General features: G+C 40.9%; 1 protein-coding gene and 2 pseudogenes across 1 annotated transcript; 2 read left to right on the forward strand and 1 right to left on the reverse strand.

Annotated features, from left to right (window-relative positions):
- Window positions 1–561: 561 nt before the first annotated feature.
- LOC132233646 (sodium/hydrogen exchanger 9B1-like) lies at window positions 562–44,110 on the forward strand. Its single transcript, XM_059694702.1, has 9 exons — window positions 562–754; window positions 1,891–2,033; window positions 3,290–3,417; window positions 25,649–25,824; window positions 31,065–31,171; window positions 32,515–32,664; window positions 41,320–41,428; window positions 41,988–42,124; window positions 43,881–44,110. Exons 1-9 carry the CDS (start codon window positions 562–564, stop codon window positions 44,055–44,057), a joined length of 1,320 nt encoding a protein of 439 aa, XP_059550685.1. The 3' UTR covers window positions 44,058–44,110.
- LOC132226638 (TCF3 fusion partner-like) lies at window positions 37,375–38,098 on the forward strand (annotated as a pseudogene).
- Window positions 44,111–58,563: 14,453 nt separating the features above from the next.
- LOC132226649 (jun dimerization protein 2-like) lies at window positions 58,564–59,043 on the reverse strand (annotated as a pseudogene).
- Between the last annotated feature and the right edge of the window lie 13,046 nt (window positions 59,044–72,089).

Genomic DNA, 72,089 nt, shown 5'->3' on the forward strand with positions numbered 1-72,089 from the left:
CAAATTCATGTATTAAGTCTAGTAGCTTTTTGATGGAGTCTTAGGGTTTTGTATGTATAATATCATGTCGTCTGCAAATAAGGACAGTTTTACTTCCTCTTTTCCAATTTGGATGCCTTTTATTTCTTCTTGCCTAATTGCAATGGCTAACACTTCCAGTACTATGTTGAACAGGAGTGGTGAGAGGGGGCATCCCTGTCATTTGTATTTCTGTGGGGTCTGTTGTTATTTCGCCTCTATCGTTTCTAATTTTGCTTATTTGGGTCCTCTCTCTTTGCTTCTTGGTGAGTTTGGCTAGAGGTTTGTCAATCTTGTTTTTCCTTTCAAAGAACCAGCTCTTGGAGAGGGAAAAGAGGTCAGTGCCCCTGACTAAACAGTAAGGTATTACATGTTTTAAAAATTCTTGTGGCACACCAGTTGAAAACCAGTGGTCTACACTATGTATCTTTAGATAGCACTGGCTATTAATAAGATATTTGATAAAATATAATCCATTTTCAGATGTCTGTCTGTCTCTCTCTCTCTCTCTCTCTCTCTATATATATATATATATATATATGTATGTATTTTTTTTATATTTCAGGAACTTTACTTGTTGTGATATGGTTTGCAATCTCATCAATCTCAAGCCCTGACCATTACCCTGATAAAAATTCATTTCAACTATTATTTGTCTTTTGTTGTTCCGTAATTGGGGGGAAACTTTTGGAAGTCATTAGAATACCTTCAGTGCCTCCACTTCCACCTCTTTTTGGTAAGGGTATAATTAACTCTAATTTCTTTTTATTGATTACATGTAAATTATGAGCATATTCTAGTCAGAATAAATATAATTTAGAAATTTTTTAATGTAATATAATTTATATAGCATCTTCATATGTGTATGTATTGTATATGTGTGGATATATAGCTAATTTATAGAAGTATTCTCTTTATATATATACCCACATTTTTCCTGAAATATATTTTTAAAATAACTTAAATATACTCAGTATATGATTCTTGTTGCTTTATCATTTAATAGCACATTTTTTACTTAATTTTAAATGTATCATAGAAAAAAATTAGGGAAACACTGATTTTTTCTGTAGATAACCTAATTCAATTACAAATTCAAATATTATAGTGTCTATAGCATCAAAAAGTCTTACAGTTTTTGAGTAAGCTGTTTGGGCATCTCCACTATGTGTATTCATAGATATATCATCTGCCTGACCTGTTTTATACCTATTTCTTCATCACCTTTTTACATAACCTCCAGGTGGACAGAGGAAAATTAATGAAGAACTATCAGAGATGTCTCATATCTTCTAAGTATTCAGTCCATCCAAATATTCAGTAAAATTGTAATAGTAATAATCTCCATTTTATTTCTAACACCCTATGTCCATTACACTCTTTCAGCACTTCCTAAGTATTCGTTGAATCTTCTCCTCTTCAAAATTTGACTCTTGTTCTAACTTAAGCAATATTTCCAACTGTACTATGGACTATGGTAGAGTCTTTTCAATGGTCTCTCCTCCAATTTTATGTCTGTCTATTCACCAAGACCATCACATAGTAAATGCAAGAGTCATTATGTCACTTCCTGCCTAAAACTTTCCCATGATGCCTTACTCTGCCAAAGCAGGTGGGAGTGTGGAGTGGGAGTATATATTCACAATCTGAGGCCCATTCTCCTGCCCATTCTCTCACTCCCATTTTTGCCTCCATTAAGATATATCATTTTTTACTTCCATTTCTTTATGCTGTCCCCTCTACTTGTGTGTAACTTGCCCTTCACCAAAGTAATGAAAGACATAGTGTGTTTGAAAAAGGGAAATTAAACATTTCTGTTTTCCTCTTGGAAAAATGAACTGAATCAAACACGATTTATTTTCTTTTTTGAAGGGATGTTATTGGCTGGTTTTGCCATTAGGAATGCTCCATATATCAGTGAGCGCATCCATGTTAGTAAGGAGTGGTCTTCAACTTTAAGAAATATTGCCCTTACCCTTATCCTAATAAAAGCTGGACTTGGACTCGATCTACAGGTAGATTTCCCATCGTACCGTGAGTAAAGTTACTTTAAATATTAGAGGCTGATAGAAAAGAAAAAGAGGAAGAATTTTTGTTATAGCTATTTCAAGTGGAATCTGTAAGCAAAACTAAGATACAGAACAAAAATTTGCAGAAATATTGGCACCTTAATTTATACTTCTTGTCATTATTACTGATATGAAATCACTGTGATGTAAGATCTCCATTAGAGATAGTCTTTAATTATTTGCATAGAGATAAATGGCCCTTATCCAGAATTTGTATTTGGGAGTTGTGGCTCTTCTATGGAGAACTGTTTGCTTTTTAGTTAACAAAGGATAAAGTACCCTATAAAAGTTTTTTGCTTTCATTTTACGTTTTTTTTCAGAGAGATTAAAAATTTCAATAATATTTTTGTTTTATGATTTTTCCCTATAAAAGTATGTTCCTGATTATTTTTGCATTATTGTAAAAGCTAATCTTTTATAACATTTTCTAAAATATTATTATCTAGGGATCATAAATCTATTTGGGTTTTAAAAAGATTCACATAACAGCTTCTCAAATAGATGTGACAAATATATAAATTTAGTGGTACTATCTCAGGAGTATAAATAATTATAGACAGTGCTAATTAATTACGTTCTCCAATAGAAAGTTTAAACCAATGAAAACATTTTAATGTTCTCCCTTTTAGTTAATTATGCAGCTTCTAAGTAATTTTCTTTTTATCATGTTGATATTTTTTATTTACAGTTATTAAGTTAATCAAATAGTTCATCTCTGAAAGTTAACTGATGGATATAAACCTATACTTTCATTATACTGTTTACTAGGAAGATTAAGGGAGATAGTTATTTAAGCACAAAGAAATTGATCTTTTTTAACAATTAAAATACAACAGTGTTTGGCCCTGGCCAGGTAGCTCAGTTGGTTAGAGCATCCTCTTGCTACGCCAAGGTTGGTAGTTCGATTCCTAGTCAGGGCACATACAAGAATCAACCAATGAATGCATAAATGAGTGGATTGACAAGTCAATCTCTCTCTCTCTCTCTCTCTCAAATCAATTAAAAATAAATTTGATAAAATGTGTAGTGGTTTGTAATCCAATCTATCATGACATATAAAATGATTTGTATGAACATTTCAATCCCAGGAACAATCAGGAAGACTTAATTTAGTCTAAGACTATATATTTTAAAATTTGCTTAAATAATTTTCTTGCTGGCCATTATAAGTGTGTCTAAATATGACTGTGTTTATATTTCAGGCTTTGAAGCGTTTGACGAGAGTTTGTGTAAGGTTGTCCTTGGGGCCATGCCTCATGGAGGCATTTTCAACTGCTGTTATTTCCCACTTCCTTTTGAATTTTCCCTGGCAATGGGGATTTCTTTTAGGGTAATTTTTTTTCTCATTTTTCCCTATGAAAATATTTAGTTAAGGATATTTGGTTTAAAAGTATTGATATAATCAGAATATTGCACAGATAAGATTCTCATTAGAATCATTTTCATAGTGGTAGAACACCTTGGAAATCAGTAGGTCAGAAGCAGTCATGTTCTAAAATTACCATATCCTTGACAAGCATGTATAATGTCTAAATGTTAATACAATTCACCTCATTGATTTATTCATTCTCTCCTATATTGTAATCTTACTCTGTTTTTAATCTATCTAATGGCCTCTTCTACACTACATGTACATATAACATATACATATATGTGAGGGAATTTGTATAAAGATAGATATTATAAGCAAAAATTACTCTTCTCTAGATCCAATGTCACATCTATTATTTTCCACCATCCATTTTCATTCATATCCAGATCCTTCAGAATAATAGACTACAATTCCTATCTCTGGATCTTGAACTTCTCTTCATTTTTCCATCCATTTAACTTTTGCCTCCACATATCCATTCCAATGAAACTTATAGCAAAGTTTACCCATTATATACATACTGCCAAATTTAATGAATCTTTTAAATTAAACTTTATTATTTTTTAGAAAAGCCTTTTGAGCATGCCTTCAAATCCTACTGCCCATTCCCCTACCCAAAATAACAACTCTTTTTTAAAAAATATATTTTATTGATTTCTTACAGAGAGGAAGGGAGAGGGATAGTTAGAAACATCGATGAGAGAGAAACATCGATCAGCTGCCTCCTGCACACCTCCCACTGGGGATGTGCCCACAACCAACGTACATGACCTTGACTGGAATCGAACCTGGGACCCTTCAGTCCACAGGCCAATGCTCTATCCACTGAGCCAAACCGGTTAGGGCAATGACAACTCTTATGAGTTTATATCATTCTAGGCTTCTAAATCTTCATGAAGAAAGGAGTATAATTTTGTATATTTTTATGTCATATCTTCTATCTGTGACTAACCTGTTCATACATATCCTTTGTCCATTTTTCTATTCAGTTATTTTTCTTTTTCATTCATTATATCAAATCTTTGTGTGTTATAGGAATTGAAAATATCTAGTCCCAGTGTACCACTAGATATTTAACTTTGCTTATAATAACTTTTAAATCTAAAAATATTTTATTACTTCCAACAGATAGAATGTTCACTACATAGAACCATTCACTTGACCTTGAAAATAAAAAATAAAGAGTGAGTGGAGGGAGTCAGAGTATAGCTGCTTTTGATATACCAAAGTGTTTTAAACATAACAAATTTTAACAATATTTCTCTTTATGTTTAATATGAGTCATTCAGAATGTCCTTCTTGCCCCTAGTGACAAATATATTCCTCTGTATTTAATTCTTATTACTTCCACTAGCTCTGTTTAAAAAAATTTTAAACAGTTAGAATTTTTATGTGTGGGGATCCAGCTACATTTTTTTCCACATGAATAGGTAATGTCTCAACACCATTTACAGAAAAGCTTTTTCTTCCCACACTGATTTCAAATGTCAATTTTATTCTGTAACCAACCCCTTAGATTTGTTTCTATACTTTGTATTCTGTTTTCCTCCATCTATTTTGTCTGGTTTCTGTGTCACTATTACACAATTTTAACAATTTTACTTCCCACAAAAATACGTTGTTTGTACTTTAACTGGGTTTTTCATTCTAAGCTCTTATTCTCCCAAATAAATTTTAGAATCAGTTATTAAAGTTCAATGGAAAATACTGAAAGGATATTCTTTTTTTCTTTAATTAAACCTTTATTTTTCAGATTATTACAGATGTTCCTCTTTTTCCCCCCCATAGCTCCCCTCCACCCGGATCCCACCCCACCCTCTGCCCTTACCCCCACCCCCCGTCCTCACCCATAGGTGTATGATTTTTGTCCAGTCTCTTCCTGCACCCCCCACAGCCCTTTTCCCCCAAGAATTGTCAGTCCACTCCCTTTCTATGCCCCTGATTCTATTATATTCACCAGTTTATTCTGTTCATCAGATTATTTATTCACTTGATCTTTAGATTCACTTGTTGATAGATATGTATTTGTTGTTCATAATTTGTATCTTTACCTTTTTCTTCTTCTTCCTCTTCTTAAAAGATACCTTTCAGCATTTCATATAATACTGGTTTGGTGGGGATGAACTCCTTTAGCTTTTTCTTATCTGTGAAGCTCTTTATCTGGTCTTCACTTCTGAATGATAGCTTTGCTGGGTAAAGTAATCTTGGTTGTAGGTTCTTGGTATTCATCACTTTGAATATTTCTTGCCACTCCCTTCTGGCCTGCATAGTTTCTGTTGAGAAATCAGCTGATAGTCATATGGGTACTCCCTTGTAGGTAACTGACTTTTTGTTTCTTGCTGCTTTTAAGATTCTCTCTTTGTCTTTTGCTCTTGGCATTTTAATTATGATGTGTCTTGGTGTGGTCCTCTTTGGATTCCTTTTGTTTGGGGTTCTCTGTGCATCCTGGACTTGTAAGTCTCTTTCTTTCACCAGGTAGGGGAAGTTTTCCGTCATTATGTCTTCAAATAGGTTTTCAATATCTTGCTCTCTCTCTTCTTCTGGCACCCCCATAATTTGGATGTTGGTACACTTGAAGTTGTCCCAGAGGCTCCTTACACTATCTTCATATTTTTGGATTCTTTTTTCTTTTTGTTTTTCCGGTCGGGTGTTTTTTGCTTCTTCGTATTTCAAATCTTTGACTTGATTCTTGGGATCCTCTAGTCTGCTGTTCGTTCTCTGTATAATATTCTTTACTTCAGTCAGTGTATGCTTAATTTCTTCTTGGTCCTTTTTCATAACCTCGAGGGTCTTACTAGATTTATTGAGGGTCTCACTAAATTTATCGGCAGTTTCTAGGAAATACTTGAAAAACCTTATAACCGTGATTTTGAACTCTATATCCAGTAGTTTGCTTTCCTCCATTTCCGTCATTTGTGACCTGTTTCTTTGTCTCCGCATTTTTTATGCTTCCCTGTGTTGATAGAGTGGCTTTCTGTACTAGGTGTCCTGTAGGGCCCAGTGGCTCAGCCTCCCCAAATACCTGAGGTGTACACTCCTGGTGCACCCCTTTGTGGGCTTGGTGCACAGTCTTGTTGTAGTTAAGCCTTGATTGTTGTAGGTATCACTGGGAGGAATTGAACTCCAGGCCAATTGGCTGTGAGATTCAGCTGTGTCTACAGTGGGAGAACTTCTGTGCTGGAGACACCCTTCTGGGGCAAGACTTGCTTCAGTGGGGCTTTGGTGCTCACTGAGTCTGCCCCCTGGGTGTGTCCCTTATGGATCTGAGGAGTTGTAATCTGGATGGTCCCAATCTGACCACTGGGTACAATGGTTCTTGGATCTCTAAGGAGGTGCTAATTTAGACTCTGCCTGAGGCTACCCAGCAGGAGCTACAGAGAGATCTGCAGATTCCTCTTATTTTTTGGGGGTTTGGAGGTGCCCAGATGAGGCCCAGCTGTGAAACAATGCAAGCTTCTGTGGGGCCTTGGGCTTTCTTTTGGATGTTCTGGGTCTCTCTGACCCAGCTGCAGTTTGTTAGGTAATTTTAGATTACAAAGGGCCAGGGCATTCATATGAAAAAGCCTCTGTGCACAGCTTGGGTGGGGCAGAGTCTCAGGGAATCAACAGGGTGGAGCAAACAGCTATGGGTGATCCTCAGCCCTGCCCTAAGAGGCTCCTGGTCTCAGTGTCCCATGGTAATTGCTGCCAGCACCTCTGAGAGAAAGCCACCCTCGAGTTCCGACTGATGCCAGATAGTCCAGTTTCTCCCTGTATGAGTCTGGGTCCCCAGAGACTCACCCAGAACTGGAGTTCAGAGCTGTCGGGAGCTTGAGACTCCTCCCAATTGAAAAAGACAACCGTGTCCTCCGTTGCCAGCCCTTTCCATGCGCCTCCATACCTCTGCACTTTACTTACGCACCTGCTCTGAGTCTCAGTGTGCTTTTCTCTTTCCTTCTAGTTGTAGAATTTCCACTCATCCAGCCTTCCTGTGGTTCTGGATGATGTCCATTCTGTCTTTTAGTTGTAATTTTGAAGTGGTTTTGTAGGCGTTAATTTCAGGTGTTTACCTATGCCACCATCTTGATTTCTCCCTGAAAGGATTTTAATTGGCATAGAACTGAATTAATAAATTAATTGGAAGGATATATGACATCTTTATAATATTAACGCTTTTATACAAAATGTGAAAAATTTCTTCCATTATTCAGGTGTTATTTTTTTTTATTAAATCTTTATTGTTCAGATTATTACAGTTGTTCCTCTTCCCCCCCCCATTACTCCCCTCCACCCAGTTCCCACCCCACCCTCTTCCCTCACTCTCCACCGACTGTCCTCATCCATAGGTGCACAATTTTTGTTCAGTCTCTTCCCGCATCCTTCTCACCCCTTTCCCCCCCAAGAATAGTCAGTCCACTCCCTTTCTATTGCCCCGATTCTATTGTAATCACCAGTTCATTCTGTTCATCAGATTATTCACTTGATTTTCAGCTTCACTTGTTGATAGATGTGTATTTGTTGTTCATAATTTGTATCTGTACCTTTTTCTTCTTCTTCCTCTTCTTAAAGGATACATTTCAGCATTTCATATAATACTGGTTTGGTGGTGATGAACTTCTTTAGCTTTTTCTTATCTGTGAAGCTCTTTATCTGACCTTCAATTCTGAATGATGGCTTTGTTGGATAAAGTAATCTTGGTTGTAGGTTCTTGGCATTCATCACTTTGAATATTTCTTGCCACTCCCTTCTGGCCTGCATAGTTTCTGTTGAGAAATCAGCTGACAGTCGTATGGGTACTCCCTTGTAGGTAACTGAGTTTCTTTCTCTTGCTGTCTTTAAGATTCTCTCTTTGTCTTTTGCCCTTGGCATTTTAATTATGATGTGTCTTGGTGTGGTCCTCTTTGGATTCCTTTTGTTTGGGGTTCTCTGGGCTTCCTGGACTTGTAAGTCTCTTTCTTTCACCAGGTAGGGGAAGTTTTCTTTCATTATGTCTTCAAATAGGTTTTCAATATCTTGCTCTCTCTCTTCCTCTGGCACCCCTATAATTGGGATGTTGGTATGCTTGAAGCTGTCCCAGAGGCTCCTTAAGCTATCTTCGTATTTTCGGATTCTTTTTTCATTTTGCTTTTCCGGTTGGGTGTTTTTTGCTTCTTCATATTTCAAATTGTTGACTTGATTCTTGCGATCCTCTAGTCTGCTGTTGGGATTCTGTATAATATTCTTTATTTCAGTCAGTGTATGCTTAATTTCTAGTTGGTCCTTTATCACAACCTCGAGGGTCTCATTAGATTTCTTATAGGTCTCATTAAGTTTATTGGCAGTTTCTAGAAAATTATTGAAAGACCTTAAAAGTGTGGTTTTAAACTCTATATCCAGTAGTTTGCTTTCCTCCATTTCTATCATTTGTGTCCTTTTTCTTTGTCTCCGCATTTTTTATGCTTCGCTGTGTTGATAAAGTGGTTTTCTGTGCTAAGTGTCCTCTAGGGCCCAGTGGTTCAGCCTCCCCAATTACGTGAGGAGGACACTCTTGGTGCACCCCTTTGTGGGCTTTGTGCACAGTCTTGTTGTAAGTAAGCCTTGATTGTTTTAGGTATCACTGGGAGGAATTGACCTCCAGGCCTGTTGGCTGTGAGAATCAGCTGTGTCTGCAGTGGGAGAACTTCTCTGCTGGAGACACCCCTCCAGGGCAAGACTTTCTTCAATGGGGCTTTGGTGCTCACTGAGTTTGCCCCCTGGGTGTGTCCTTTATGGTTCCACGGAGCTGGAAACTGGATGGTCCTACTCTGACCTCTGGGTACACTGGCTCCTGGCTCTCTAGGGAGGTGCTAATCTAGCCTCTGCCTTAGGCTATCCAGCAAAAGCCTCCCTGCAGGGCTTGGGTGGGGCGGGTCCCACGGGATCAACAGGGCGGGGCTAGCAGTTATGGCTGCTCTCAGAGGGTCCGCTTCTCAGTGTCTAGGCATTCCCTGCTATCTTTTCCGAGAGAAAGCTGCCCTCGAGTTCTGACCAATGCCAGATAGTCCCGCTTCTTCCCTATGAGTCTGGGTCCCCAGAGACTCACCCGGAACTGGAGCTCATAGCCTGAGACTCCCTTCTGATTGAAAACGACAATCGCGCCCTCAGCTGCCAGCCTGCTCCGCATGCACCTCCGCACCTTAGTATTTTACTTCTGCACCGCGCCTCCTCTGAGTCTTGGTATGCTTTTCTCTTTCCTTCTAGAATTTCCTTGTAGAATTTCCACTCAGCTAGCCTTCCTGTAGTTCTGGATGATGTCCGTTCCGTCTCTTAGTTGTACTTTTGAAGTGGTTGTTCGAGGCAGCAAACTCCGGTGCTTACCTATGCCGCCATCTTGGTTTCTCATTCAGGTGTTATCTTAAGTACTACAGTGTTTATGCTTTTTATAAAGGCTAGACTATTTCATAATTGAGGTATTTTGTGTTCATTGATATTGTAGATAAACTATTTTTTCATAACATTTTCTAATTATTTTTTAACTGTATATGAAAGTTACTAATTTTTAGAATCACTTTTATTGAGGAATAATTTACATACAATAAAATGAGCACCCATTTTCCACTGAACATTTCAGTGAGTTTTGACAAGTTTATATGCCTGTGTAACCACCTGCCAATTGAAGAACAACACAGTTTCATTACCCCATAAAATTCTCATCATGCTCCAGTCAATTGCATTCTGGCTCCAGTCAAACCATAATCTACTTTCTGTCATAGTACATTGGAATTTTTTAAGCATTTTAAGTGAATGTAATTACATAATAGTTACTGTTTTTTTTCTGACTTCTTTTGGTCAGCAAGTTGTTTTTGAGATGCATCCATATTATGGCTAGTAGTTCATTCTATTTTATTGCAGAGTAGATTTCGTGGTATGAATATACCACCAACTTTATTCATCTGCTTGTTGGTGGATATTGGAATTGTTTCAAGTTTGGAGCTATTACTAATAAAGCTGTAACTTTCACATTCAAGTCTTTGGGTAAGCATTTGTTTTCATTTTTTGGGAAATAGCTAGGAGTAAAATTGCTAGGTCAGCCTTCCTGCTGTTGTTTGACAGTCTGTTCGAGGCTGTTCTGCCTCTGTATCTATTTTTGTTCATCAGTTTATAATGCTCTTTATTATCCATAAATGAATGAGATCATGTATTTTTCTTTCATTGACTGGCTTATTTTACTTAGCATAATGCTCTCGAGTTCCATTCATGCTGTGGCAAATGGTAAGAATTTCTTCTTTTTTACAGCAGCATAGTATTCCATTGTGTATATGTACCACAGTTTTCTAATCCATTCATCTGCTGATGGGCACTTAGGCTGTTTCCAGATCTTCGCTATGGTAAATTGTGCTGCTCTGAACATAGGAATGCATATATTCTTTCTGATTGGTGTTTCTGTTTTCTTGGGATATATTTCTAGAAGTGGGATCACTGGGTCAAATGGCAGTTCCATTTTTAACTTTTTGAGGAAACTCCATACTGTTATCTACAGTGGCTGCACCAGTCTGCATTCCCACCAGCAGTGCACAAGTGTTCCCTTTTCTCCGCATCCTCTCCAGCACTTGTTGTTTGTTGATTTGTTGCTGATAGCCATTCTGATAGGTGTGAGATGATACCTCATTGTTGTTTTGATTTGTATCTCTTGGATGATTAGGGAGCATATGTCTCTTGGCTTTCTAAATGTCCTCTTTTGAAAAGTGTCTATTTAGGTCCTTTGCCCAGTTTTTTATTGGATAGTTTTTCTTCCTTTTGTTAACTTGTATGAGTTCCTTAGAAATGTTGGAGATTAAACCCTATTAGTGATAACATTAGCGAATATGTTCTCCCATGCAGTGAGCTTTCTTGTTGTTTTGTTGATGGTTTCTTTTGCTGTGCAGAAGCTTTTTATTTTGATGTAGCCCCATTTGTTTATTTTCTCTTTAGTTTCCACTGCCCTAGGAGCTGTATCAGTGAAGAAATTCTTTCGGCATATGTTTGCGATTTCGCTGCCTGTGTATTACTCTAGTATTTTCATGGTTTCCCATCTTACATTTAAGTCATTTATCCATTTTGAGTTTATTTTTGTGTATGGTGTAAGTTGGTGGTCTAGTTTCATTTTTTTGCATCTATCTGTCCAATTTTCCCAACACCATTTATTGAAGAGACTGTTTTTGATTCCATTGTATGTTCTTGCCTCCTTTGTCAAATACTAATTGAGCATATTGGTTTGGGTCAATTTCTGGGTTCTCCATTCTATTCCATTGATCTATATGTCTGTTTTTGTGCCAGTACCAGGCAGTTTTGAGAACAGTGGCTTTGTAATACAGCTTGATATCTGGTATTGAGATCCCACCTACTTTGTTCTTCTTTCTCAGGATCACTGGAGCTATTTGGGGTCTTATTTTATTCCAGCTGAATTTTTGGAGAGTTCTTTCTAGGTCTGTGAAATATGCCATTGGTATTTTAATGGGAAGTGCATTGACTTTATAGACTGCTTTGGGTAGTCTGGACATTCTAATGATGTTGATTCTACCAATGCGTGAACATGGTATGTTCTTCCATATGTTTATGACTTCCTCTATCTCTTTTTTCAACGTCCTGTAGTTTTCTGAGTAGAGGTCTTTTACCTCTTTAGTTAGGTTTATTCCCAGGTATCTTAATTTTTTTGGTGCGATGGTAAATGGGATTGCTTTTTTAGTCTCTCTTTCTGTAAGTTCAATATTGGTGTATAGAAATGCCATAGATTTCTTGGCATTGATTTTGTATCCTGCTGCATTGCCGAATTCATTTATTAAGCCTAATAGTTTTTTGATTGAGTCTTCAGCGTTTTTTTATGTACAATATCATGTCATCTGTGAATAAGGACAGTTTTACTTCTTCTTTTCCAGTTTGGATGCCTTTTATTTCTTCTTCTTGTCTAATTGCAATGGCTAATACTTCCAGTGCTATGTCGAACAGGAGTGGTGAGAGTGGGCATCCCTGTCTTGTTCCTGTTCTTAAGGGAAATGAATTTAGTTTTTGCCCATTGAGTATGATGTTGGCTGTGGGATTGTCATTATGGCTTTTATTATGTTGATGTATGATCTTTCTATTCCCACCTTGCTGAGAGATTTTATCAAAAATGGGTGTTGGATTTTGTCAAATGCTTTTTCTGCATCAATTGGTATGATTATGTGGTTTTTCTCTCTCAATTTGTTTATGTAATGTATCACGTTTATTGATGGCTGCTGATCCTCAAATGGTGGCAGGATGCTCACCCAGCTCCTGCTCGTCGGACAGGTGCAGACTGGGTGTGGCTGCTGCTCCTTGGACCAGTGTGGCCTGTGCAGGGCTGCCGCTCCTCAGATGTGGTCAGTCTATCTGTTCGTGTGGCTGCTACTCCTTGGATGGGGGTGAGCTGCTTGGGCGGCTGCAACTCCTTGGGCCGGAGTGAGCTGCACATGTGGTTGCTGTTCCTCATACAGGGGCTGTCTGCTCACGTGGCTGCTGCTCCTCAGACGGGGGATGGGCCGCTCACCCACCTGCTGCTCATCGGACAGGTGCAGGCTGCGTGTGTCTGCTGCTCCTTGGACCAGTGTGGAGTGCGCAAGGGCTACCAGTCCTCAGATGTGGGTTGTCTGCTCGTGTGGCTGCTGCTCCTCAGACTGGGGGAGGCTGCTTGGGTGGCTACTGCTCCTTGAATGGGAGCGGGCTGCTTGCGGTGATGCTGTTCCTTGTATGGGTATGGGCTGCTCACACCACTGCTGCTCCTCGTATGGAGGCATGTTGCTCGTGCAGCTGCTGCTCCTTGGATGGGAGCAGGTTTCTTGCACACCTACTGCTCCTCAGACAGGAGGAGGTTGTGGGCTGCACAGCTGCTGCTCCTCGGATGAAGGCGGGCTGTGTGGGGCTGCCACTCCTCAATCGTGGGCAGGCTGCTTGTGTGGCTGCTGCTCCTTAGCTGGGGCAGGCTGTTCATGTGGTTGCTGCTCCTCGGACAAGGGAGTGGGCCGCTCACACAGCTGACAGCTGCTGCTCCTTGGACTGGGGCAGGCCACGTGAGGCTTCTGCTCTTAGCCCTGGGGCAGGCTGCTCGTGGGGCTGCTGCTCCTTGGACAGGATTGGGCTGCTCATGTGTCTGCTGCTTGCATGGTTTAGTGCCCTGGGCTGAGGCATTTGGCCGGTCATGGGGGAGCACGCTTCAGATCTCACAGAAGCCTGTGCCCAGGGTGGCTGGAGACTCGTTGACCATGGGACCACAGCTAAAGTAGCAGGTCCCTGGCAGGGGTGTCTTTAGAGTCCCAGGTGTTATCTGAGGGCACCCTGGGTAGGGTTGAGGCCTGGCTCCCAGTTACAGCAGCTCTCCCCTTATAAACGCTAGGCTTCTGGGGATGAGCCAGCCTCCTGGAACTGCTTACACAGTAGCAGAGGCTGCCTAGTTAGGCAAGCCCGTTTAGCCTGACCCCGAAGGCCCTGTGGGATCTATCTGTGCCTCACTCACATACACACACACAGCCTACATGACCACACACTCCTCTTTTGTCCCTCACTGACTCATGCTCTCTCCCTTACTGCTGCCTTCTTCCTGCCTCTGTAGTTGGGTCTGGGGTGTTATTGACCCATTTGTGGATGGAGTTTCCTCTCCAGGTGTTTGGTTATGAGGCTCACTCTCTAGCACCTGGCCAGACAGGATATAATTCACCTCGACAAGACACAACACAAAGGGACCAAAGCATGAATGTACTCACGACAATAATAACCTTACTGTAAGTGACCACCTGAGAAAGGAGAATTCGGGGTGAGAAAAGAGAGCACAAATGATATCGAAGAGAGAAAAAAAGATGAGAGAAAAGAAGAAATGAGAAAAGGAAAAAAAAATATATATGGAAAACACCACAGAACCAATACATAAACAAACAAAACAAACAAACAAACAATAATAATAATAATATAATTTTAAAAAAGAAAAAAGAAAAAAAAATACAAACACCAAACCCCCAGCAAAGAGGGTGGGGGCAGAATCTGTAGATGCTGAGCTTATATATAGAAGATAAGGTTAAGAGTTGTATGAATATGTTGAGGATCTCACTTCAGTATAGAGGAAGTAGAAAGGGGATGGGTGGATAAGAGGAAAGAGAACGAGAAAAAATAATAAATTTATGAAAAGTTTGATTTCAAAAATGGTATAAAATAGCAATTAAAATAAAATAGAGTGATGGAAAAATAATGTGAAAAGAAATAGAAAATAAAGCAACAAACAAAAACAGGAAAACAAGGAAAAAAAAGAGATAACAAAGTCATAAAAGAGAAATAAAATAAAAATGAAAAAGTGAAGTGTTCCTTTGGCTGACTTAATATCCCAGTCCTCTGTACTGTAGTGTTTCTCAGGATCCGATTGCTGTGACTGAAAGTCTCTAGTCCAGCCCCTTTGTGCTCTTGGGGACTATTTAAGTTTTTGTTTTTTTAATCCTTTGACCAATCAGGGTGGAATCTGGGTGTGGCTGTATTAGTTGCCTGGATACTGGAGGGGAGGGGCTATCTTTTCAGGGCAAAATGGCTGCCCAGGTCCCAGGCTCAGGGATAACTCAGCTCCAAAGTCGCTGCCACTACTCCTGGATCCCTCTCTCCCCAGATTCCACAATTCCGCACCTTCTCCCACACTCCAGCCACGGGTAAATGTCTGTATCTGAAAGGTCCTATGAACTAGGCTCTATGAAGAAGGGTACAAGCCACAGAGGCCGGAGAGGCTGCACCTCTCTCTGTGCACTCTCCTGCTGGCACTCTTCAGGCTTCACTGACTGTAGACCCAGATCTAGAGTCCCCTGTGAGGAGGAAAGGCTGTTCCTCTGCAAGCTCTTCTGCCAGCACTCCTCAGCCTTTCCTGACTGTAGACCCAGATCTAGAATCCCCTGCCAACCAGCAGTCCTTTGTTCCTTTTTATCCACTGTGCCCATCCCAAGGGACGTGGCCCAAGCCCATGCTGTGTGGATTCCCTCTGATCCTCAGGGCTCCGAGGTCTGGCCAAATATCCTTCCCAGAGTCTTGACTTTACCTTTCTCCAGGAGTCCTCTGCCTTTCCCGGCTGCAAATTGTCTCCCAGCTGAATTTCCTCTGCCAATTCAGGCTGGATGTTACTTGTTTCAGCTGCTCACCCTATCCGCTATGGGACAAGGCACAGGACATGTCTGTCTATACCACCACCATTTTGTCTTTCTAGAGGATATTTTTTCATTGTTGTTTTTTTTTTTCCATTTTTCTAGAGAGAGTGGGAGGGAGAGGGAGAGACAGAGAGAAACATCAATGTGAAAGACACACATCAGATGCAAGTCCATCTGATTTACATGCCCTTGACCAGAATCAAACCCAGGACTCTTCAGTCCATGGGCCAGTGCTCTATCTCCTGAGCCAAACTAGCTAGGGCAGAAATGTAGAGATTTGTAAGACATAGCCCTGTCCTGAAAAAAATTCAGTTTCTCCAGGATTACAGGCAGGTAATAGCTAACTGTCATACAGTATGATAACTGCTATGATAGAATTACCCATAAAATCCTACAAGAGCAATAAATTCCTCTAGTTGTGAGGGATGTAAAAAATTATCTCATAGATATTTAAGCTACGCCTTGAAGGATGTGAAAAATTAGTTGGGGACAGAATAATAAACATGAACAAAGGAGGCGTTATCTCTATGCTCCCAAAAGAGAGTTTTTCATGAACACAGAGAAGAATGAATGAATAAGGTGTATTTGGAGAATGATGAAGTATTATATGGTTTGGTTAAAACATTACATGTCATAGAAGGAGAGGTAAGAGAAAAAGCTACATGTATAGGTTGGAGCCAAATTATCAGAGGTCTTATATACTAGGCATAAGTTGTTGGGTTTTTAAGCAGGCAACATACTTAAGTCTGCATTTTACAAAGGTATTTGATAGGATACAGGATTAAGTGGAGAGAAGTTGAGGCTGGAGGTGGGTATTTTAGTTTGAAAACTCTTCATAAAAGATATCAATAAGTTAATGAGTTCTCTCTTATAATAATACAGTAGTAGTGACTTTAGAATATAGGGATTCAGAATATAATTCAGAAGATTTTTTAAAATCCTCACGTGAGGATATGTTTATAGATTTGAGAGAGAGAGAGAGAGAGAGAGAGAAAGGAAGGAAGGGGGAGAGAGAGAGATGTGAGAGAAATATCAATTGGTTGCCTCCTGTGAGCACCCTGACTGGGATTGAACCTGAAACCTGGCCAGGTCAAATTGATGGAATTTAATGACTGATAAATAATGAGAAAGTACATCTAAAATCAAGGAAGATTTTGAAGTTTTTTCTTTGGAATCTGTATATATATTTTTGTAAGGTGGAAGTATTGCTACTCCAGCTTTTTTATGATCATTTACCTGAAAAATTTTTTTTCATCCCTTCACTCTCAGTCTCTGTGAGTCCCTTTTTCTGAGGTGGATCTCTTGTAGACAGCAAATTAATTGGTCATGTTTTCTTATTCTTCAGCTACCCTATGTCAGTGGTTGGCAAACGGTGGCTTGCAAGCCACATGTGGCTCTTTGGCCCCTTGAGTGTGGCTCTTCTACAGAATACCACGTGTGCGCGTGCACATACAGTGCGATTGAAACTTCATGGCCCATGAGCAGAAGTCAGTATTTTGTGGAAGAGCCACACTCAAGGGGTCAAAGAGCCACATGTGGCTCACGAGCTGCAGTTTGCCGATCACTGCCCTATGTCTTTTGATTGGAGCATATAATCCATTTATGTTTAAGGTTATTATTGATAGGTACTTGTTTGTTGCCATTTTTATTCTTTATGCCTGTGTTCCTTCTTCCCTTTCTTTTTTTGCTTTTTCCAGTAGTCCCTTTAGCATTTCTTGCATTGCTGACTTGGTGGTAATAAACTCCCTTAGCCTTTCTTTGTCTGTGAAGCTCCTGATTTTACCTTCAATTTTGAATGATAGCCTTGATTGGTATAGTATTCTTAGCTTCATCCCTTCTAGCCTGATGTGTTTCTGTTGAGAAATCAGTTGATAGTCTAATGGGAGATCCCTTGTAGGTAACTTTCTGTCTCTCTCTGGCAGCCTTTAAGATTCTTACGTTGTCATTGATGTTTGACAATTTAATTATCATGTGTCTTGGTGTCAGTCTTTTTGGGTTCATCTTGTTTGGCACTCTTTGTGCTTCTTGGACTTGTGTGACTTTTTTCTTCCCAAAACTAGGGAAGTTTTCTGTCATTATTTCTTCAAGTTTTCTATTCCTTGCTCAGCTTCCTCTTCTTCTGGTACCCCTATTATGTGGATGTTGTTTTGTTTCATATTTTCCCAAAGGTCCGTTAGGCTCATCTCCTGCTTTTTAAGATTTTTTTTTCAGGTTGATGCTCTGCTTGGGTGTTTTTTCTACCTTGTCTTCTAACTCACTGATGCAGTCCTTAGCTTCTAGTTTACTGTTGAAACTTCCCATTGTGTTTTTTAGTGCATCTATGTCATTCTTTATTTCCTCTTGATTCTTACACATGTTGAATTTGTCTTCCATCCTTTCCAGCATCCTTATAACCATTGCTCGGTATTATTTCTCTGACAAGTTGCTTGCCTCCATTTCATTTATTTCCTTGTCCGGTGATTCCTCCTTTTCTTTAATGTAGGGGTGGTTTCTTTGGCTCCCCATTTTTGCTGTTCCTTTGTGATTGTTTCTATATATTAGAGCAAACTGCTATGCCACCCAGATTTTTTTTTTGTCTTAAATCGATATTTTGTGAGACCCAGTGGTGCAATCTCTCAGGTCTTCTGGGCTCGGCATTCTAGAGATAACCCTACTTGGGATATTTGAGTTCTCTTGGTATAGTAGGGTCTTGAATGTTATTGTACCATTCATGGATGAAATATCCTCTCAGGGTGTATGTTTATGTGGCTTGCTCTCTACCCTATTGACCAAACATCACAAAATACAACTCAACAAGACACAACACAGAGGGAAGAAAACACAAATGTACTCATGACACCAATAACCCCAATAAAGGTGACCAACTGAGAAGAGAGAACTAGGAGAGAGAAAAGAGAGCAAATATGATATTGAGAAAAGGAAAAAAAGGTAGAGTAAAAACAAGGAGCAAAAAAAAGAAAAAATATATATGGGGAGAAAACACCACAAAACAAGTAAACCAAAAAAATTCAAACACACACCCAGAAAACGGGGGTGGGGGGTGGGAGGGGGGGTTAACAGAATCTGTAGAGGCAGGGTTTATATACAAAAAAGTAAGATTAAGGAATTGAATGAACAGGGGAAGCGCCATTGTTCAGTATAGAGGAGGTAGAAAGAGAATGAGTGATAAGAGGAAAATAAGTAAGTAGGTAAATAAATAATTTTTTAAATCTATTTATTCATTTATTTTTGGAAAAGGATAATAGAGGAGAGAGCAGATAGGCTTGAATTTAATGAGTAAAACTAATTAAACAATTAGGAGAAGAAGAGAGCAAGAGAGGAGAGGAAAAACAAAGCATAAAACAAATTGACTACTGAAGAAAGAGAAAAGACAGGGTGCATGGACTTGGAGCAGGGGAGAGGAAATTAGATATATGAGTAAGCCAACAGAGACAACAACAATAATAACACGTCAAAGCAGATAAAGTTGATCAACAAACAAGGGGTAAAAAGAAAGAAAAGAGAAAAACTAAAACAGGAACCGGAGAAAATGATGAAAAAAGGAGAGATGAAGAAGAAAAGGGTGGAAAAAAAGAAAAATAAGATAAAATAAAATAACAAAATAAATTAAAATAAAATGAAGAAAAAGTAATACAAAAAAACGATAAAAACGATAAAAGAAAAAATAGTTTTTTCTTTTAAAAAAATAAAATATAAAAGGTAAAAAAGTGAAGTGTTTGTTTCATCAGAGTTTTAATGCCCCATGGGGGCTGGTTTAAGACCCCACTTTTCTGTTCTGTCTGCCACTTCTGAGTTTTCTGTTAGGTAGTCAGCACCGTGTTGAAGTTCCAAGCAACTCACCGCTCCTGTTTGTATCTATCTCCACAGCCTTGGCTGCAAGCAGGCGGAACCAATCTGCCTGCTTTTCCTGTCTGCCTACTGTCAATCTTAATCACTCAAATGTCTATTTCTGATAGGGCTTTAAGGGGAGAAAAGCGCTGTATTGCTTTCTGGGACTGAACAGCCCCTCTTCAGCCCAGTCTTTGATTGCTCTTTGGGGTTATTCAGAGTCTTTGTTTTCTTTGTAAAGCTCAAGGTGTAGGCTGGGTTTGGCTGTATTAGATCCCTTAAGGCTGCTAGGAGAGCCTGGCTCTTCAGAAGAAAAATGGCTGCTGAGGTTTGGAGGGTCACGAATGTCTCAGTGCCAGATTCCTGGTCACCTCTCCCTGTCCTACTCTTCTCCACCACCTCTCCCCAGACTTCACAAATCTGCATCTCTACCTGCATGGCAGCCTCATGTGAGTATTTGTAATTGAAAGTCCCATAAACGGGGTTTAGCGAGTAAAAGCAAAGACAAAACAGGCAAAACAACCACATAACGGAGAGTTTCTCTCCCCCTGGCACCATGTGGCTCAGGTACCTCTTCCGGCTGCCTTTCTGGGTGCAGCCTCTCATGGTTGTGGACTTAGATCTAGATTCCCCAGCCACCAGCAGTCCTGTGGGCTTCCTTTCTACAGTTGGATGTTACACCTGTCCCCAAGGGATGCAGATTTGGTGCTGTGCAGCTTCTTTCTGACCCTTTAGGCCCGCTGGTTGCGTATCTCTCTCCAGCCCAGATTCCCCATTCTCCAGGCGTCCTTCCCAGCTGTGAATTGTCTTATCAGCTGTGTCTAAGTTGCCAATTCTGGGTTCATGTTATTTGATTTAGTTGCTCCTCCTATCTGATCCAGGACAAGGCTCAGGACACATCTGCCTATTTGCCGCCATTTTTCCTCCCTCAGTTTCTATCATCTCTCAGAGCTAATTTTTAAAATCAATTAGAGAACCTCTGTCTCAAAAAGATCAATCTAACCAATTTATTATAGAATAAGTTGGATTTAATCCTGCTTTTTATTTCACTATTTTAAATATTATATATTCTTGGTCCTGGCCAGGTAGGTCAATTGGTTAGAGCATCATCTCATGGTTGTGGGTTTGATACCTGGTCAGGGCACATACAATGATCAACTAATGAATGCATAAATAAATGGAACTATATAAGTTGATGTTTCTCTCGCTCTCCCTCTCTCTGTTTCTCAATATCTTTCTAAAATCAATTTTTAAAAACACTTAAAATACTGTATGTTTAAGTGAATTTCATTCTTTTCTTTCACTTTTGCTGGATTAACAGCATTTTTTGTTGTTCTACTTTTGTTTATTCCTTTAATCTTTAGAAATTAGAAACTCACCCTGGCTGGTGTGCTCAGTGGTTGGAGCATCATCCTGTAATTGAAAGTTCAAGGGTTTGATTCTTGTTCAGGGAACATACCCAGGTTATTGATTTGATCCCTGGTTGGGGTGAGTACCCAAGGCAACCGATTGATGTTTCTCTCTCACATTGAAGTTTTTTTCACTCTCTCCCCCCCGCTCCCTTCCTCTCTCTCTTAAACAGTAAAAACATATCAGTAAAAACATATCCTGATTAGAAACTAGAAACTCCTCCTCCTAATGATTACCTATAATTTTGGAAAACACATTCTTTAATTCATAGCAAGTTGTCACTTTCCCCACTTCTTTATATATTCCCTCACTAAGATTATTTTTAAGTTCTTTACAATGAATTTATTGCTTCTATAGATTTAGCAATAAATTTCACTGCCCACTATTGTTTCTTGTAACAATAATTATAGTAGTAGCAAACACTTCTAAAGTGCTTACTATGTGGCACATAGCTGGGTTGCAGTTTTGATAACCGGCCTCAGGTGGGGCACATGTAGAAGGAAACCAATCAATGTCTCTCTCTCACATCAATGTTTCTTTCTCTCTCTCTTTCTCCCTCCCTTTTCCCCTTCCACTCCCTCTAAAAATCAATGGATGAGGATTACAGAGAGAGAGAGAGAGAGAGAGAGAGAGAGAGAGAGAGAGAGAGAGGCAGGCACTGGCAAACTTTAGATGCCTGAGTCCTGTGGATTGCTACAGCTCTAGAGGTATTACAGTACTGCAGGTAGACCCCTGGGGATGCTCCAGAGTAGGAAAAGACAAAACTCTTCACCTGGAGATAACACACCCAAGCCCAGAGAAGACATATCCCAGAAAGGTTTGAGAGGTCCCTAGAATCTCTAGCTGGGCTGATTGGTGAAGATCTCTCCATAGTGAAGATAGTCTATAAAGACTGTTTTCAAATATGCAAATTTCATCAAATGATAACAAGACATATCAAAGGAACAACTAAAACTCCAGAAGCCATTCCTAAACAAATGGAAATGTATAAATTATTCACCAAATACTTCAAACTAATATCTTTAAAATGCTCAGTGAGCTAAAAGAGAACACAGACATCTAAAAATGTCAGGAAGAGAGTAAAAACAATCTTGTCAGTAAATGATGTTAGGGATATTAGACAGATACATGCAAAAATATAAAACGAAACTAGACCACCAACTTACCCCATACAGAAGAATAAACTCCAAATGGATAAAAGACTTAAGTGTAAGTTGTGAAACCATAAAAATTCTAGAAGAAACCATAGGCAGCAAAATCTCAGACATCTCTTGTAGCAATATGTTTGCCGATTCATCTTTTAGGGCAAGGAAAACAAAAGAAAAAATGAACAAATGGGACTATATCAAAATAAAAAAGCTTCTGCACAGCAAAAGAAACCATCAACAAAATGGGAAGGGATCCCATTGTATGGGAGAACATTTTGCCAGTGATACATCTGATAAGGGGTTAATTTCCAAAATATATAATAAACTCATACAACCTAACAAAAAGAAGACAAATAACGCAATTAAAAAAATGGGTCAAGGACCTAAATAGATACTTCTCTAAAGGGGACATACATATGGTCAAGAGATATGAAGAAATGCTCAAAGTCACTAATCGTCAGAGATGCAAATTAAAACAATGAGGTATCCCTCACACCTGCCATAATGGCTATCGTCAGGAAGCTAGAAATGCTGGTGGGAATGCAGACTGGTGCAGTCACAATGGAGAACATTATGGAGTTTCCTCAAAAATAAAAAATGGAACTGCCATTTGACCCAGGGATCCCACATCTAGGAATATATCCTAAGAATCCCAAAACACAGATCAGAAAGGATATATGCACCCCTATGTTTATAGCAGTGTTATTTACAATAGCTAAGATCTTGAAATAGCCCTAGTTCCCATCAGTAGATGAGTGAATAAAAAAGAAGTGGTACATTTCCACAATGAAATAATATGTAGCTATAAAAATGAAGGATCTCTTACCCTTTGAGACAACATGGAGGGACATGAAGAGTATTATGCTAAGCAAAATAAGCCAATCAGAGAAAGACAAGTATCATATGATCTCACTTATGTGCGGAATCTAATTTAAAAAGTGACAAAAAATATATATCCAGAGATATGGAAGTATGGAACAGACTTTGCTGAATTTCAGAGGGAAGGGGTGAGAGAGGGCACAAAGAACTTATGTGCATAACCCTTGCACACAGACAATAGTGTGGTGAAAGTCATGAGGGGAGGGAGCCTGGGTAGTTTGGAGGGGATCAGTGGGGGAGAAGAGGACATGTAATACTTTCAACAATAAAAAAGATAAATTTAAAAATATAAAAAATAAGCATATCAGGAAAATCAGGCATGAATCAAATGAAGTTACCAATAAAGAAATAGAAACTATATAAAAGAACAAAAATTAATTGTAAACTGTAGTATACAATAACAAAATTGGGGGGGGGGTGGAATGACTACAGGGATCAATTATAGACTGGATCAATCTGAAGAAAGAATTAGTGAACTTGATGCCAAGGTTATTTGAAATCAAGTCAATGGAGAGAAAAAAAAAAGAACAAAGGAAAGTGGAGAGATCCTAGGGACTTATAGGATATTCTTTAATAGACCAATCTACACATTATGGGAGTTCTAGGAGTAGGAGAGAGAAACAAATGGTCATAAAGCCTATTTGAAGAAATAATGGGTAAAAACTTCCAAATTGAGAGATGAAATGGACATACAAACTTAAGAAGCTCAAAGACGTTTCACTTGAGTAAAACCAAAAAGACCTACACTGAGACACACTATACTCAAACTGTCATAAATCATAGAGAGAATCTTGAAAGTAGCAGAAAAAAAAGCAAGCGTTCCCGTAAGATATTAATTGCATTTCCCAGCAGAAAACTTGTAGGCTAGAATGTACTGGAAGATTCAAAATGCTTAAAGAGCCCTAGCCTGTTTGGCTCAGTGGATAGAGGGTTGGCCTGTGGACCAAACGGTCCTGGGTTCAATTCTGGTCAAGGGCACATATCTAAGTTGCAGGCTCCTCCCCAACCCCAGCCCTGGTCAGGGCACTTTCAGGAGGCAACTAATGGATGTGTTTCTCTCACATTGATGTTTCTCTCTGTCTTTCCCTCTCTCTAACATTCTTCCTAAAAAATCAGTAGGAAAGTGTTCTTGGGTGAGTATTAACAACAACAAAATGCTAAAAGAAAAAAACAACAACACTGCCAACCAAGAATACTGTATTCCAGTAAATTTCATGTAAAAGCTTCATGACATTGAATTTGGCAATGATTTCTTAGATCTGACACTTAAAAACACAGGCAACAAAAGAAAAAATAGATGGTACTTAATAAAACTTGAAAATTTCTGCACAGGAAATGAAACACTAACATAGACAAAAGGCAACATACAAAATGGGATAAAATAATTGCAAAACATATATCTGAAAAGAAATCAATATTTAGAACATATGAAGAATTCCTACAACTCAAAACCAAAAAAACCTACCTAAATAATGGCAAATGACTTTAATAAACATTTGCCCAAAAAAGATACACAAATGGTCAACAAGCTTATGAAAGTGCTCAACATTTTTAATCATTAGAGAAATACTAATTAACAATGAAATATCAACTCACACCGATTAGGGTGGTGACTATTCAAAAACAAACAGAGCCCACTGAATATTATTAATACTACTAATATATTTAATATTAGTAGTAATATTTAATATTCAGTGGTTGAGGTTGCTGGTTTGATCCCATCAGGGCACGTGCCCAGGTTTCGGACTTGATCCCTAGTAGAGGGAGTGCAGGAGGCAGGCAATCGATGATGTTCCTCTCATTGATGTTTTTATCTCTCTATCCCTCTCCCTTTCTCTCTCTCTCAAAATCAATAAAAACATGTTTAAAAACAACAACAAGCAAACCAAAATAACAGTTGTTGACCAAGATGTGCAGAAATTGGAACCCTTGTGCACTACTATTGGGAATAAAACTTGGAAACCAGTTTAGAGGTTCTTCAAAAACAAAACAAAACAAAAACAAAAAACACAAAAATAGAATCACCATAAAATTAGTAATCCTATTTATGAGTATATAACCAAGAGAATTGAAAGCAAGATTTTAGAGAGATGTTGCAGCAGTATTCACAATGGCAAAAGCTTGGAAAAGCCCAAATAACCATTGACAAATGAATAGGTAAAGAAAATTTGGTATATACATACAATGGGATATAATTCAGCTGTAAAAAAAAAAAAAAGAAAAGAAAAGAAAAGAAAGAAAGAAAAGAAAGGAAGAAAGAAATCTTGTCACTGTCTACAACAGTGGTTCTCAACCTGTGGGTCGCGACCCTTTGGGGTTGAATGACCCTTTCATAGGGGTTGCCTAAGACCATTGGAAAACACATATATAATTACATATTATTTTTGTGATTAATCAGTATGCTTTAATTATGTTTAATTTATAACAATGAAAATACATCCTGCATATCAGATATTTACATTACGATTCATAACAGTAGCAAAATTACAGTTATGAAGTAGCAACAAAAATAATTTTATGGTTGGGGGTCACCACAACATGAGGAGCTGTATTAAAGGGTCGCGGCATTAGGAACGTTGAGAACCAACTGGTCTACAACATGATGAGCCTTAATGACATTATGCTGAGTGAAATAAGCCAGGACAAATATTGCCAGGGTCTGGGTGAGAGAGACATTTTACCATCATTAAATGGCATTCACTCAAAAGCTGAATTTTTACACTTAACAGAAAGTTGTAAAAATATATCTGCTATAAATTTTAATAAAATTAACTATTTGGTAAAGTGGATGTTTTAAAATTGGTGTTCAAAATCTTCTCTCAGTTTTGTAGTAGGTGCTGTCTCTCCTGCTGTTGTTGTCCCTTCCATGCTACAGTTGCAAGAAGAAGGATATGGTGTTGAGAAAGGCATTCCAACCTTACTAATGGCTGCTAGCAGTGTAGATGACATCTTGGCTATCACTGGATTCAGTATATTCATGAGCATGGTCTTCTCTACAGGTAAACAAGAAAATATAACCATTGCCATGTAATTCATAACTTTTTGTTGTTATTATTATTTATTTCATTCAGTTATTAAACAAGATTTTTATAAATTTAATATATTTTTATTCTTTATAGAAAGCTCATTTTAGACAAGGGAGGAAATTTCAGTGGGTTAAGAAACCACTACTTAATACAAATTATTTCATTTTAATAACCATATGTTTCAATTAATTTGATAACCATTTTATTACCATTTATCTGCTCAAGTTGCTTTGGAATTTTATCACAGTTTTTAATAGAAAAATTTAAGCAGTAATATTATTAATACTACTAATATCTTTAATAGATATTTTTGAAATATACCTTTGGACATCATTATAAACAAACTAGAGGCCCAGCACACAAATTTTGTGCACATGTACGGTCTCTAGGCCTGGCCTGTGATCAGGGCCATCCTTCCCGGTGGCCCACAGCTGGCCCCAAATCCCACCGCCACCCAACCTCTGCTGCCACCCACCCCTTTTGCCATAGGGTGATCAGTGCCTGACGGCCAGGAGAAGGGACTGAGAGATCAGCTGTTACTGCCCGCTCACCAGCCCCGCCCCCACTGTGGGTTGCCCTCTGTGTGTGGGGTGACCAGTGGGGTGGGGGCCTTGGCTTGGCACTGCCCACATCCCCAGCCACCCACCCCCGGTTCCTCATTCATTATCAAGCGATCAGAGCATGCTGGCTGTGGAAAGGAACTGAGAGGTGGTCAGTGCGCCTCATAGTAACTGGTCCAGTGGTTGTTTTGATCATTCTGCCTTTAGGGTCAATTTGCATATTACCCTTTTATTATAAAGGATAGAGGCCTGGTTCACAGGTGGGGGCCAGCTGGCCTGCCCTGATGGGGGCCCCAGATCTGGGTGGGGGGGCAGGGCTGGCTGGGGTGAGGGACTGTAGGCGGTTTGCTGGTCAGCCACACCCACTGTTGGGGTGGGGTTTCCCTGGGTGAGGGGCTGCGGGTAGTTTGCAGGCCGGCCACACCCCCAATCAGGGTGGGGGTCCCTGCTGTGGGCAGGGCCTCCTGGGTGAGGGGTCACACCCCTGATTGGGGTGGGGGGGTCCCTTTTGGGGGCAGGGCTGGCCTGGGCGAGGGGATAGGGGTGATTTTCAGACTGGCGATGCCCCCATCACGGTGGGGGGTCCCCATTGGGAGGCAGGGCCAGCCTCGGCAAGGGACCATGGTCAGTTTGCAGGCTGGCCACGTTCCCATTGGGGTTGGGATTCCCGTTGGGGGGTGGGGCTGGCCTGGGCAAGGGGCTCTGAGGAAGTTGGCCACCTCAATCGGGGTGGGAGAAGCTGATCAGTGGCGGGGCCAGCCAGGGGCAGGGGCTGGGCATCATAGCAACCAGTTGCCCAGCTGTTAAATTGTTATGGTTGCTGGATTTTTCTATATATAGATATAGATGGTTGCTCTGTTATTAAGACAAGTTAAATATATAGAGTGTGGACAACTGTGCACCTTTTGGTAGTGGTGGAACAAGATCCTGCACCAATTCTGAATCCCAAGGTGTTAATTTGGTCTTGAATGTCACTCTACAAAAATTGTGAAAGTAAAAATTTACACATTTAGTAATGATTTTAGTTATCAGCAATGTTTGAAATTCAGTCTCCTATATTATTGAAGCACCAAAATATTAAGTTTAAAAATAATGTATAAAGTTTCTCTTGAAATTGAAAGATATATATTTTAAAAAGGGAAAAGATAAAAATAAAATCTGCAATGGTCATATCCCAGGAATAATAATTCCAAATCTTTTGATGTAAGTCTATCTAGAATCTATCTATTTATCTATCTACTTATCATTCTCTCTCTCTCTCTTTCTTTCTTTTCTCTCTGCTCCAAATCCTATATAATAAAACCATAATATGCAAATTGACAGAATGGCAAAATGACTGGTGGAATGATGGGTCATTATGATATGCACTGACCACCAAGGGGCAGATGCTCAACGCAGGAGCTTCCCCTTGGTGGTCAGTGCACTCCCACAGGGGGAGTGTCACTCAGCCAGAAGCCAGGCTCACAGCTGGTGAGTACAGTGGCAGTGGTGGGAGCTTCTCCCACCTTCGCTGCAGGCAGGTGGTAAGGAGCAAGGGACTGCGAGAGCCCCAGACTGAGAGAGGGATGTCTGACTGCAGGTGGACATCCCCTGAGGGGTCCTGGTCTGCAAGAGGCCACAGGCCAGGCTGAGGGACACCTCCCCTTCAGTGCATGAATTTCGTGCACCGAGCCTCTTGTATTCTTATAAAATTATTGAACATTGACCATAATTGATTGTAACTTGAACTAGAGGCCTGGTGCACAAAGTTTGTGCACAGGTGTGGTCCCTAGACCTGGCCAGCGATCGAAGCATGAGTGTGTAGCATGGAAGGGCAGGTCCCAGCTGACCTCTGGGCCCTGGGCTGCACTTGGGCCCCCAGACCCCTGTGCACCCCCCTGCGCCTAAGCCATGGTGCCTGAGTTTCCATGCGGAGATGCGATGAGTGCAGCCGGATGCGGCAGGCCAGGACGCAGTGTGGGTCTCTTGGCTGCCCAGCGGTGCTGCATGGAAGCTGGGCAGGCAGTGCACCCTCTCCCGGCCAGCCTCACAGACTAGCTCCTGCGCAAACCCACAGGGAGCGAAGAGGCAGTGCAGGTGCAGGGCAGGCTCCTCATGGGAGCCCATCACCTGAGTGCAAGCCCTGGCGTCCCAGGGGAGGGGAACAGGAAGAGTGAGAGCAAGCTCGGCAGACGCCTCGCCGCACCTCTGTCCCAGTCACTCCGCCCCCAGGTGGCTGGTGAGAGGTTGCAGCACTTTGCCGACACCCGCCATGTTTTGTGTCTCCCCCTGGTGGTCAGCGCACGTCATAGTGAGTGGTCAAACTCCCATTCTCCGGGTCGAATGACCACCCATGGGGACAATTTGCATATTAGGCTTTTATTATATAGGATTGTTTTGCACTTAATTGTATATTGCATATGTTTCTCTTCAGTAAATAGATTTCTATGACATTGTAATGATTGCGTAGTACTCAATTATCTGTATCACAATTTCTTGTTGAAAACTGAAGTTGACTTCTATAGTTTCTATTAAAATAATATTTGCATGAACATCTTATAACTGAAGTTGTACTTAAAATTAATAATTTCTTAATCTTAAAAGAATAATCATTGAGCTAAAAAGTATATAGAGTTAATAAGCTTTTGAAATGTATTGCTGCAATGTCATGTCCTACCATGGTGCACAAGTTTGCCACTTTCTCTTCACCCTTTTCAAAACTAGATACTATTCGTCTCTTTTTCCCTTGCTAATTTGGTAGGTGAAAAGTGAGACCACTTTAAATGGAGTACTTTTTCTACTAGTGATGTTAAACAAATATTCATGTTTATCGGTCATTGACATTTTGTCATGTTTTATATTCTTTTCTTGGAATCTTTTGCCTTATAGGTGTGTTAATCTTTTGTTCTTTTTGATTTACCAAGGTTCGTCATAAAATTAAAAATGATAACCCTTTTTATCATATTCTTAGGTTTCCCCAATTTTAATTTGACTTAAATATATGAGAGTTCTTTTTTTTTGCTATTCAGAAGTTCTAAAATTTTTGTTAACAAATCTGGTAATCTTTTCCTTCATTAATGATTAATGGTATCAGTTATTCTCTCAGAAAATATTTCTGGCCCTGGCCGGTGTGGCTCAGTTGGTTGGGCATCATTCCATGCACCAAAAGATTGTTGGTTCAATTCCTGGGTCAGGTTTCAGGCTTGATCCTCAGTAGGGGTTCTTGATTCCCAGTAGGGGCATGCAGGAGGGCAAGTTCTCTCATCGATCTCTCTCTCTCTCTCTCCCTCTCCTTTCCACTTTCTCTAAAAATCAACTAAAATATGTATGTGTATATGTATATCTGTGTTCCTTCCTCTTCCATTGTGCCAGCCATTATGGCAAAGACTGAGGGTAAACAGTGAACAACAATATTATTGGATAATTGCTTCATACTTGTTTTAAGTTCCATTGATGTTTCTACCCATTTAATGGTCACAATCGTGCTATGCTCATTTTATAGACAAGGAAACTGAGGAACATAGGTTAAATAATTTGCTCAGCCTTGGATGGTTTTGCTCAGTAGTTAGAGCATCAGACTGTCAAACAAAGGGTCTCAGGTTCCATTCTTAGTCAAGGGAACATACCGCAGTTACAGTTTCGACCTAGCCCAGGTCGGTTGTATGTGGGAGACAACCAGTCAATGTGTCTCTCTCACATTGATGTTTCTCTCTCTCCCCTGGCACTTCCCCTTCTCTCTAGAAAAATCAATGGAAAAAATATCCTCAGGTGAGGATTTAAATTAATAAATAAATAAATAAATAAATAAATAAATAAATAAATAAATAAATTGCTCAAAGTCACAAATCCATTAAGTAGGGTAGCCAAGATATAAATCTGACTGTTTGACCCCAGACCCACACTTTTAAGTACTATTCTATACAGATGTGGTTGTATAAAATATATTGATGACTCAGTTGACCTTTGAATAGTCCCAGGATTGACCCTAGAATAAATCTCTTTTTATGTTGTTACTGTTATATTGTTCTTTTGATATTTATTTTTTATTGATTTCAGAGAGGAAGGGAGAGGGAGAGAGAGATAGAAACATTAATGATGAAAGAGAATCATTGATCAGCTGCCTCCTGCATGCCCACACTGGGGATCAAACCTCCAACCTGAACATGTGCCCTGACTGGGAATTGAACCGTGACCTCCAGATTCATAGGTCAATGTTCAACCACTGAGCCACACCAGCCAGGTTGTTCTTTTTATATTTAAATAATTTCTTTCTTTGTCATAATCATACATCAGAAAATAAATATTGCCAGCCTTGTGCTAGGTGCCAGAGGTGCTTCTTTGTCAATCTCTGTCCATTCTCCTACCTCACTTGATCTTGTAGTCACGGTGTGTAGGGGAGCACATTGTAGCGTATTAGTTCTTTGTTTTCCGGCCTATTTATTCAATAAACATTTCTGAATTGTTTGTACTAAATTATTTAAGAGTACACACCTAATGTATCAAATAGATCTGCATACATTTTTTATATTTGTTAATATTAAATATTCATTTTTCTATATTTGCTCTATAAAATACATACCTTTCTTCATAAATCACCTACGTTTGATTTTCTGATGTGTTGGGTATGTAAAAATATTTCTCTATGATCATTTTTCCTTATGTGTGCCCTTATAGGTGGCATACTTCATGATCTCTTAACTTCTTTTCGGGATGTAATTTTGGGTATGCTACTAGGAACATTTTGGGGAATTTGTCTTCGATATTTTCCAAGTGAAGATCAGGTAAATAAAAAATTAGTCAACTTTTAGAAGTATAGTATTGGTTATTTTTTTTGCAAAATTTGAACTTTTAGAATATCCATGAAATATTACATTTAATATTTATTGTCCTTCCCCATAAGTGTAGCCTCCATTGCCTACTTTGCTTTAAAGTGAGCACAGTTCTGATTGATAGGTGTCAATGGCCTTGGCTAAAGTCTTTGCTTCTGGACTTGGCAAATAAGGAATATTAGGGAAAATTTTTTTGATGGAATGCTGTATAAACCTTGTATTTATAAATGTAATGAAGGTGTCGACAGAAAAAATATATATATACACCTTTTATAAAGGATGATGTACTTACTGACTAAATACCTTTAAAAATATATTTTTTGAAACCTGTTCTGCTATGACAGAGATAACATACCTTTTACTATGCTTTTGGTTTTAAAATTAAGCTTCCTAATGCATAATACAGGGGTCCTCAAACTTTTTAAACAGGGGGCCAGTTCACTGTCCCTCAGACCGTTGGAGGGCCGGACTATAGTTTAAAAAAATACTATGAACAAATTCCTATGCACACTGCACATATCTTATTTTGAAGTAAAAAAACAAAACGGGAACAAATACAATATTTGTATTTGCATGTGGCCCGCGGGCCATAGTTTGAGGACCCCTGGTAATACTTTGCAATGGATACTTTTTAAAAAATATATAATTAAATCAGAATACCATTTCCATTCCACCCCACCCCTTTCTTCACTAAATTGCCTACTGACTTCTGACAACTTTTTCTAATCTTTCTTAACTCATACTTTCCTTTGAACATTTTAGGAGAGATAGATTCCCATTTACCTCCTTATATTTTCTGAGTTAAATTTACTCCCACTCTCTTTGACTGAGGCAACACTATTACATTCAATCCTTACCTGCCCTAAAGAATGTGCCAAAAAAAAAAAGAATGTGCCATTACTCTTATATTCTGTAATGTCCATTTTGATTTGCCTTTAACAATTGTCATAGCTAATGAGATTTTCAGAAATTTATTTTTAAGAATCCGTTGGATATGTTATATAGAACTACAGGTTATATTGCTGTCTCTCTTCTTTCCTTTTCACTTACAGTTAAAATATTTTAACCATTTTACTGGTATTACCAACATGTGGCAGAAGATGAAACTTAATAATTATACATTTTTTCACTTATTGTCAAGTCTACTAAAATATTTGGTGAGGAAGAAAGCCAAAATTTTATACATTATTTAATATAACATATTATAGAATCAAAAGGTCAATAATGAATGAAAGAGAATGTAAATGTATTATATGTTTAATGTAAATAATTTATAAAAATTTATATAATTCTAGACAAATCTTACAATGAAGAGAGCAGGCCTTATTTTGGGTTCATGTGTAACTGCCGTCTTAGTCAGCAATAGCATCGGTACACATGGAGCTGGAGGATTATTCACAATAATGTTGACTTTCATTGGAGGAGCACATTGGACCACAGACAGGGTGAATATATTTTTTTTAAGTTTATAATGGTCTTTATTATCCATAAATGAGTGAGATCATTTGGTATTTTTCCTTCATTGACTGGCTTATTTCACTTAGCATAATGCTCTCCAGTTCCATCCATGCTGTTGCAAATGGTAAGAATTCCTTCTTTTTTACGGTAGCATAGTATTCCATTGTGTAGATGTACCACAGTTTTCTAATCCATTCATCTACTGATGGGCACTTAGGCTGTTTCCAGATCTTAGTTATGGTGAATTGTGCTGCTATGAACATAGGGGTGCATATATCCTTTCTGATTGGTGTTTCTGTTTTTTTTGGATATATTCCTAGAAGTGGGATCATGGGGTCAAATGGGAGTTCCATTTTTAGTTTTTTGAGGAAACTCCATACTGTTCTCTACAGTGGCTGCACCAGTCTGCATTCCCACCAGCAGTGCACGAGTATTCCTTTTTCTCCACATCCTCTCCAGCACTTGTCATTTGTTGATGATAGCCACTCTGACAGGTGTGAGATGGTACCTCATTATTGTTTTGATTTGGAATCTCTTGGATGATTAGTGACTTTGAGCATGTTTTCATATGTCTCTTGGCTTTCTGAATGTCCTCTTTTGAAAGGTGTCTATTTAGGTCCTTTGCCCATTTTTTGATTGGATTGTTTATCTTCCTTTTGTTAAGTTGTATGAGTTCCCTATAAATGTTGGAGATTAAACCCTTATCAGTGATAACATTGGCAAATATGTTCTCCCATGCAGTGTGGGCTTTCTTGTTGTTTTGTTGATGGTTTCTTTTGCTGTGCAGAAGGTTTTTATTTTGATGGAGAGGGGTGAATATTTTTAATAAACAATTTTTATAGGTAAAATAACTGATTTTTTTTTTACATTATAATGGACATTTAGGAAACCTTCTCATTCTGGTTGGAAGATGTTCCAAAAGTGTATGCCTTGGAGGAACTTTATGTCAATAAAGGAAATAAAGTATTTAAGAAAAGGAACTGCACATACACTAAAACACAATCAGGAGTTGAGTTATCTCATCAGGCCTATTTCCCCCCAAGTTTTATGCAATATGACTATATAACTTTTATTGATTTAATTATTAATTAAAATTTTATTTATACAGTTAGGATATGAAAAAATTCTCATAAAAGATTAAACAATACACATACAAAATAAATTGTAAAATACTCCTTTTTCCTCACCACTCCCAAATATCAAACACCCCCTCCCAGAATTATTTCCTCTAATCAGTCCTCTATTTGTAGACATTTAGATCATTTCCATTTTTTGTTATTATAAACAGTGCTGCCATGAACAGTCCTATTCATGTGTGTTTTTGCAAGTGTACAAGTAATTCTGTAGGAATATATTCCTAGAAATAGAATTGTTGAATTTCAAAAATGGTACATTTCTATTTTGATGGGACTGCCAAATTCTCCATTCAAAAGATTTTATATATTTACACTATTTACTACCACCAGGTTAGCAGAGTCCCCAATACCTCAACCCATGAACACACTAATATTACCACTAGTTCTATTATTTTTAATCTGATGGGGGAAAAAAACTATAAAACATTATTTATGAAATATTATTCAGCTATAAAAAAGAACAAAATCTTAACCATTTGCAACAACATGGATGGATGTGGAGAGCACTGTGCTAAGTGAAATAAGTCAGACAGCCCTAACCAGTTTGGCTCAGTGTATAGAGTGTCAGCCTGCAGACTCAAGGGTCCCAGGTTCGAAACCGGTCAAGGGCATGTACCTTGGTTGCGGGTACATCCCCAGTAGGGAGTGTGCAGGAGGCAGCTGATTGATGTTTCTTTCTCATCGATGTTTCTAACTCTCTATCCCTGTCCCTTCCTCTCTGTAAAAAATCAGTAAAATATATTTTAAAAAAAGGAAAGAAATAAGTCAGACAGAGAAGGACAAATACTATATTCTTTCACTTATATGTGTAATCTAAGAAACAAAACAAAAATAGACCCATAGATACAGAGAACAAACTGATGGTTGTCAGAAGGGAGTGGTGTGGGAGAATGAATGAAAATGGTGAAGGACAATAAAAGGTACAAACTTGCAATTATCCAAATACTAGTGGCCCGGTGCATTAAATTTGTGCACGGAGGGGGTTGGTTTCCTCAGCCCAGCCTGCACTCTCTCCAATCAGGGACCCCTTGGGGGATGTCTGACTGCAGGTCCTAACTGCTCACTTGCCTGCCTTCCTGATTGCCTTTAACTGCCTCTGCCTGCCTGCCTGCCTGCCTGATCACCCCTAACTACTTCTGCCTGCCTGCCTGATTGCCCCTAACCCCTCTGCCTGTCTGTCTGATCGCCCCTAATTGCTCTGCCTACCTTCCTGATCGCCCCCAACTGCTCTCCCCTGCAGGCCTGATTGCCCCCAATGGCCTTCCCCTGCTGGCCTGATCTCACCCCCAACTGCTCTCCCCTGCTGGCCAATTTGGTTATGATTGGTCGGTTTCTATGCCAGTCAGCATCTCTGGCCCTATCAACGGGGCCTGATCAGAAAGGCAGGGCTGATCAGCAGCCCTGGTGGAGGCCTGGAGAGAAATGGAGGCGTGGCTGCTGGCCCCGCTGGGAGAGAAAGAAAGAGGCAAGTGCTGATCAACAGCTGCCACACAGGCTATGGATCAGACCTTGCTTCTCTCTCCAGACCTGATCTGCAGCCCCCTCAGCAGTCAGTGCTGGGTCACTGTGCCTGCAGCCGCAGCAGTCAGTTCTGGGTCACCACTGACTGCAGGACTGACTTCTGGTTGGTCCAGCCTTCAGTCATGATGGACCCAGGGCTTTTATATATTAGGATATAAAAACCCAGGGTCCGTAACGTCTAAAATGACCGAAGGCTCGACCGACCAGAAGTCAGTCCTGCAGTCAGTGTTGCGTTGCCGTGATGACCCATCACTGACTGCCGCTGCTGCAGGTGTGGCAACCCAGCACTTACTGCTGAGGGGGCTGCAGATCAGGCCCGGAGAGAGGCCTGGAGAGAGAAGCAGGGCCTGATTCATAGCCTCCGTGTTGGTCAGCCCTTGCCACTCTCTCTCCGGGCCTGGCCAGCAGCTGCACCTCTATTTCTCTCCGGGCCTCTGCGGGGGCTCCTGATCAGCCCCGCCTCTCTGATCAGGCCCAGAGATAAGCCTGGCAACACTGACTGACATAGAAACCCACCAATCAGAACCAAATCTGGGTGAACTGCAAGGAGTTAATGGCTGCCTAGGAAGTGGAGCTTCTGATGCTGACTGGCATGGAAACCAAAAAATCAGAACCTAATCTGGGTGAACTGCGAAGGCAGAACCTAAGGTGGGGGCTGAGAAGGGGTTTTAAGAACAACAGCTGTTTGGTGTAAGGTGTAAGAAAGTGGTTCAATTTTTATTGACTGGTTTGGCAGTATAGTGCATATGGCTGGCTATCAGTCCAGATATAGGGATTATGTATTTTTTCTGCCAAGAGCATCTCCTCCTGCTGAAAAAGGCTCCCTCCCCATTTAAGAAATCCTATCCTCTATAATCCATCCTATCTAATAAAAGAGAAAAATGGTAATTGGCGTACGACGATACCCTTTTCATTGGCTAATCAGGGCTATATGCAAATTAACTGCCAACTAAGATTGGCAGTTAACTGCCAACATAGGCGCAATGCTGGGAGGCGAAAGGGGAAGGAGGGAAGAAGCTGCCTGCCGCTGACTGCAATCGGAAACCCAGGCGGCAGCCAAGAGCCAGAGAACCGAGCTGCCTTTGCTCGGAGAAGCCAGGCCTCCTTTGCCGGCTTCTGTGATAAGAGAACCTGGCCGCCTTTGCCGGCCCTGGGCCAGTAATGGGAGAAGCTGGGTGGGGCAGGGAAGAGGCGGATGTCTGCCTGGCTTCTCAGATCACTGATCACCAGTGATGGGAGAACACCCAGAGGCGGGGCCAGAGGCCACGCTGCATAGCTGCCTGGGGACACCATCTGGACCCCAGGGGCGATGCAGCCAGGCCCCAGAAGGAGACCCAGGCGCTGGGGCTGCGTTGCCGCTGGGGCACGTGATCCGGTCCCCCGGGGGTGACACAGCCAGGCCCCAGAAGGAGACCCAGGGCCCGGGGCTGAGTTGCAGCTGTGGTACGCAATCCAGTGCCTGGGCTGAGGAGACCCAGAAGGAGACCCAGGTGCCGGGGCTGTTTTTGCTGCTGGGGCACGCAATCCGGTGCCCAGGCTGAGGAGACCCAGGGCCCAGGGCTGCGTCGCAGCTGGGGCACGCCATCCGGTCCGGGGGCGATACAGCCAGGCCCCAGAAGGAGACCCAGGCACCAGGGCTGTATTGCTGCTGGGGCACGTGATCCAGTACCTGGGCTGAGGAGACCCAGGAGGAGACCCAGAAGGAGACCCAGGGGCCTCGCAAGAGGAGAGTCTCCATGGTCAGATGGCGTGGTGTCGGGACAGGAATAAAGACCCGAGGTGACTCAGATGCCTGGCCACAGGGTTAGACCAGCCAGCAGGGCCTTTCAGTTGGGACTGGGGTGGGGGTGGGGCGAGGGAGGCAAGCCGGAAATAGAGAACTACAACTCCCAGGAGGCTTAGCGGCCAGGGCCTGGGTGCCTGGCTGTGAAATCGGATGGGCTGTAGTTTCGCAAGCCACTTTAAACTAGAGGCTTGCAAGGTTGGAAGTTCTGCGTCGGGAGCCAGGGAGAAATGGAGCTGGAGCAGAGAGAGGGGTCCATGGCAGCCGTGGGCTTTGAGGAGTTCTCAGCACCTCCCGGCTGGGAGCTGGCGCTGCCTCCGCTGAAGGTGGTCACATCCTGGAGAGCGAGCTTGAGACCGAAGTGGAGTTCCTGTCTGGGGGTCTGGGCAGCTCCAGCCTCCAGGAGCGAGACGAAGAGGAGGAGGCAGCCTGAGGCCAGCAAGGGCGGCACCAACAGGAACTCAATCGCAGGAAGTACCAGGCGCTGGATCGGCGCTGCAGGGAGATTGAGCAGGCGAAGGAGCGGGTCCTGAACAGGCTCCATCAGATATAGAGGATAACACGGAGACTCCAGCAGGAGCGGAGGTTCCTCATGAAGGTGCTGGACTCCTATGGTGACAACTACCGGGCCAGCCAGTTCACCATCTTACTGGAGGATGAGGGCAGCCAGGGCAGAGATGCTCCCAACCCAGGCAACGCTGAGAACGAGCCTCCAGAGAAAGAGGGGCTGTCCCTGCCCAGGAGGACGCCAGCGCCCACAGAAGCCAGCAGCCCGGCCCCAGCAGTTGGAAGAGGCGGCGAGTGCCATAGGAGGGGCACTGGGCAGGAGTCCCGCTGACTCCGGAGCTGGCCCCCGTGCAGATAAAGGTGGAGGAAGACTTTGGCTTCTAAGCCCTCAAGGCTCTGGACTTAAGTTGGGTTTCTCGGGGGCCAGACAAGCTGCTGCCCTACCCCACCCTAGCCAGCTCCCCCTTTGACTGACCCCCCAATAAATGGACCCAATGCAAAAAAAAAAAAAAAGCTTATAGAGGCATGTTTATAGGATCAAATAGTATAAATATAGATGTAACAGGACAATAAAAAGAGAACCTGGCTATGATGATAACCTGAATGCTGCCTCTGTGTCATTCCTTCTTTGGGAACCCCTGGACCTGCTGGGGCTGGACCCCAACATTCCTCTTCTTATAAGGACTTCAGTGAGATGGGCTAAGGGTCCCAATGGAACTGCCACAATTTAATGTAATCCCCTCTTTAAAGATCTTATCTCCATATACAGGTACATTCTGAGGTTCTGGGGATTAGGATTTTAACATACATTTTGTTGATTACCCAAATCAGCCCTTAACAACCAGCATGTTTCAGAAAGTAGATTCCTACAGGGTTATTTACCAAACATTCAGAAGTATTTTTAAAAGAGCTAAGCCCCTCGCCCACCGTGTGGGCCCCTCCCAGCGAAGAGCGAAGGCCTGGGTTCCAGGCACCGGAGGAAAACTGGTGCCAGCAGCCAGGGGAAGGGGCCCCCAAGGGGCCCCAGATTGCGAGAGGGCACAGGGTGGGCTGAGGGACCCACCCGAGTGCACAAATTTTTGTGCACCGGGCCTCTAGTCTTTACTAATAAAAGGATAATATGCTAATTAGACCAGGTCGACCAGCCATCTTTCAGACGTCCGACTTCCTTCTGGACAAAGCAATGGTGGTGGTGGGGGCGGAGCAGAGGCAGTTAGGGGCGATCAAGCCCGCAGGGAGGACAGTTGGGGGCGAGATCAGGCTGGCAGGGGAGGGAAGTTGGGGGCAACCAGGTCGGCAGGGGAGGGCAGCTGGGGGCGAGATCAGGTCAGCAGGGGAGGGCAGTTAGGGGCGATCACACAGGCAGGGGAGGGCAGTTGGGGGTGAGATCAGGCTTGCAAGGGAGGGCAATTGGGGGTGAGATCAGGTCAGCAGGGGAGGGCAGTTAGGGGTGATCAGGCAGGCAGGGGAGGGAAGTTGGGGATGAGATCAGGCCAGCAGGGGAGGGCCATTGGGGGCAAGATCAGGCCAGCAGGAGAGAGCAGTTATGGGTGATCAGGCAGGCAGAGGCAGTTGGGGGTGAGATCAGGCTGGCAGTGGAGGGCAGTTAGGGGCAAGCAGGCAGGCAGGCAGAGAGGTTAGGGACAATCAGGCAGGCAGGCAAGTGAGCAGTTAGGAGCCAGTGGTCCCAGATTGCGAGAGGGATGTCCAACTGCCGGTTTAAGCCTGATCCCACAGGGCCTAAACCGGCAGTCAGACATCCCCTAAGGGCCCCTGATCGGAAAGGGTGCAGGCTGGGCTGAGGGAATCCCAACCTTCCCTCCCGTGCACAAATTTTGTGCACTGGGCCACTAGTAAAGTAAATAAGTCACAGTGATGTAATGCAGCACAAGGAATATAGTCAATAGTATTGCAATATTTCTTATAGTCAATCCTGTCAGTTTTTCCTTCTTTATTTTGTATTCAGTATGTTATTTAAGAAGGATTTCTTTACTCAAGATTATAAGATTATAAACATTATAATATCTTCTATATTATCATCTCATACTTTGGTAGTTTTTATTTTTTTTGTTTTTGCATTGGTTCTTTAATTCATCTGGAATTTATTTTTGTGAATGCTGTGAGATAAGGATGCAGATGTGTGTGTTTATATATGTATTCATAGATATACATATATATACATATAACAGCTGTATATGGATAGAAAAGGGTATAAATTAGATATTCAATTTTTGCCAAATTATTCATTGACTAAGCATTAATTATTCAGTAACCTTTAAATGCCTCTTTAATGTGACTTAAACCCTCAAATTTATCTAAGTTCATTTCTGGAACCTAATCCTACTTATGTTTCCTATAATACTCTAAGTCTATTTTATATCATAGGTCATAGTTTTATGTCTCAAAATCTAATATAGATTTCCTCTCATGGAATTTATTTTTAAGGTATTACTTGGCCATTCCTGAATTTTAGAAACATTTTATAATCAGCTTGAGAAGTTCCATACCCAAAAGTTATATTGGCATTTTGTTTAGTATTCCATAATTATAAAAAATAGTTAATAATAAATTATAATTAGATAAATAAAATGAAAACTACTAGAATTCTATTTTTATGTGATAAAGGAAATCCGACAGTAAGAAAATAGACTGTAAAAGTCAAACGTAACAAATAGAATAATGTATATAAGCAAGGAACAGTAATATTGTGGGTGGGGTTTTTTGTTTTTCCCTCTTTTAAACTTCATTCTTACTATAAATGGCCATCAGAAAATACAGACAAAAAAGGAATAGTTAAAAATATAGTTTCTGCCCCAAACAAAGGAGATTAAAGTTTGATGTATCTTCTGTTCAGATTAGGCTGAAACTCTTCATCCAAGTTCCTGGAGAAGAGCCAGCACTGTTATGTCTACAGGGTCTTTGCTGTAACCACATCACTTGCAGATAGAACTGGGAGAGATTTATTCCCAGAAAGGGAGGTGTTGCAAGCAACCAAGTAAAAATCTAAACGTTTTGCCCTGGCCAAGTAGCTCAGTAAGTTAGAGCATCTTCCTGATATGCCAAGGTTGTGGGTTGATCCCTGTTCAGGACACATATGAGAAACAGTAAGTGCAGTAGAACAACAAGTCGTTATTTCTTTTTCCCTCCCTTCCTTTCTTTCTCTAAAAATCAATAAATTAATTAATTAATTTAATATGTTTTGGGTTTGACATTAAGGAAAAAAAATAACAAGTTTTCAAAATGGGTCCTTCCAAAACAGCCTAACAGATTACCAAAATTTTTTTCCTCATAGTTTAAGACTATCAGGATTCACTTTCATGTTGAGAGCTAAAATGTTTGCCTGATCTTGAGTATGTTCTCATTGGGCATGATGTAGTTTTGTCTCCATTCTGTTACCTTGCAAACAAAAGCTAGAACTCTTGCTGAATCATTAGAAATGTGTCTGGAGCTCCAAATACCTTACTTGTTTCATGACACAATTACCAAATATTTTTATTTTATAGCTTTGGAATTTCTGTTAGTCAAATTCTACACAAGTGTTTGAGTAAAAGAATGACCCAACTCAATTTTTATTGTTTAACATTTCTTCTACAAATAAATATCTTAATTTTATGTAATAAAATAGACTTTAAATTTCTGAAATGCAGTTATTTTTATATGTCACAATAGCTAAAAATATACTCTCTTTTCTACAGAATGAAGTTCAAAAAATTATTACATTTGCATGGGATATTTTTAAACCCCTCCTTTTTGCTTTGGTTGGATTGGAAGTATCTGTTGAAGCTCTTAAATCAGATGCTATTGGTAAGAATGATTATAGCACAAAAAATATGAGTTGAAAATATTTAAGAAAATTATGAATAATTTTTATTTTTATTTACAGTATGTCTTTGAATGCCTTTTTCAGAAACTCATGTTGAAACAGTAACATACATTTGTTCTTCTTTACTCTGTGTGCTCTTTGTTACCAAAGATAGTCCAATATCTTCCCTAATGGAGGAAGATTAGAGATTGGAAATGGAGATTAGAATTTTTTTCCGAGGGGAAATATTAGATACTATCAGCACCTGTTTAATACTTTCACTTGTAATAAAAGTTCAAAGTCTATTAGCTCAGAATTAAATAAATGCAATTTATCTTATTTTTCATGATACCCCCACCATCAGATAACCTCTTCTGCTTTACATAAAGGCCTCGATTATATTTGTATTTTTTATGATTATTATGTTTACTTAAAAATAAAAACCGAAAGAGGCAATACTCTTAAAAGTTTTCAATACTTTTACAGATCATATCTCTAGGTATAAAGAACCACTTCTTCCCAAGTATTTTGTTATTTATATTTGTTTTTTATCTGTTGTAGGTATTTCTATTGCTTGTATGAGTTTGGCCTTATTGGTTCGAATTTCTGCTACATTTTTCTTGGTGACTTTTGCTGGTTTTAATTTTAAGGAGAAAATATTTATTGCTCTGTCATGGATACCCAAAGCTACAGTCCAGGTAAGACATATTTAGTTATTCTAATAATTTTAGTATTGATTTTTAAAAATTCTAAATGACAACTGTTTGTCCAATCATATGTGGGCCATTAGTCTTCTTTTAAAATGCTTGATTGATCATAGCTATTCATTAAAGTTAATGTAATCTTTAAAAATCTCAGTTTTAAAATCAATTCTTCTGAAATTGAAAAGTGTAATTTTAATTAAATACTTCCTTAACTTATGAAAAATATTTTCTATTTTTCCAAAACATAAAATAAGGGTATATCTGAAGAAAAAAATTGCCCTAGCCAGTTTTTCTCAGTGGTTAGAGCATCAGCCTATGGACTGAACGATCATAGAGATACATTGCAGACTGAATATTGCTAAATATTGTGGAGCTAAATGTTATGATATTAAAATAGAGAGACATTGGTTCTCTTTAAAATATATATTTTCTTCTCCTTCCACCCAGTCCACCACAGATGAATGTACATATATTATTATTAATTACACATTTATTTTGTATGACTATTTGATTACTGACTGAATCTTCCCACTAGATAACACAGAAAGGATAAGAACCATGTCTAGGGTTTCCACCATTGTTTTTCCCTTGCACTTAGCAAAGTGCCAGGGAAGCAAGAAGTACACAATAAATAACCATTACATGCCTACAAGAATGAATGAATGAATGAATGATGTAGTTCGTCCTCTAATTCAATGATATTCCCTCCTACTAAAAGGTATTACTACTTATTGTTAGACTTTTCACCTGGCAGCATAATGTCTTGATTCCCTGAGATTCTTTTCTCCATTGTTATTTCAAAACAAAAGCTTGTGAGCCTCCATGCAACAAAATTCTCTATGTCATAGTTAGAGAGCAGACTATCGGGCCAGACTCCCTGTTTTGAATACCATGTTACTTGCCTATAACCTTAGTCAAGTTAGTTCATAATCTCTCTGTGCCCAGTTTGTGGATTCCAAACTCCTTGTCAGTTTTACTATATCACACTGCCTCCCAAGTAGGAAGAACAAGGAGAATATGATCAACAAAATTCTAGTGAACCCTAAGAAACCTTTGTATTTGGATTGTCTTGTTGCAGCCAAGAACCAAGTGGTACTTGGTAAGAGCAAATAAGCAAAACCTGGTTCAGTTAAAACTCAAGGTTCTGAGAGTCATACGAGCACTCAAATATATATAATTTAAATAGGGGAAAGCTGAAATGACAAAAATACAAAATCAGCCCTAAAATGTCTGCATGCTGACTTGTCACTATTTCACTCTTACTCTAGAGATATTTGCTAAGAAGAACATAGCATTAATGAGTAACTCATGAAAATTCCTCAGTGCTTTGTCTTGCTTCTTTTCTAGTAGTCTAGTACAGCTATTTTCATCCTCTTTCATCTCATAGCACACATAAACTAATTACTAAAATTCTGTAGCACACTAAAAAGTGTATTATATTTTTTATTAATTTTCCAAAAATGAATAGGTGTAATTTTGATTCATTCACATTGGACAGCTATTGTTGTGTTGGCTGTTGTCATGTTTTTTTTAATTTGACAATCTAAGAGAAAAGAAGTCAGTGCTCCTGACTAAAATAATCAAATATTGCATGTTTTAAAAATTATTGCAACATAATGGTTGAAAATCACTAGCCTAGTACCAGGTTTTGTTTATTTTAACAGAGTCATTTGATTTTATTATATGTTAACTTGCTTAACATTTTTCATTATGCCTCATCTTCCCCCACCCACCCACCACCCAAATGCAGGCTGTATTAGGTCCTCTGGCTCTAGAAACTGCAAGAATCAGCTCACCCCACTTGGAACCATATGCGAAGGATGTGATGACAATAGCATTTTTAGCCATCTTGATCACAGCTCCAAATGGAGCTCTGCTTATTAACATACTGGGGCCCAGATTACTTGCACGCTGTAGTCCAAACTAAACAAAACAAGAATTATCATAATGAGCACTTCATTAAAAGTTCATTTGTCATCACCTGCCTGCTTCTTCTAATGAATTTTCTTACTTGAGACAAAAATTAAAAGATACAAATATGTGAAGACTACACAGAAGCAAGGACTGAATAAACATGTGATTTGATTACAGAGCTTTTCTATGATTTTTATTACAAAGTTAATTTAATAAAAAATGTAAAATAGAATGTGTTCTTAGTTTTTACATATTTCAAGAACAAAATAAATCTGTAAATACCCTTGGAACGTTTAAAGTAATCCATCAGGTTGAATTACTTCCTAATACAGAAGAGGCATCTATCTCAGTTGCTTTTTCCTTGAATAACCCTCTGAATTTCAGTGACCCCCACTGACCACATGATCATTATTTCCTGTCTGCTCACCAACAGTTCCCCAGTTTTTCTTTCATCTAACTCAATTTTTCTTTGACTCACAACATATTACTTAAAAGTCTGTTGGCAACAATTAATATAAACTCCCATCAAGTAGCCATTGGATGTGTACTGTCCTTGGGAGGAAGTGTAATTTGGGCGACACAGTTCCTTTTATCTGAGGGACTTGGTTATGAGCTCTCAACAGAGAACACTTCAAGATGGCAGGGGAATGAGTGCCTCAATTTTATATACACCACAGAATACACTGCTGTCCATCCCTTGTGTCATTTTTGTCTATTGTTTCATATGATTTCACTGCATCTAAGAAAAGCTCCTCCAGGGTTCTGGTTGGTTTCTTTTGCTGGGGAAATTTATGAGAGAACGTTAGTGGAATGAACTACAGTGCCTTAGCTAGCTCAGCAGCTGGTCGTGCACCCTCAACTGATCATCTCCCTCCTCTGCTATCCATGTGCTGTCTGGTCTACATTCCTCTCACCCTCAGCTATCACTTATCTGGTGGACAGACCCAGATCCTCATCCCTGAGGTGCCTGAGCCCAAGCCATCATTCTTTCTCCATTGCATGTTGGATACCATGCACAAACTGCACTTGTCTACTTAAATCAAGCCATCAAAATTAAACAAGAGGTTACCTAAAGATCCCCCAGTGGATCCCTTCTATGCCATACACATTCCTCTCTCCTTCCATTTTGTATTGAAATTGAATTGCAACCATTGATCTTTTTTTAAAATTATCTCTACAATTTTTCCTTCTAATTAAATTACTGTAATTTAATTAACTTTATTTGGGGGACGTGTTATTAGGTATCTACAATTTTAGGATCAGTATATCTTCTTAGAGAGTTTTTACTTTTAAAAAAAATTTTTATTGTTCAGATTATTACAGCTGTCCCTCTTTTTCCCCCCATAGCTCCCCTCCACCTGGTTCCTACCCCACCCCAGGCCCTCGTCCCACCACTGTCCATGTCCATAGGTACTGTGTACATGCATATAAGATCTTTGTCCCATCTCTTACTGCACCCCCCCACATTCCCTTCCCCCAGAGAATTGTCAGTCCACTCCATTTCCATGCCCCTGATTCTATTACATTCATCAGTTTATTCTGTTCATCAGATTTTTTTATTCATTTTATTTTTATTTTTTAAATCAAATCTTTATTCAGATTATTACATTTGTTCTTCTTTTACCCCCCATAACTCCCCTCCTCCCAGTTCCCATCCCACCCTCCGCCCTCACTCCCCACACACTGTCCTCATCCATAGGTGCACGATTTTTGTCCAGTCTCTTCCCGCATCTCCCACATCCCTTTTCCCCCCAAGAATAGTCAGTCCATTCCCTTTATATGTCCCTGATTCTATTATAATCACCAGTTCATTCTGTTCATCAGATTATTTATTCACTTGATTCTTAGATTCACTTGTTGATAAGATGCATATTTGTTGTTCATAATTTGTATCTTTACCTTTTTCTTCCTCTTCCTCTTCTTAAAGGATACCTTTCAGCATTTTGTATAATACTGGTTTGGTGGTGATGAACTCCTTTAGCTTTTCGTTATCTGTGAAGCTCTTTATCTGACCTTCAATTCTGAATGATAGCTTTGCTGGATAAAGTAATCTTGGTTGTAGGTTCTTGGTATTCATCACTTTGAATATTTCTTGCCACTCCCTTCTGGCCTGCAAAGTTTCTGTTGAGAAATCAGCTGACAGTCGTATGGGTACTCCCTTGTAGGTAACTGAGTTTCTTTCTCTTGCTGCTTTTAAGATTCTCTCTTTGTCTTTTGTTCTTGGCATTTTAATTATGATGTGTCTTGGTGTGGTCCTCTTTGGATTCCTTTTGTTTGGGTTCTCTGTGCTTCCTGGACCTGTAAGTCTCTTTCTTTCACCATGTAGGGGAAGTTTTCTGTCATTATTTCTTCAAATAGGTTTTCAATATCTTGCTCTCTCTCATCTTCTGACACACCTATAATTCTGATGTTGGTATGCTTGAAGCTGTCCCAGAGGCTCCTTAAGCTATCTTCGTATTTTCGGATTCTTTTTTCATTTTGCTTTTCCAGTTGGGTGTTTTTTGCTTCTTCGCATTTCAAATCTTTGACTTGATTCTTGTGCTCCTCTGGTCTGCTGTTGGATCTCTGTATAATATTCTTTATTTCAGTCAGTGTATGCTTAATTTCTAGTTGGTCCTTTATCACAACATTGAGGGTCTCATTAGATTTCTTGTACATCTCATTAAGTTTATCGGCAGTTTCTAAAAAATTATTGAAAGACCGGAGAACCAAGATGGCGGCGATATAGGCAGACGTGTCCCAGGTCGTGTCCCGGAGCAAATGGAGCGAGCAGCTGAAGCTAGTAACACTCACACCGAATTGGCGAAATTGCTCAGCTGGTGAGAGGGTTTGCAGCCGGGAAGAGCAGAACTCCCCTGGAAAGGTAAAAAAAAAAAAACAGGGATTTGGGCAGGAAAGTTTGCCAGACCTCTGAGCCCAGAGAGTCGGAGGGAGACCGTGTGGCAGACAGCCGCGTCCCTTGGGACAGGCACAGCCCCTGACAGGGGAAAGGAGAACCGCGGGATTCCTGGCGCCGCCAGGGAAATTGAGAGCTGGGTTCTGTGATCACGGAGGACTGAGCCTAAAGGGGGCAGCCTGAAGAGCTGACCTGACCATGCAGTCCCGGTAAGAGAAGAAGCTTACAGAAACCAAGCCTTCCCCGTTTCCGCGGCCGGCGTTTGTTTGTTTGTTTTCACTAAATCCTGTTCATGGGACATTTCGGATACAGACACTCACCTGTGCTGAAGAGAGGGAGAGTGTGCTGAGGAGTGGAATCTGGGGAGAGACTGGGGAGAGAGGGGGAGCCGGGAGAGGTGGTAGTGAATTGAGTGCTGAGACACCCCTGACCCCAGGACTGGGGCAGCCACCCTCTCCTGAGAGTGAGTCTCCTCCCCCCAGTCCCCAGGAAAGGAGCACAGCCACACCCAGATTCCACCCTGTACGAGATCAAGGATTAAGATAACCTGATCAGTCCCTGGGAGTTAACAGGGTCTGGCCTATAGGGGGATTTTCAATCCCAGCAACAACATAGCGCCAGTAACTAACTATTAGGCTGTCAGCTCTGGGCAGTGAACTTCCACTGGACAGAGAGGCCCTATAGCCTCAGAGGCCAACCCCAGAACACTGCCACCCAGAGGCTGACCCACAAACTGACTCTTTGCTAAACACAAAATAAGGCAGTCTGGGAAATAAATGCGGCATGCTTTAAAATAAGGACTGTGGTTTACAACACAGAGGAACAGTATATTGCAGGGAAACTCAACACTCTCCTGAATACCTGGAAGGTCTAACGCGAGCCACACTGAAGAATAGAAGAAACGAAGGACCTTCACTACTGCAATTTTTTTTCTTTTTTCACTTTTTAACTAAGAAACCAATTTTTTTTCATTCTTTTTTTTCTGTTCTTTTTTTTCTTTCTTTTCTTCTTTTTCCATCACCTGATTTTACCATTTTAATTACTACCTTCTTATTTTTAACCAGTATTATTACTGCTACCATTTTACCATTTTTTAAAGTGCCATTTTATTTTTTCTTTATTTTATTTTGGGATTAGTGTTCACCATTCTATTTTCATCGTTATATTATTGGTTGTTTCTAGTTTGCATTCATATCCAGGGAGCTGTTGCTGGAATTTGTTGGGATTAATGGCTGTTCTATGGGAGTATTCTCCTCATATAAAAAGTCTCTTCCCTCTTCCACTTCATTCTCTCTTTTCGCTCTTTTTTTTTTTCTTTTCTTTTCTCGCTTTTATTTTCCCCCTTCCTTTTTCCCAATTTCATTTTTGCACTCCCTTTTTTTGGTCCCTACTTTTCTTTTCCTTTTTCTCTTTTATCTTTTTCTCTTCCTTCTTCCTTATCCCCTAATTCTCTTAATTCAGGTGGTCACCTTTAATTGGGGTTATTAATATCGTGAATATATTTGTATATAGTGCCTGGTACGTGGTGCCTTGTTGTGTTGTATTTTGTGCCTTTAAATCAACGCAGCAGATCCAAGCAACAGCAACCTCCTGAGCACCACATCCTCTGCTGAGGAACAGCAGCTGTACGTGAAACCTCGCCCCACCAGCCAGAAGAGCCACCACAGCTGTGAACAGCACCCACCAGAGGAGCTGCTGACAACTGAAGAGCAGCTGCTACCGCAACCGCCCGAAGAGCAACCACAGACCAAGGAGTCACTGCCACCAAGTGAGCAACCACTGAACAACTCAACGTCTAGATATGTCAGTGAGATCAAACATGGGTAGACAAAGAAACCCCCAAAGGAAAGAGAAGGAGGACTCTCCAGAAAAGCAGCTAAGTAATACAGAGGCATGCAACATGACAGATAAAGAATTCAGAATAAGGATCCTAGAGTGCATAAACCGGATGGAGGAAAAAATCGACAACCTCTGCAAGAAGCAAGAAGAAACAGATGAAAAAATCGATAACATATGGAAGAAGCTAGAAGAAACAGATGAAAAAATCGATAACATGTGGAAGAAGCTAGAAGAAACAGATGAAAAAATCAACAACCTAAGTAAGACCCAAGAAGAAATGAAGAGTGATATAGCTGCAATGAAAAACTCCATTGAAAGTATCAACAGTAGACTAGGAGAAGCGGAGGACCGAATTAGTGAATTAGAAGACAAGGAAGCAAAACACACCCAAAATGTACTGCAATTGGAGAAAAAAATTAAAAGACAGGAGGAGAGCCTAAGGGAGCTTTGGGACAACATGAAACGAAACAACATACGAATAATAGGAGTACCAGAACAACAGGAGGATGAACAAGGATTAGAAAACCTACTCGAAGAAATAATATCAGAAAACTTTCCTGAGGTGGGGTAGAAAAAAGTCACACAAGCCCAGAGAGTCCCAAACAAGGTGAACCCGAAAAGACCCACACCAAGACACATCATAATCACCATGGCAAATGTTCAGGACAAAGAGAGAATCTTACAGGCTGCAAGAGAGAGACGGAAAGTTACATACAAGGTATCTCCCATTAGACTGTCAAATGACTTCTCAACAGAAACACATCAGGCCAGAAAAGAATGGACTGAAATTTAAAAAGTGATGCAAAGCAAAGGACTGAATCCAAGAATACTCTATCCAGCAAGGCTATCATTCAAACTTGAAGGGGAAATAAGAAGCTTCACAGACAAAAAAAGGCTAAGGGAGTTTGTCACCACCAAGCCAGCAATGCAAGGAATGCTAAAGGGACTGGTATAAAAAGAAGAAATAAAAAGCTCAGAAAGAAAACAGCCACACAAAAAAAGAAATGGCTACAAACAAGTACCTTTCAATAATAACTTTAAACGTAAACGGACTAAATGCTCCAACCAAAAGACATCGAGTGGCTGAATGGATAAAAAAACATGACCCATACATCTGCTGTCTACAAGAAACCCACCTCATTAGAAGGGACTCACACAGACTGAAAGTGAAAGGATGGAAAAATATCTTTCAGGCAAATGGAAAGGAAAAGAAAGCTGGGGTAGCAATACTTATATCGGACAAAATAGACCTCAAAGTGAAGGCCTTAACAAGAGATAAGGAAGGTCACTTCATAATACTAAAGGGATCAATACAACAAGAAGATATAACCCTGGTAAACATATATGCCCCAATGTAGGAGCACCCAAATTCATAAAAAAACTCCTGGAAAATATCAAAGGAGAGATCGACAACAGTACAGTCATAGTAGGGGACTTTAATACACCATTGACAGCACTGGATAAGTCCTATAGACAAACAACCAGCAAAGATACAGCAATCCTAAATGACTCACTAGATCAGATGGACTTAATAGACATCTTCAGAACACTTCACCCCAAAGCCAGAGAATATACGTTCTTCTCAGGTGCTCATGGGACATCTTCAAAAATAGACCACATATTGGGTCACAAGCAAAGTATCCCCAAATTCAAGAAGATTGAAATCATAAAAAGCATCTTCGCAGACCACGATGGCATAATATTAGAAATAAACTACAATAAAAACATCCCAAAATACTCAAACACCTGGAAGCTGAATAGCATGCTATTAAATATTGATTGGGTTACCAATGAGATCAAAGAAGAAATTAAAAACATCCTGGAAACTAATGACAATGAAAACACAACAATCCAAAACCTATGGAACACAATGAAAGCAGTCCTGAGAGTGAAGTTTATAGCTCTACAGGCCTATCTCAAAAAACAAGAAAAAATGGTAGTAAATCATCTAACTCTACAACTCAAAGAATTAGAAAGAGAGCAACAAGAAAACCCCAGAGTGAGCAGAAGGAAGGAGATAATAAAGATTAGAGCAGAAATAAATGACATAGAGACCAAAAAAACAATACAGAAAATCAATGAAACCAAGAGCTGGTTCTTTGAAAGGATAAACAAGATTGATAAACCTCTAGCCAGACTCACCAAGAAGCAGAGAGAGAGGACCCAAATAAATAAAATCAGAAACGATAGAGGCGAAATAACAACAGACCCCACAGAAATACAAATGATTGTTAAAAAATACTATGGACAGCTTTACTCCAACAAACTAGACAACCTGGAGGAAATGGACAAATTCCTAGAAAAATACAACATTCCAAAACTCAATCAGGAAGAATCTAAAAAACTCAACAGGCCAATAACTATGGAAGAAATTGAAGCAGTCATCAAAAAGCTTCCATCAAACAAAAGCCCAGGACCAGACGGCTTCACAGGGGAGTTTTACCAAACATTCAAGGAAGAACTAAAACCTATCCTCCTCAGACTACTACAAAAAATTCAAGAGGAAGGAACCCTTCCAAGCTCATTCTATGAAGCCAGCATCACCCTAATACCAAAACCAGGTAAAGACAACACAATGAAAGAGAATTACAGGCCAATATCCCTCATGAACATAGATGCCAAAATCCTCAACAAAATCTTAGCAAATCGGATCCAGCAGTACATCAGAAAGATCATACACCATGACCAAGTAGGATTTATCCCAGGGATGCAAGGATGGTACAATATCCGCAAATCAATAAACGTGATACATCACATAAACAAATTGAGAGAAAAAAACCACATGGTCATATCAATTGATGCAGAAAAAGCATTTGACAAAATTCAACACCCATTTTTGATAAAAACTCTCAGCAAGGTGGGAGTAGAAGGATCATACCTCAACATAATAAAAGCCATATATGACAGGCTCACAGCCAACATCATACTCAACGGACAAAAACTAACACCATTTCCCCTAAGAACAGGAACAAGACAGGGATGCCCTCTCTCACCACTCCTGTTCAACATAGTACTGGAAGTGTTAGCCATTGCAATTCGGCAAGAAGAAGAAATAAAAGGCATCCAAATTGGAAAAGAGGAAGTAAAACTGTCCTTATTTGCAGACGACATGATATTATACATACAAAACCCTAGAGATTCCATCAAAAAGCTACTAGACTTAATACATGAATTTGGCAATGTAGCAGGATACAAAATTAACCCCAAGAAATCTGAGGCATTTCTATACACCAATAGTGAACTTTCAGAAAGAGAGATTATAAAAACAATCCCGTTTACCATTGCACCGAAAAAACTAAGCTACCTAGGAATAAACTTAACTAAAGAGGTAAAAGACCTCTACTCAGAAAACTACAGGACGTTGAAAAAAGACATAGAGGAAGACATAAACAGATGGAAGAACATACCGTGTTCATGGATTGGTAGAATCAACATCATTAAAATGTCCATACTACCCAAAGCAATCTATAAATTCAACGCACTTCCCATTAAAATACCAACAGCATACTTCAGAGATCTAGAACGAACTTTCCAAAAATTCATCTGGAATAAAAAAAGACCCCGAATAGCTGCAGCAATCCTGAAAAAGAACAAAGTAGGTGGGATCTCAATACCAGATATCAAGTTGTATTACAAAGCCACTGTTCTCAAAACTGCCTGGTACTGGCACAAGAATAGGCATATAGATCAATGGAATAGAAGAGAGAGCCCAGAAATCGGCCCGAACCAATATGCTCAATTAATATTTGACAAAGGAGGCAAGAACATACAATGGAGCCAAGATAGTCTCTTCAATAAATGGTGTTGGAAAATTGGACAGATATATGCAAGAAAATGAAACTAGACCACCAACTTACACCATACACAAAAATAAACTCAAAATGGATAAAGGACTTAAATGTACGACAGGAAACCATAAAAATTCTAGAAGAATCCAAAGGCAACAAAATCTCAGACATATGCCGAAGCAATTTCTTCACTGATACAGCTCCTAGGGCACTTGAAACTAAAGAAAAAATGAACAAATGGGACTACATCAAAATAAAAAGCTTCTGCACAGCCAAAGAAACCATCAACAAAACAACGAGAAAACCCACTGTGTGGGAAAACATATTTGCCAATGACATATCTGATAAGGGCCTAATCTCCAAAATTTATAGGGAACTCATACAACTTAACAAAAGGAAGATAAACAATCCAATCAAAAAATGGGCAAAGGACCTAAATAGACACCTTTCAAACGAGGACATTTAGAAAGCCAAGAGACATATGAAAACATGCTCAAAGTCACTAATTATCCGAGAGATGCAAATCAAAACAGCAATGAGGTACCATCTCACACCTGTCAGACTGGCTATCATCAACAAATCAACAAACGACAAGTGCTGGAGAGGATGTGGAGAAAAAGGAACACTTGTGCACTGCTGGTGGGAATGCAGACTGGTGCAGCCACTATGGAAGACAGTATGGAGTTTCCTTAAAAAACTGAAAATGGAACTCCCATTTGACCCTGTGATCCCACTTCTAGGAATATATCCCAAGAAACCAGAAACACCAATCAGAAAGGATATATGCACCCCTATGTTCATAGCAGCACAATTCACCATAGCTAAGATCTGGAAACAGCCTAAGTGCCCATCAGTAGATGAATGGATTAGAAAACTGTGGTACATCTACACGATGGAATACTATGCTGCTCTAAAACGGAAGGAACTCTTACCATTTGCAACAGCATGGATGGAACTGGAGAGCATTATGCTAAGTGAAATAAGCCAGTCAATAAAGGAAAAATACCACATGATCTCACTCATTCATGGACAATAGAGACCATTATAAACTTTTGAACAATAATAGATACAGAGGCAGAGCTGCCTCAAACAGATTGTCAAACTGCAGCGGGAAGGCCGGGGAGGGTTGGGGGGCAGGAGGTAGGGGGGTAAGAGATTAACTAAAGGACTTGTATGCATGCATATAAGCATAACCAATGGACATAAGACACTGGGTGATAGGGGAAGCTAGGGGACTGTCTAGGGCGGGGGGATAAAATGGATACATATGTAATACCCTTTGTAATACTTTAAGCAATAAAAAAAAAAGAAAGACCTTAAAAGTGTGGTTTTGAACTCTGTATCCTCTAATTCTGACATTTGTTTCCTGTTTCTTTGTCTCCGCATTTTTTATGCTTTCTTGGTGCACCCCCTTGTGGTCTTTGTGCACAGTCTTGTTGTAGTAAAGCCTTGATTGTTGTAGGTAATACTGGGGGGGATTTGACCTCCAGGCCAACTGGCTGTGAGAGTCAGCTGTGTCTGCAGTGGGAGCACTTCTGTCCTCTAGGGAGGTGCTAATCTAGCGTTTGCCTGAGGCTACCTGGCAAATGCCTCTGTGCAGGGCTTGGGCGGGGCGGGTCCCAGGGGATCTACAGGGCGGGTGGAGCAAGCAGTTATGGCTGCTCTCAGTCCTGTCCCCAGGGGCTCTGCCTCTCAGAGTCCCAGCAACTGCTGCAAACCTCAGAGAGAAAGCTGCCCTCGAGTTCTGACCAATGCCAGACAGTCCCGCTTCTCCCGTTTGAGTCTGGGTCCCTAGAGACTCGCCCGGGTCTGGAACTCAGAGTCTGAGACTCCCTCCCGATTGAAACAGACAACCGCGCCCTCAGCCGCCAGTCCGCTCCGCATGCACCTCCGTACCTTAGTATTTGACTTCCGCACTGTGCCTCCTCTGAGTCTCGGTATGCTTTTCTCTTTCCTTCTAGTTGTAGAACTTCCCCTCAGCCAGCCTTCCTGTGGTTCTGGGTGATGTCCGTTCCGTCTTTTAGTTGTATTTTTGAAGTGGTTGTGCGAGGCAGCAATCTCCGGTGTTTACCTATGCCGCCATCTTGGTTCTCCGCCTCATTTGATTTTTAGATTCACTTGTTGATAGATATGTATTTGTTGTCACTTTGTTGTTCATAATTTTTTACCTTTACCTTTTTCTTCTTCCTCCTCTTATTCCTTAAAGAATACCCTTCATCATTTTATATAATACCGGTTTGGTGGTGATGAACTCCTTTAACTTTTTCTTGTCTGTGAAGCTCTTTATCTGACCTTCAGTTCTAAAGGAGAGCTTTGCTGGGTAGAGTAATCTTGGTTGTAGGTTCTTGCTACTAATCACTTTGAATATTTCTTGTCACTCCCTTCTGGCCTGCATAGTTTCTGTTGAGAAATCAGCTGACAGTCATATGGGTACTCCCTTGTAGGTAACTAACTGCTTTTCTCTTGCTGCTCTTAAGAGTCTTTCTTTGTCTTTTGCCCTTGGCATTTTAATTTTGATGTGTCTTGGTGTGTTGTGCTCTTTGGATTCCTCTTGGTTGGGGTTCTCTGTGCTTCCTGGGCTTGTAAGTCTATTTCTTTCACCATGTAGGGGAAGTTTTCTGTCATTATTTCTTCAAATAGGTTTTCAATATATTGCTCTCTCTTTTCTTCTGGCACCCCCATAATTCGGATGTTGGTACGCTTGAAGTTGTCCCAGAGGCTCCTTACACTATCTTCATATTTTTGGATTCTTTTTTCTTTTTTGCTCTTCCTGTTGGGTGTTTTCTGCTTCCTTGTTTTTTCAAATCTTTGACTTGATTCTTGGGATCCTCTACTCTACTGTTGAATCTCTGTGTATTATTCTTTATTTCAGTCAGTGTATGCTTAATTTCTGACTGGTCCTTTTCCATTTTTTTTGGCATTCTCACTAAAATCCTTGAAGATCTCACTAAGTTCCTTGAAGGTCTCTCTAAGTTTCTTGGAGCTTTCTAGAAGGTTCTTGAGTAACCTTATAATTGTGGTTTTGAACTCTATATCTAGTAGTTTGCTTTCTTCCATTTGTGACACGTTTCTTTGTCTCCACAATTTGGCTGCTTTCCTGTGTTTGTTTCCCTCCAGGCCAATAGGCTGAGGACCAGTGCTGGCCTTTGCCTTCTTTAGATAGCTTTGGGACTCTCTGACCCAGCTGCAGTTTGACAGGTTTTAGGCTGAGAAAGTTCAGGCCATTCATATGCAAAAGCCTCTGCACACAGTTTGGGTAGGGTTGTAAATTGGGTGGGGTGGGGTCTCAGGGAGTCTCTGCGGAGGAGCAAATAGCAATGGCTGCCAGACAGTCCTGCACTGGAGAGGTCTGACCGCTGCTGTGCGCACCTTCATCTGGAAGAAAGCTGCCCCTGCATTCCTGCCCTGATGCCAGACAGTTCCGTTTCTCCCCATATATGTCTGAGTCCCCCAAAGTCTCGCCCGACACTGGAGCTCAGAGTATGCGGGAGCTTGTATCTCCCTCCCGATTAAAAAGTGGAACACCTGGGTGCCAGCCCCTTCTGTACCTCCATGCCTCTGCATCTCCTACCAGTCTCAGTGCTCTTTCTTCTTTATTTTTCTAGTTGTAGTTCTTCCACTCAGCCAGGTTTCCCGCAATTCTGGATGATAGTTGTCATGTATTTTAGTTGTAATTTTGAAATGGTTGTGAGAGGCAGCAAGTACAGGTGTTTACCTATGCCGCCATCTTGGTTCTCCCAGAGAATTTTTACTTTTATTATGGTGTAGGTAGTGTAAGGAGGTGAATTTGAACATTTCAGGGCTGATCAAGAAAAACACTATGGCCACGAGGTGGCACTATCACACAAGCTTTATTTGGGCAATACTTTGCCAGGTCTTCAGAAGGCCCTAATAATGTGAGACCATCCAGAGGCATAAGGCCATGAGGGCCACCATCCAGAAGGAGAGGGGGTAAGGGGACTCCTGGGGTATAGAAGCATGAGAGATGGGGTTTTGTGTCTAGGGGGCTTTTGTATGTTGTCACGCTGTAGGATACAGCTGGCAGGGAGATGCTAGGTCAGAAAATTCCAAAGGGTAGCAGCAACTTAGCATCTTTATAGCCCAAGGCTGATTTTGTGTGTGGCAAGCAGATTTTGGACACAGTTTCATGTTAAGCAAAGCAGGCAAGCTCTAAATGGCTAAAAACCTGCTTGTCTGGGCTATGTTTAAAACAACTGATGTGTAAAGTTTTGGTTTCATGCCAGGGCGCTTTTCATCTAGTGGGTCTCAGCCTCCTGTAAATAAACAACACAGGGCCAATATACAAAAGCTATCTTTGCCTAATATTCACAAAAGGTAGTGGATTCTCTTTATCTTTTTTCCCCAATCACATTGTTTATTATACTCATTTTTTTAAGGTTTGTTTTTATTGGTATTATTGTGATAAAATTTCAGTTTATCATAGTCCGCTATCTTACTACTTATTTATTACTCAAACTGCTTTAATAGAAATTGTACTTCATTCTTTGCTCCCACTTAAGTAAAACTGCTCTTAGTAATGTAATCAATGGCCTTCATGTTATCAAATCCAATTAATGTTTTAAATTTTCTTATTGTTACTTGTTAGGGTCGCTGAAGGAGGAACACACAAGGCCAAAAGTGGTAAATTATTATAAACTTACTAAAGGCCAGGTGCACAGAAATTCGTGCACTCAGTGTGGGGGTCCCTCAGCCCAGCCTGCACTCTCTCACAATCCGGGACCCCTCGGGTAGGGTCCCTAGGCCTGGCTTGAGATTAGGGCCTACCGGGGCTTTCCTTCCCCTGGCTGCAGGCAGCTGGCCCCATCCCACCACTGCCACTGCTTGCCATCTGTGCAACACTGCCCGCCAACTCCCCCGCAACCAGTCGCCTCCATCTATAGGTGACAAGCATGGGGTATTATGGCTTGGCTGGCCTAGGCCTCCCTCTGTGGGCTATTGCTGGCCAGCTGCACACCTGCCACAGCATCGCCAGCTGGAGGCCTGGGCCTCCCTCTTTCTTTCCTTTTTTTTTTTTTTTTTTTTTAAAGTAACAGTAATGTATACTGAGCGGTACAGAGCTGAGTACTATGAAGGGCTTACCAGGATGGAAATGCATCGCACCCCGCCCCTGCCACCCCCAATACTCAGAGGCTACAGTACTTAGAAGTTACATGCAATGGCCATAACTGCTGAATATCTGTTCATAACAACAAACCACAGCATATTTATACTGTATCACATCGAGTGATTATAGCAATCAATTTACATATTGCTTGTATAAAACCTTTTTTTTTTTTGTAAAATGTATTTTTTTTTTAAAGAAAGTATGAAAAACATGTGCAGTTGAAAGCCCTGCCAGGACAGCCAGTCTGTAAATATTTAGTGAGTATGTGCTTTGGAAGGGCACCTGGACCTCGTGCCCACAGAAACTCCAGCAGGGCTGGTAAGTGTGCGCCCTGGCTGCTACTCTGGGCAGGACTGAGATGGACCACAGTGGGTACAGCAGGGCCTGGCACTGTGCCCTTCTCCAGCCTTGCATCAGGATCAGGGTCAGGGTCAGGGTCAGGGTCAGTTCCATATTCAGCCTACTTTTGGTTGCAACTCATGGCTTTTCCTGGCTGTTCAGAGGTCCTTTGGGTGGGTGCCCCGGCGGAGAGGCTGAGAGAAGTGCCCACAGATGCCTGGTTGGGTGTCTCTCTGGCCCAGAGCCTCTGTCCTGCCTCCTGCAAGCCTGGCCCCAGGCAGAACAGCCCCCCCCCCCCCCCAGGACTACTTTGGTCTCAGCACTTGGTTCTGGGTTTCATCAGCCTGGGTTTCTTCCCCTGGTGTGGCTGATCTGAGTTTCACAAAAAAGCCTGGCCAATGGTGGCTGCGCTGAGCCTCATAGTAGAGTTTTTCATACAGCAAGGAAGAGCCCTCTGGGACCCTCCTCTTCCTCCTCCCTCTCTGCATCTCCTCCTTCTCTTCCTCCTCCACTTCCTACTCCCAGCCCATGGTCACTTCTTCTCCAGCTGCTCCAGCCGTGGGTTGCCTTATAGAATCGGGGGTCTTAATGCTGTCAGTCCTGACGATGCCAGTTGAGCATCAGGATGAGCTGCTACCACTCCTGCTTCAACTCCTCCATCTGGGTTTTCAACTCCACATTCATGAGCTAAAGCCACTCAGATTCCCACTGCCGAAACTCCCTTCGCTACTTCATCTTGTTCCGGCATGGGGGCTGCCGCCACTTTGTTCTTTTCCTGGTGCCTTTTCCTCCACTCCGCTTCCTCGTCTAGCTCATTTTTCACAGGTTGAGGCCTCTTGCCAAGTTTCACCTCCAGGAAGTGCAAAGGGGCGATCATGGCCCCAGTGTTGTGGATGTCAGCGTATTTCAGCTCCTCTGCAGTCAGGGCTGAGCTGGGGAGTCCGGTTAGGGGGACAAGCCCTGGCAGAGAGCCCGCAGTCATGGAAGGGTCTGGGATCTGCCCAGGCATCATAGCAGGGGAGTGGCAGTCCAGCCCTGCAGAAGCCACAGTGGGAGGCTGCAACCCTGGGGCATGGGCCAGGCTGCAGGCACCATGCCCCACTCAGGAGACGCTGTGGCGCCAGCCCTGGCTTGCAGCATCCACCACTGCCAGCACCTCCCACCGCAGCTGCCCAGTGTCCCTCCCACAGGCTGTGGCCTGGGTCTCCCTCTTTGAGATGATTGATTGTGGGGCTCTGCCTGCCTGCCTCATCGCTCCTAACCACTCGCCTGCCTACCTGATCTCACCTAACCACTCGCCTGCTTACCTGATTGCTCCTAACACTCACCTGCCTACCTGATTGCCCCTAACTGCTCGCCTGCCTAACTGATCACCCCTAACCATTCGCCTGCCTACCTGATCACCCCTAACCATTTGCTGGGGGGCGGGGCCAGCCCAGGGAGGAGCTGAGGTGGTTCTGGTCTCTGGTTGTTCTGGTCGCTGGGCTTTTATCATATAGGATTGTTACACCTTCGAGCAGAAGAGCTGAGACCCAAATGGCATCAGCGGGGCAGAGTAGGGGGAGTGGGATATGTGTGTCTCCTGTAAAGGCCAGAGAGCTGGTTGAACTAGGTGCAGGTGGGGGCCAGGTGTAGGCGGTTCACTGGAAACTGAGTGAGGTGGTCTACTGGAAACTGAAGGCTGTTAACCTATAACGAAAATAACAGGAAACCGCTGGGAGAAGCAAGAGCCCCAACTGGGGCATAATGTAAGGATGTGCCTAACATTCCAGCCTTCTCTTTTTCCCCCCTATAAGTTGGGGTTCCTATAAGCTGGGGTTCCTGCCAGCTGGGGTTGTTCCTCTGTAATTTCTTCAAGCTTAGGTGGGATGTAGAGATGTCCCTAATTAATTGGCTATTGAGGGAGGGGATGCTCTCTAGTGTAGGTCTGAAATAGCATCATTTCCCCTATGGATCTATTGGTAAAGGGTGTCCCAAAATTCACGCATAAAGTAATTTTGATAGGAAACACAGGTTTATAATTAAAAATTGTAAATTTTTATTGATTCATAAAGTATACAGTATAGGGTTATGTATGGAATAGCATATCGGGTAAATGGATTATCATGTCGCGATAGCGAGCACCATTAACTGTTATTGCCTGAGCAGCCACATTTTCGAAGAAGAATGGTCCGATGATGCCTCCAGCCCCAAATCCGCACCAAACAGTGACACGTTGTGGATGGCTTGGTTAATCGACAAAATTGTCGCATTTGGGGTTCAGAAAATCCACAAGTGATTGTTGAGAAACAAATGAGATTTAAGTGGCATTGGAATTATCTTTCTTGCAACCCTAGTGCTTTTTAAATTATGGATTTAAAAAAATCATTTTTCCATTCTTACTTGATATTGCTCTATTAACATTTTAAATTTCACCGTGGGTTACTTTTCATCATTTATGTTTTTCTAGGAAATTATGCATTTCCTCTATTTTCCGATGTGTTGCTTTGCAGTTGCACACAGCATTTTAAATTGAACATTTTTCTATTTTCATCTTATTTCACTTCTTGACAGCATTCAATATAGTTGAAAACTCTGTACTTCTAGGTTTTGAGTTTCTTAAATTTGTTGAATGGATGTTAGAGATGCCTATCTTTAATGTGACAATGCAGAGGAATGCATGGTGAATATTAATAAAAATTACAGGAAATTTAAAAATTTAGTAAATTGTTGACAGTTTTATTTTCTCACGAGTACAGGATTCATCTATGTAATTATGCAATTTATTACCCTTTTCTACATTATTTTGGAAAATTACAGCCTTAGAACAGAGATCAGGAATTGTTAACATTGTGGCTGATTTGTTTGACAACAGAGCTCTGAGAATAGAGTCACAGATACTTTGTAAGCAAACAATCAGCATTGAAACCAAAGGAGAGTGATGTCCTCTGACTGAAATAAATATGCCTCTAACAGATTTTCAATGCTTTTCAAGACCATAACTAATATAAAATTGACTAATATAATTGCTAGTACAGCACCTAATATGGACTGCCTACTTTTTATATTAAAATAATGTTTGCTACATGACTTTATGAAACTGGAGCAAAAGTTAAAAGTTAAAGTAGACCATGTGAACATGATAAAATAAAGTGAGCTTCTAGTAAAAGACTTTTCTGACAAATGAAAGCCAAATCTCTGATGATGCAGCACAGCTCAAACAATAACAAACCAACCAAAGAACAGCCATGGAGTCCTCTGCATTCCAGCCTCTGTGCAAAGGGCCAGTCAGGCCCTGAGGCGGTCAGTGAACTGCTGCTGAGTGGTTTTTAAACTTGATTGTAATCCTCTCTGAGGGGGAGGAGGTCACCTAACACAATTCATGTGGTTTAAATCACCATTTCTTTATTTAGTTCTCCTCATACTTTAACAAATTAAATTTTGTAATGAATTAGTCATGAAATGAAAAATGTTTCAGTTGAATGGAAAAACTTCCTATAATAAGTCTCCAAGCATCCAGGAACAAGTCAAGCTATTTCCTGCACAAATTTTCAACCAGGTTATACCACTTTATTTTTTTAATATATTTTTTATTGATTTCAGAGAGGAAGGGAGAGGGAGAGATAGAAACATAAATGATGAGAGAGATAATTAATTGCTATGTCCTGCACCCCCCCCCCCCCCAGGAGCCCGCAACCTGGACATATGCCCTTGGCCAGAATCGAACCTCTGGACCCTTCAAGTCTGCAGGCCGATGCTCTATCCACTGAGTCAAAACAGCTAGGGCCAGAATGTACCTCTTTAAGCACTGAGCTTTTAACTATTTCAAGTGGAAACTGGAATCATCAAATACAACACATATCCTACCTGCTTAATGTCATATAGTATTGACCTGGCCAGTGTGGCTCTGTTGGTTGAGTATCATCTTGTGCACCAAAAGGTCACCGGTTGAATTCCTGGTCAGGGCACATACCCAGATTGTGGGTTCAACCCCCCAGTTGTGGTGTGTACAGTAGGCAACAAGTTGGTGTTTCTCACATCAATGTTTTCTTTCTCTTCCCGCCCTCCCCCCCCCCCGTGTTTCCCTCCCTCTCCTTTCCTTTCTCTCTAAAATAAGATAAACATATTTTAAACATCATATCGTACTTTTCTTGATGCAAATTCATCATCAAACATGACTTGTATATTTTGATGGGACTGGTGTGCAGGATCCTCTATTAAATGGTCTTGAGGTGATAGGTTTTTCACATTAAATTTATTTTTTGGTTTCCTCCTCCCATGCAGTCAGGTGTCACGTTTTATTGTTTCCCTACCTCTCACAGGACCCTGTAGATACTTGTGATTTGTTCATCAGAAATCAGATGATAACCAAACATCTAAGAATCAGGTGTGACGTAAGAAAAAGGAGACTGTGAAGATGGGGACCTGACGCATTCATTTCTGAATAAATACATGTGCATTACTAGTACATCTCTCCTGGTTTTCTCCAGATTGGTGATGCTGCCACAACTGCAGTCTAAATGAATGAAGTGCAACTAGTTAGATGCTTATGGTCACTAGTAAATAAAATATCTACCATAATTTAATAATTTAAGAACCCTGTTGAACAACAGAGTTTTGAAAGAGTAAAGCTCTCTTTGCAGAAGAGTTCAAAAGCATGTTTCTAAAGGACTATGTAAGGAAAGTAGAACTATATAGATCAGCAGATGGCTTCATTGGCTTTGCATAAACTTATTAACAAATTAGGTAACAAAACAAAGCAATTTAATGAATCATCAGATGAGGCATTGAATTCAAAGCTGATTTGTAATGTGCTTTTCATAACACAACTTGCTTAATTATCCATATGAATGAACGAATCATTAATACCTGAAGCCTGCTCAACAGTTTTGAATACCTACTTATGTACTGGTAGTGATCATTTGCTGAGTAAGGCAATGAGTAGCTCCCTGGGTAAGTAGTCCTCAAAATAATCACGTGAGGACTACTTCAATAAACAACACAGCTGTTTCTTGAACGTTTTAGAAACCCAAGATATGTATTTCAAGAGCAAAGTTATCTTGTGTTGTATCAATTTAGATGCAGTTGCTTATTAGATATCTATTTTTTAAGGAAGATATGATGGAATTCTGTCAATTTACAAGAGGAAGTGACAGCAACTGATCATAATGCATAATGTTGTTCTTAAAACAACAGCTTGTCTGCAGCCCCAGGCTTCTGAAAAATTTGCACAGGTGGGCAAAATATTTGGGCACAACTCTTCAACAAATTTAATTTCATTTTAGTCTCTACATTTTTAGGAAATTTTCTCATCTCCTTTGAAATCTAAGTATGGGAACCACTAGGACATGTGCAAACATTTTGCTGTGAGTTACAGAGAAACACTTAAAGAAAGCATTTCATGACGCAGACCAGGCTATTCGAGCTTTTGGTGAGGAGGGTGTTTCCCAGGCTTGTGATCAGCTGTGTGGAAATAATTGGTTAACCTGACAGAGAAGCCCCTGTAGGGTTGTTGAAGAGAAGTTTTTGGGAAATAATACCCAGAACCAAAGTGAGAACAATTTTATATGTGTCCCTCCTCACAGGAGAGGCAAGGAAAGAGCAATAACAATTTTGGATTTATACCTTCTAAAACTTCTCAAAACCACAACTACATTACTAACCCTAACTTTAAAATTCCTGCTGTTGGTCATGTGAATGTCAAGATCACACAACAGAACCTATTTACATTACATCTAATAAATTAAAAATGCAGGTGCCATGCTTAGTGCAGTGTCTGGTACATTAAATGCTTAATAATTCCATGATTGGAAGAAGAGTTACACGTCTGCCTCCTGTACCTTCTCCACTTTGATGATGATGGCATAGTGTGTGGACTGGGTTCTACCTTTAATAGACAGACTTAGAATAGCTAATAATATAAGAACTGTAATACAGTAGAAGATGAAACTAAATAGACTCTTAGGCTAAAAAATTACAAAAGTTTTGAAGCTTCTCCAGTAAGTTTATTTTGCAAACTTTTTGTATTCTGTTTTATTGGCTTACACTGTTATAAAGAGAAAAATGCAATTTTGACCACTGAACTGCTTGTTATTTTAATATGTTTATTTCTCATTGACCTTCAAATGTCAGCAGCTCATCAGTTTGGGTATAAGTGTTCTTGCCACCCCACCCCACCCTGTCAGTGAGTCAAATAGCTCAATATACACAATATGCCTAAACAGAGGCAAACAAGCCCATTGTAAAGTAAACAAACTTTATAATGTAAATAAGTGTTCCTTGTTGGAACATTTTATATCCAGTTCACATCTTCCCTGAAATTGGGATATTTATATTTACTAGACAACAATCTCTCTAAAGCAAAGAGTTTATCTCTTTGAAAACTCAAGTAATTCTTAAGAGCAATATTTTTCTTATTGATCTAAAATGAATGGAGTGTGGAAGGCTGAAAAAGAAACAAGTCCTTCAAATGATCAAGACAGAAGAAAACTGAAAGATATGTTTAATAGAGTAGGAAGAAAATTGTAAATTATATATTCTATCAAAAATATTGTTTTTCAAAGAAATAGTTTGGGACCTATTGCCCCAGACTTAGATATTTCCTCAATTAATTAAAATCAGAAGTGTTGGTTTTATTGGAGGAAAGTACATTAATTCTTTGAAGTCAGAATGAAAGGGTTGCACAATTTAATTTCTAAATGATTGAATAAATGAAGTATCAAATATAAACAGTAGTGTAGCAAGAAAATAAATTGGCAGAAATAATTACTCCACCAGTAGTAGTAATTAAGACCACCATTTGAAAGATCTATACACAAAAAATGAAAAGATATTATTATAAGATTTTACAGCACACAATTCAATCCTAATTCATTACTATTATATTTCTTTCTTCTTCAGTATTAGTGGGCCCACATTATCTTCTGTTAATTCATTGTGTTTATTATGTGAACCATCACAGGCAGGAAACTAGAAAGGAAAAAGAATTTCACGTGTTATTTAAATGATTCAAGAAGTAGAAATATTTGTGAAATGCACACATTTCTTTTGAAAAAGAAAATAACACATCAGATAGCTTGCTTGAGTAATAGATGTATTCTACACCTGACCTGACTCCATTCTCATATCACTGCAAATCTAACAATTTTAAATAGTCAATTCAGTATTTAGTGTAGATTTTAAGTAAAAAGTTTTGGATGATTCCATATGAGGCAATAAAACATGTTTAAAAGGAGATCACAATAAGCTTTTGTTCTCTGTGGAGCTCTAAATTTGAACTCACCTATTCACTTATTTAAATTTAAAAAGAATGTAATTTAAATTCAAAATATATTAAAAATATTTTCTTATATAAAACTCATGCATATTATAAAATTTTTGAAAAATATAGTTTTAAAAATTCACTCATAGGTAACAATTAACATTTTAACATATTTTTCCTCTGCATTTACTATCTGTATTCATTTTTATTTTAAAAAAACTGTAACAGGCTGGCCGCTGTGGCTCAGTTGGTTGATCATTCATCCCATGCACAGAAAGGTCACAGGTTGAACTCCTGGTTAGGGCACATGCCCAGGTTTCGATGTTCTCTCTCCCTTTCTCTCCTTTCCTCTCCCTCTCCATTCCTCTCTCTCAAAAATCAATAGAAACATATTTTTAAAAAACTGTAATATACTTGTATTACTTGTATTATATTATGCTTTCATGCCATTAAATATTCTTTAAAACATGATTTGTAGTGACTTCCTAATACCCCATCATTTTTAAAAATATGCTTTTATTGATTTTAGAGAGAGAGGAAGGGAGAAGGATAGAGAGATAGAAACATTAATGAGAGAGAAGCATCAACATCAATTGGCTGACTCCTGCACACCCCCTACTGGGGATCGAGCCTGAAACCAGGGTATGTGCCCTGACTAGGATTCAAACCCATGACCTCTAGGTTCATAGGTCAACACTCAACCACTGACCCACACTGGCCAGGCACCTTATCATTTTTATTACACCATAGTTTAATTATTCCTCTATTATCAGATTCTAGATTGTTTCTAACACTTTGCTATTAAAGGATGATGTGATAAACTTTATTGTACTTAAAACCTCATTAACCTATGATTAAAGAAGAACAGATTTGTTCTACTTTACTAGCTCATACTATAAGGCACTATACATACATCATCTCACTAAATCCTTGAAAATGTCTGTGATGTTGATATATTATCAGAATTAAAATCAGAGATTAAAGATCAAGTAAGTTGCCCAAAGTCATACTGTAAGTGGCAGACGTCAGCTTTGACCACAATTTATTCAGATTCCAAAGCTTAAACTCTTCCACTAAACCTTATGTCCTCTCATAATATAGGTGTATTTTAAACTATGTTACTTTAGCTAATTGCTAAAACATAGTAAAAACATCAGATCTCTATCCTTATTTGCTGCTCTAACTTTTCTAATGTAGGTAGTATGGATCATAAAATGCAAAATTTAATTTAGGAATACAGAATTTTAGTACTGAACACTATGGAAAAACCTTTCATCTCACAGAACCTCAAAATTAAGGATTTGAGAAGGAAAACATTTTAATTATACAACATTTTAGTGTATGTATAAATGGACATCTTACCGTCTTAGAACGCCAGCATCTACAAGAAGCTGCTTTAGTAAGACACAAATCTTCAATGTTTATTTCATTCACAACTTTGGAATTTTCCTTTTGTATTTTAAGATCAATCAAGCTATCCTGTTGTTTTTTCTTTGGGAGGAGTGGATGAACTGTAAGGTAGCCAAGTAGTGCAAATACACCAAGGAAAGACAATAACTAAAGCCATTCTGAAACTAAACATGCACAGATGTGTTAGTCTGCAGTGCTCTCATAGTAGAACTCAAACAGCATGTTTCATCCTTAAGCAGACTCTTTATTCTTTGCTTCTCTTTAATTTCTTAACTATTCATCTTTAAAACCATGAATCAGTAAATCAAGCTGCCTTTACCTAGGACCACCTTGTTTCATTTGTGGGCTAGCTTGAGACTTTTGAAACGGAAAACAAAATTTTCAGAGATAGGTCCTATATCAAATATCCTATCATTATCCTAAGTATATTCGTGTTTATCATTATTTTTTTTTCAGGAAATATGACCCATAATTATAAACCAAATTCAATGTGTGATATATTTTATAGATTTAGAAAATATTTCTACAAAGTTTAAAAGCATACAACAGAATATCTGTACTTTACCATTCATATATAATTTCAGACAGAATATGTTTTAACTTTTTTGATAAGGCATAGTGATTCTTAAAGAAACACATAGATGTTGTGTAAGAGCGACTTTTAAAAAACTAATTAAAATTTTTGTATATGAAATGTTCTCATTGTTAGCTACATCTTATTCCTAAGTGTTCTTCAAGTGTCTTCTTTAGTTCTCAGCACCATTTTGGGGCACAGGAAATATAAGTAACATAAATTAAATGGTCCTATGCCTGTGGAGATAAACACACCAGGAAATAGGATAAACATTTTAGCATGTTTTTACCAAATGTTGGTTAGTGTTCAACCTCTGCTGGGCTCTTTAGGGAATCCTTTCTGTCCTTAAAGAATTATCATTTGACATCCTTCCCTCAGGGCCTATCGGGTAATATGCAAATTAGCCCTCACATCATCACAAGATGGCTGCCTACGACCAGGCCGGCAGGGGGGTTAGTGCGGGATGACAAAACGACTGAACAGCAGTCTGTGTGGGGTGACCAGGTCAGTGGGGTGGGGGGGACAGTTGGGGGTGACCAGGCTGACCGGGAGGGCAGTAAGGGGTGACCAGGCCAGGGGGGCAATTAGGGGTGATCAGGCTGGCACACAGAGGCAGTGAGGGGCAATCAGGCTAGTGGGGTGCAGTTAGGGTCAACCAGGCAGGCAGGTGAACAATTAGGAACCAGAGGTCCAGGATTGTGAGAGGGATGTCTGACTGCCAATTTAGGCCTGATCCCCGGGACATCCCCCAAGGGGTCCCAGATCGAAGAGGGTGCAGGCTGGGCTGAGGGGAACCACCCCCCCGCCCCATGCACAAATTTCATGCACCGGGCCTCTAGTCAGATATAAGATGACAGACACAGAGACAACTGCCTTGAAAGAAAAGTTTATTACTTACAGTTCCCAAGAGGAGGGGACACACCATGCCACACAGGACACAGGGAAAGTACCAGGGTTGATCAGGTGTAAGGTGACAGGAAAGCCTGGGCACAAGCCTTTATTGTGGCTTCCAGGAAACAGCAAGGTGGGGCAGGGTAAGCAGTTTAGGAGTGAATAATTTCAGTGGGCTCTCAGCTGTTGAGGTGGTCCCTAGTTGTTTCATACCTGACCCAGGGTGATTTGGGACAGGGGAAAGCCTGATTGGTAAGTGATTTAGATAGGTGGTAGGGCAGTGGTTCTGAACCTTCTGGCTCTTTAAATACAGTCCCTCATGTTGTGACCCAACCATAAAATTATTTTCGTTGCTACTTCATAACTGTAATGTTGCTACTGTTATGAATCATAATGTAAATATCTGATATGCAGGATGGTCTTAGACGAACCCCTGTGAAAGGGTTGTTCGACCGCTAAAGGGGTCGTGACCCACAGGTTGAGAACAGCAGTGGTAGGGCAAAGTGTAGGCTTTGGATTGGTTGATTTGCATATGAAAGGTGAGCTCCACCAGCAAGTTGTTTATTATCTTTGGGAATTAGCTGGTCCTGGAGGGGCAGGTTCTCCAAGGCCAACAAGGGCCCCAAGATGTCAAAGCATCATAAAATATACAAAGTAAAAAACATAATTAAAACACAGGTGTGACAATTTAAATTTAAATAATTAAAATGAAGTAAAACTCAAAATCTAGTTTCTAAGATGCAGTAGTCATCAATAATGAGAAGTTGGGCCTTTTTAATAGTTTTAGCAACTTCACTCTTTATATTGAGTCTAGAAATTGAAGTTTCATTTAATGGAATCGGTAATTTATATTGGGAATGAAAGTGTTTCCACCGAGAAGTAAATTTACAGCAATTCCTGTAGACGCTGTGAGTAAAACCGTACCACCACGACCTCTAATATAATGTATTAAAACTTTATACAGCCCTAACCGGTTTGGCTCAGTGGATAGAGCGTCAGCCTGTGAACTCAAGGGTCCCAGGTTTGATTCCGGTCAAGGGCATGTACCTTGGTTGCAGGCACATCCCCAGTAGGGAGTGTGCAGGAGGCAGCTGATCAACGTTTCTAACTCTCTATCCCTCTCCCTTCCTCTCTGTAAAAAACCAATAAAATATTTTTTTTAAAAAAAACACAAAACTTTATACAGATATGCAGGTGAATAGGATTCCTAGCTGGCAGGCCTCTGACAGCAAGCTGGCCACCTGTCGATTCCGTGAGGAATGGGGCTCCCTCCTCCCTCCTGTCAGGGTCCGGGGTGCAGGTAAATGGGGTTCCTGGCTGGCGGGCCACTGACAGCAAGCTATCCAACAGCAGATTCTGTGAGGAATGGGGCTGCCTCCTACCTACTGTCTGGCTTGAAGGCTGGCCACACCCCCTGTTGGGCCAGACCCAGAGTTCTACCACACTGTGGCCTCCGCCTCAGCAACCCAGGACTGACTGCTGCTGGGTGCTCCTGGTGCTCTGAGGGTGGGTTCTTCCCTCAGGCCTTGTGGGAAACAGCTTGGGGAAGGTGCAGCCCTTGGCAAGGCAACCCAGCATTCAGTACTTCCATGCTCCCCTCTGAGGGTGGGTTCCTGCCTGAAACCTCACCCTCTTGGAAACAGCTCGGGGAGGGCACAGCTGTTTCCAAGACACCCCTCCAGGACTGACTTCCTGCTTGTTGGTCGAGCTTCGGGACGTAAGTTATGCCCAGGGTTTTTATATAAGTAGATTGTTATCTATTTATAAAGCTGACTTCCATTAGCCTGTAAGAAAAGGAGCTGTGTGCTACTACTCTTCTGGAACAAAGTAGACTCCTAAGAAATGTTTAATGAATAACTTACTGAATGAATAATGTAGAGTATAAATATCAGTCCTTTCTTTACTCATCATATTATATTGCAAGTATTTATTTATACTGATCTTCTAGATCAGGCAATTACCTTATATGAATACTAGAGGCCCGGTGCACAAAAATTTGTGCACTCGGGGGGAGGGAGGGTCCCTCAGACCAGCCTGTGCCCTCTCGCAGTCTGGGACCCCTCAGGAGATAATGACCTGCTGGCTTAGGCCTGCTCCCGGGTGGCAGAGGGCAGGCCCAATCCCTAGGTGCAGCCCCTGGTCAGGCTCAGAGCAGGGCTGATTGGGGAGTTGGGGCGCCTTCCCCTGTCATGCACAGAGCAGGGCAGATTGGGAGGTTGCGATGCCACCCTCAGTCACACTCAGGGTAGGGCCGATTGAGAGGTTGTGGTGCCACACCCCTGTCACGCACAGAGCAGGGCCCATCGGGGGGGTTGGGGCTCCATACCCTGTCATGCACAGAGCAGGGTCAATCAGGGGGTTGGGGAGCTCCCCCCTGTCACTCACAGAGTAGGGCCGATAGGGGAGTTGGGGCACCGCCCCCTGTCACACTCAGGGCAGGGTGGATCAGGGGGTTGGGGTGCCGCCCTCTATCACCCACAGAGCAGGGCCGATCAGGGGGTTGGGGCGCCGCCACTGTCACACTCAGGGCAGGGCCAATGGGGAGGTTATGGCTCTACCCTGTCACACACAGAGCAGGGCCCGTGGGGGGTGGGGGGGTTGGGGCCCCGCCCCCTGTCACACAGAGCTGCAGGGCGATCAGGGGGTTTGGGCGCTGCCCCCTGTCACGCTGATCCCGGTGCTGGGAGGCCTCGCAGCTCCGCTGATCCCAGTGCTGGGAGCATATTACCCTTTTACTATATAGAATAGAGGCCTGGTGCATGGGTGTGGCTGGCTGGTGTGCCCTGAATGGTGTCCTGGATCAGCGTGGGGGTCCCCACTAGGGTGCCTGGCCAGTCTGGGTGAGGGGATGATGGCTGTTTACAGCTGGTCACACACCCTTCAGGGTGGGGGTCCCCACTGGGGTGCCTGGCCAGTCTGGGTGAGGGGCTGAGGGCTGTTTTCAGGCTGGGACTGAAGCTCCCAACCGCTCCTTTTTTTCTTTTTTCTTTTTTTATTCTGGGCCAGCTTTAGCTCTGAGGCCTCGGCTGCTGAAAACAGGTTTCTGGCCTTTGTTTACCGTCTGTATTTGATACAATGTTGCGGTCCGGCTGGCTGAAGCCCTGCTGAGTAAAGCAGGTTTCTGGGGTTTTTTTAACTTCTATATTTGCAACATAGTTGCTAAGAGTTGCAGCTGAGAGGCCAGCAAGTCAGGTGGGGAACATTGGAGTTCTCTGTCACTGAAGCAAGCAAGCCTCCCTACTTGCATCAGCTGCCTGGCTGCCGGCCACCATCTTGGCTGCCAGTTAATTTGCATATCTCGGCCCTACTCTGTGAGTGACAGGGGGATTAGCCAATGGGAAGGGTAGCGGAGTGACACTAATTACCATGTTTCTCTTTTATTAGTGTAGATTGGCCCCAAGATCCAGTATAGTATCTTTTTATTTTTTATTGCTTAAAGTATTACAAAGAGTAATACATATGTCTCCTTTCCCCCCCCCCCTTGACCTTCCTCAGCCTCCCCTACCCTGCAGTGTCTTGTGTCCAATGGTTATGCTTATATGCATGCATACAAGTCCTTTGGTTAATCTCTTACCCCACCCCCCCGCCAACCCCTCCCCAGCCTTCCCACTATAGTTTCACAGTCTGTTCAATGCTGCCCTGCCTCTGTATCTTTTTTTGTTCATCAGTTTATAATGGTCTTTATTATCCATAAATGAGTGCAATCATGTGGTATTATTCTTTCACTGATAGGCTTATTTCACTTAGCATAATGCTCTCCAGTTCCATCCATGCTGTGGCAAATGGTAAGAATTCTTTCTTTTTTACAGCAGCACAGTATTCCATTGTGTATATGTACCACAGTTTTTCAATCCATTCATCTGCTGATGGGCACTTAGGCTGTTTCCAGATCTTAGCTATGGTAAATTGTGCTGCTATGAACATAGGGATACATATATCCTTT

The sequence above is a fragment of the Myotis daubentonii genome, chromosome 1, assembly GCF_963259705.1.
Source record: "Myotis daubentonii chromosome 1, mMyoDau2.1, whole genome shotgun sequence".
NCBI classification, from domain to species: domain Eukaryota; kingdom Metazoa; phylum Chordata; class Mammalia; order Chiroptera; family Vespertilionidae; genus Myotis; species Myotis daubentonii.

Bases quoted from the DNA above. Each gene is read 5' to 3' on its own strand.
- LOC132233646 (XM_059694702.1), top strand. From the start codon at position 562: ATGTATTTTTTTTATATTTCAGGAACTTTACTTGTTGTGATATGGTTT. The intron at 755-1,890 runs GTAAGGGTATAA...TCTTTTTTGAAG, and splicing joins TCCACTTCCACCTCTTTTTG to GGATGTTATTGGCTGGTTTT. The intron at 2,034-3,289 runs GTAGATTTCCCA...TTTATATTTCAG, and splicing joins GACTTGGACTCGATCTACAG to GCTTTGAAGCGTTTGACGAG.